The 63,144-nt window shown below is 37.3% G+C and overlaps 2 protein-coding genes across 2 annotated transcripts; one reads left to right on the plus strand and one right to left on the minus strand.

The window, feature by feature from the left end:
- Positions 1–13,681: 13,681 nt before the first annotated feature.
- LOC114473705 (nuclear RNA export factor 1-like) lies at positions 13,682–14,916 on the minus strand. The gene has a single exon (XM_028463474.1). It carries the CDS (start codon positions 14,747–14,749, stop codon positions 13,682–13,684), a length of 1,068 nt encoding a protein of 355 aa, XP_028319275.1. The 5' UTR covers positions 14,750–14,916.
- Positions 14,917–23,250: 8,334 nt separating this feature from the next.
- On the plus strand, positions 23,251–58,605 carry LOC114473316 (neural proliferation differentiation and control protein 1-like). The gene is made up of 9 exons (XM_028462866.1): positions 23,251–23,528; positions 39,691–39,828; positions 52,055–52,165; positions 54,237–54,431; positions 54,554–54,620; positions 56,063–56,153; positions 56,326–56,405; positions 56,480–56,579; positions 57,636–58,605. The coding sequence occupies exons 1-9, from the start codon at positions 23,432–23,434 to the stop codon at positions 57,705–57,707; spliced, it is 951 nt and encodes a 316-aa protein (XP_028318667.1). The 5' UTR covers positions 23,251–23,431; the 3' UTR covers positions 57,708–58,605.
- The last annotated feature ends 4,539 nt before the right edge of the window (positions 58,606–63,144 follow it).

Genomic DNA, 63,144 nt, shown 5'->3' on the forward strand with positions numbered 1-63,144 from the left:
ATTTATAACATTGTACAATACAATCACATTTATCACACTATATACTGTAAGTGCATGCCAATACTATACAGAAACTATTGTACAAATAATCAGACAAAATACATATATACCAGAACATAACAACAAAGACAAAACAAAAACAAACATCCACACTATGCTCATCTTTTTAAGATAGCAAATCCATCATGGGACTCCATCTTTTAATGAACAACTCTTTCTGAAGCCTCAGAGAATAAGTAATTTCTTCCATCCGATAAATTTCTCTCACTTTCTCAATCCAATTAGAATAAGTAGGTGGGTCAGACTGCAGCCACTTGATGGTGATACATTTGAGTGCAGCTGTCAGCAGAATTCTTAGCAGATATTTTCTGCTATTTCCTACAAACCCATCAGGAACTGTACCTAAAATAGCCACTTGTGGCTTTTTAGAAAATGGTTGACCAAATACTGTGTTGAGGGCAGTGAAGACATTATTCCAAAAAGGACTAATCTTTGGACAAGCCCAAAAAATATGAGTATGACTCCCAAGCTCAGTACTACAATTCCGCCAACAAGTATCAGGATTTACTGGATTCATTTTTGAAGTTATTTCTGGTGTCCTGAAGTATCTTGTTATTATTTTCCATTTAAACTCTCTCCACGAACTGGAGTTGGTCACCAGGTGCGCTTAGGAGCAGATTTCATCCCACCTCTCCTCAGTAATTTCAGTGCCAATCTCAGCCTCCCACTTTTTCCTTATATTAGACATATTGCTTGTATTCAAATTTAGAAATGCCTTGTAAAAATGATTGATAGTCTTTAGAGGTTGATTACCTTGTTGTATTTTTATAAGAATAGCCTCAACAGGTGATGGTTATAACACTTTTATCCATTCTTTATGTTTTGTCAAAAAGCTTCTTAATTGTAGATATCGAAAGAAATCTGAGGAGGGAAGCCGAAACTGACCCCTTAATTGTTCAAATGACTTCAAACAACCATTATGCACAAGATGATGGAGTTTGCTAAGACCAGAAGTTGACCAAGTTTTAAAGCCCCTATCGATGGTAGACGGGGCAAAGCCTTGGAGGGAAGAAACATCAGAAAGGGCTGAAATTTCTTTTGGCAAGCCAAACGACTGCTTTATTTTACGCCAGATCTTTAGTGTAATCATGGTCCATTCACCCATACGAATATCTTTGAATGGAATGTCAGAGAAAGGGAGAGCCTCTAACGGTCTGCTTCACAAACTTTTTTCAATATCGAGCCAACGGGTATCAGACAAGTCCTGCATCCACACAATCAGGGGTCTCATTTGAGCTGCCCAAAAATAGTGTTTAAGATTAGGGACAGCAAGTCCCCCTCGAGATTTTGATACTTTTAGAGTTCGCCATTTGATCCTAGGTCGTTTGCATTGCCATATAAATTTGGAAAACATCTTGTCTACCTCATCAAAATCAGAATTTGGAATATTTATCGGCAGCATTTGAAAGAGGTATAAGAGTCGTGGTAGCACATTCATACGAATACTTTCTATTCGACCTAAGAGAGATAGAGGCAGGGCTGTCCATCGTTCCAGGTCTTTTTTAATTTTCCCTATTATCACCTTGTAGTTTGTATTATACAGATCAATTAGTGATGGAGGAATTTGAATGCCCAAGTATTTAATACCGTCTTTAGGCCATTTAAAGCCACTCTGGTCTTTAACGGTTTGTGATATGTTTCCTACAATATCCATTGCCAGTGTTTTATCAATATTGACTTTATAGCCAGAAAGATAACCATAATTACTGATTAGGTCCTTAAGATGGGGAATTGTTGCTGTTGGATTGGAGATATATAATAGTATGTCATCAGCATAAATCGATAACTTATGTTGTTGACCATTTATTGAAAATCCCTGGATATCATTGTCATCTCTAATTAACTGTGCTAAAGGTTCAATACTTATATTGAACAGCAGGGGCGACAGTGAGCAACCCTGACGACAGCCACGTTCCAGTGTGAATCTGTTAGACATTGTTCCATTCACTTTTACTGCAGCCAATGGGTTAGAATATAAAATCTGTATCCATTTAATAAAATTTGGGCCAAATTGAAATCTTTCCAGTGTGTGTCTTAAGTACTGCCAGGACACACGGTCGAATGCCTTTTGGGCATCTAGAAACAATATCATAGCTTCTTCTTGTTTCGTTTTTGAATAGGACATCAAATTTAAAAGCCTACGAACATTGTCCCCATAGTGTCTTCCTGTCATGAATCCTGTTTGGTCTGGATGTATCACCTCTGTAATCATTTTACTGAGACGTTTGGCTAATATCGCTGTAAGAATACGTAAATCGGTGTTCAGTAATGATATTGGTCTGTAGGATTGACAAATTGTCGGATCTTTTCCCTCCTTATGTATTACAACAATTGAAGCATTGTTCCAGGAAGGTGCCATGGTTTCGGTTTGCAATGCATGTTGGTAAGCCTTTAACAATAGGGGAGTCACTTTTTCCTTATATAGTTTATAGAATTCATTAATGAAGCCATCTGGGCCTGGACTTTTATTACTTTTTAAATTTGATATCACCTGTTTAACTTCCTGTTCTTGGATTGGTTCATCTAATTGTGTTGCTAATGGTCCAGGGAGAGTTTTTATCTGGATACTCTTTAAAAAATCTGATATTAAATTGTCATCGTTACATGTGTCATTATTTTTATAAAGCGATTTATAAAAATTTGCAAAGCAGTCAGCAATTTGGCCTGGTTTAGTAATTATTTTTTGATCGCATTTTAATTTTTGGTCTATGCTTGAAGACTGCTGTTTCTTAAGCCTAATCGCCAATAGTCTACTTGCCCTATTGCCATTTTCATAGTACTTTTGTTTAGTAAATCTTAAATTACCCTCTATTTTTTCAGTGACCAGGCTGTCAAGGTCTCTGCGTAATGATTTAAGCTCACATCCGCAGCTCGTGTCCTTTTATGTTGTTGTTCTAACAGACGTATACGGTTCTCCAATTCACGCTGTCTAGCCTCTTTTTTCTTTTTCTTGGCACTCGCAAATGATATTATTCGACCTCTGATATAAGCCTTAGCACAATCCCACAAAATGAGGGGTGACATTCCAGGTGTAGTATTTATCTCCAAATATGTCTCCAGTTCAGTGTTTATAAAATTACAGAATTCCTTATCATTTAAAAGTGAGGCATTCAATCTCCAGCGTTTAATTTTTGGTAACTGTCCCAAGTTCCATGTTACTACTAAAGGTGCATGATCAGATAGGGTAATTGGAAAGATTTCAGTGTTTTCTATTTTATGTAATTCAGTTTTAGAGGTGAAAAAAAGGTCTATTCTGGAGTATGATGAGTGCCTGTGTGAATAAAACGTAAAATCTCTCGTCCGGGGGAACTTATTTCTCCAGACATCTATTAGACCGAGTTCTGTTGAGAGTTGTTTTAAAGCTTTACTCATTTGAGAGACAGGGCTTTTGGAGCTAGTCTGTCTATCAATGTGTGGCGACATGACACAATTAAAGTCCCCTCCTAACAGTAATATACCTGAGCTCTTTTGGAGCACAACATTAAAAATGTTATATATAAAGTTTGGCTCATCCTCATTAGGAGCATAAATGTTGAAAAGGGAAACCAGTACACCATCAATAACTCCATTAACTAAAATATACCTCCCTTCTGGATCTTTATGAATGTTCAATGGAGTGAAATTCACCTGCCTATGCACTAAAATAGCAACACCTCTTTTCCTGCCAGACCGATGAGAGGAATAAAATACCTGGTCTGCCCAGGACCTCTCTAACTTGTCATGCTCAACATCAGACAGGTGTGTTTCCTGCAAGTATGCAATATGACAATTATACTTTTTTAACTGACCAAGAATTTTCTTTCGTTTTACAGGACTATGGAGTCCTTTAATATTATAGCTTATTACTCTGAGAGCATCCATTTTTGAAAATTAAATAAAATCAGAGAGAGTTCCTTCAGTATGATTATTCCTATACCAGCACAATGTTGTTTGCATAGTGTAACATAACAAAAAAAACAAAAAACAAACTAGAAACATGAACAAAAAAAGTATTTGCATTTTTTCCCTTTTAAACGATCCCTGGGGAACAGTGGGATCTGAACAGGGACAACAACAAACAGTCTCACAAACCCCCTGAGCATATATCCAAACAGCTTCCATTATTGTGTACAATAAAAGCAGATACGTTATGATTCAGGGTAAACGGCTGAGCGAGTGGTCCTGGCACCTCTAAACACGTGCGCGCACGCAATAGGTTGAACTACCTATAAATAACAATGTGTATAGTCCAGGCTCCTGCACAGTTTGTTGAAAAATAGACACATCTGAACATATTTATCATACAGAGCTTTGCGTTACCTCGTGACAGTCAGTCACATGTCTTCATCTGCTGATTGAAGGATGTTTCCTTTAACATAGTCCATGGCTTCAGCAGCATCCACAAACTCCCTTTCCACAATGTTGTGAGTAACGCGGAATCTTGCCGGAAAAAGGATCCCGTAGCGAACTCCAGGTCTGCTGCGGAGCATCTTCCTGACATCGGTGAAGGCGGCCCGGGCTTTTACGATGCTGGAGGTGTAGTCCGGGAATATAGAGATGGGGTCAGCTTTGTAGACAAGTTTGCCTCCGCTGCTGCGTGCTCTCCTCAGGATGTCCGCGGCGTCTCTCTCACTGCTCAGTCTAGCGATGATGGCGCGTGGTTTTTCACCCGGCTTCCATTGAACCAGACTACGGTGGGAGCGCTCCACACACACCTCCCTGTCGAGCCGAAACACTTCTTTTAGGAGTGAGGAGACAGCCTCCGGTGTGCTGGATCCCTTGAGCTCAGCCACACCAATAATCCGGATATTACATCTTCTCATTCGCCCCTCTAAATCCTCACACTTGTCTTTAACCACCTTCATTTCTTTTTGGAGAGTAGACACAGTTCCTCGCATTGCCACCATCTCATCAGACCAGGTGGACATGCCATCCTCAACACTTTTGACATCAGCTTTCACCTGCTCCAGCTCCACCCGAATGGCGGCGGTGTTGTTGTTAATCTCGGTCTTTACGTTCTGTATTTCCCTTTTCAGTGATTCGAAATGGTCAGCCATGGCGTCTTTAATTTCTTGTTTGATAATGGTCAAAATATCCTGCCGTATGGAGACCAGGATGTCCGTTTTGATTGCCGTTGCGTCCATGCTATGCTTCGGAGGAGTAGCAGGCTTTGGCATCTCCTTCTCGGCGGTGCTGTTAGAACTTTTTCCCCCAGCTGCACTAAACCTTGTGTTCGACGAGGCCTCATATTTAAACTTTCGCAGATTAGCGGCCATAAAAGCACCTATGACCAACCCCTTGATGTGTTGTCGATGGTAATACGATTTAAGGAGGTTTTAGAAAATAAATTGGTAACTTAAGTGTCCTTTAAATATGAAATTTAAGCAGAAATGTGCAAGAGCTCTGAGCCGTGCGTCTTTACTCCATCGAGCTCGCTAGCGCCCCCCCCGTGTGTTAGTTTTCATTGGCTAATAATAGTTAAAGGATGTCAAAGTATAACGCATCTACAAAATGCATAAAAATATAGTTTTCACAGTGAATCAGTTCCTGTTTATTGTATTTTATCCTCTATGGTTTATTATGTTGGAGAAGAAACATGATTGTCAAATAGATTTTTTAAAAAGACAGTGGATTTGTTATCCTAAGTTAATCATTTAAATAGTTATACTGTGCCCTCCTCCGATTTTAGCGCTCTCATTTTGTTGTGATGCAGCAAAGTGAGTGACGTCACGTGAATCAACAAAACAGACCATAGACATATACACATTCTATTGGCTGATCCTAACCACAGCTTTATGGTACGTTCAATAGCACAAATGTCCCGTCTGGGTGCTGGATTTATGTTACTCTGTAATGAATCTATTTCAAATGTAACAAAGTACTGTTACTTGAAACAAAATGTACTTGAGTAAAAGTAAAATTACAGATTTTAAAAAGTCCTCAAAAAAGTAGAAGTACACAAAAAGCTACTCAATTACAGTAACGAGAGTAAATGTTGGACAAACTCTCTTACTGAATGGAGTATATAGAAATTAAACAATATTTGTGTATTTTAAAAGCTTAAACTCTGATGAGAAATGGCTGCTGCTGGTAAGAGACTTTACCGATGTTACAAATTATCGTTTCAAACTTATTTTTACTCAGGTTTTAATATATTGAACATTTTTTTAAAAAAACTGTTCAATATTTTATGGAGAATATACTGTTTTGAACAGTTTGAGAGTATTTCTGTGCCTATGGTGTGTACATATATTACATAAAATAAGGGTGTTTGACTTCAACACTGTTACTTGTAATCTGTTACTCCCCGAGCCTGCTAATACATAGCGACTGCAAGCAGGTATCGCTTGAACAGGTATCAACTAGTCAGCCTGGACAGAAAGACCGTCTTTACTTTGACATTGCTTTTACCAACTGCTTGAGTCATGAAGTAAAAGCAATGTCAAAACGTAAATGGAAAAGACACAGACAAAACAGAAAAAGCAATGACAAAATGGAAAAAGCAAAAACTAAATGGAAAAAGAATATACTACTTTTTCATTATTTATTCTCTTTATATTTAAACATTTTTATCATTGATTCTCTTTTTATTTACAAATTTGTATTATGGATTTGCTTTATATTTCCACATGCATTTCCTTTAAATTTTGGCACTCCTGTGATTCCATAGGATTTAACCACATGGATTCCATTATGAATAAAAGCAGCTACTTCACAAATCCAGCCACAAACAAACTGGATGTAAGCTTCCAGTCCCTTGACACTTTTCATGTGGTCCATTGTGCATGAGCTAGATGGGTAGACGAGGTAGTTCACAATTGTCTCTCCTATGTTGCAACAGGATTACTATTGCAACAACACATCATCAGTAGGGTAAAACTAACCTGTCCCACGACGGTCTATGTCAGGATAAGTCACTTCCGGGAAATAAGGGACATCTTCATTCCATTTGTCAACAGGAACGTTGTCGGGGTCATTCCCGCCGATCAGACCCAGCTTCTCCAGCATCTGGTAGAGTGTCAACATAAGCTGTGGCCTCCGACATATTGAGGTCAAACGAAGACGACCTTCGACAATTGTTTAGCACATGGGCTGCTTTCAATAAGTCAAAAAACTATTATTCAAGTAAACACACCCACGAAGGTGTATCCGTATAGGGCCTCCATCTTCTAAGATGGCGCTGGGTCAAAATGCCTTGACGTTAGTCGCAAGAGTCTATAGTGGCATCTGTGGATATCCAAAAATGCAGCTGTATGTAAGATTACAGTAAATAATTATGCTGTTATATGTCAATAAGCTTTCAGTGCTCAATTGTACCAAGTAACAGAGATTGAACTAGGTTCATTTGAACATTTTTATCAAGAAACAAGTTTTTGAAGCGTGTTTGTGCCAACACGATGCTGCCTTCACGTGCTGTGGGGAAGATGATTCTTTCACTTGTAAACTGGAATTTACGAGTGCATTAAGTGTTTTTGATGCTGGTGGGCACACAGTTCATAAACTAAAAACAAAGTAACTCCACATGAGTCGCCTACTTTTTATGAGGCAGAATATCTTAAAATGCATTTTCTATTACCATCATTGACTCTTATGAAGACTGGCACCCTGTCCAGGGTGTACCCCCGCCTAACGCCCAGTGTGAGCCAGAGATAGGCACCGGCAGACCCCCGTGACCCTGAAAAACAGGAACAAGTGGGTAAGAAAATGGATAGATAGATGGACTCTTATCAATGTAACAGTTTGAAAAGTAGAGTTTGTCATTTGATAAGCTTTAAGTGGCAAAGTGGAGTACTATAGTTAACTCAAAATGTTTTATATTTTTCTTTAACACAAAAGTGTAGGTATCAGTTTTATTTACAGATTTTCACAGTGAAATGATTTTGGCTGTTTTTGTATTATTGCTCTCTTTACTGTCAAGCTTGATTGAGACAAAATTTTGACGAAGCAGCAGAGGGATGATATAAACAACCTGGGTTCTTCCTGGGACCTGCCTCATCTGAATGTGCAAAATCGCCATTGGTTGTTCCAGCAGCTTCTGGAACAACCAATGAGGTGAGGTGAGATTAGTTGAAAATTGACTTTATTATGTTTCATATTTGTGTAATTTGTCTATATAATTTTTTTTAAATTTTAATGTCAAATTATATTTGACAAGTATTTGGACAAAGACTTAGCTAGATAAAGCAAATAAAGAAAGGACTAAAACAAACAAGTGTTTAACCTACTCAAAGAAAGGCCTGACACAGCTCAAGTTCTTTTTCCTTGTCAAGCAGAGGCTGCACCCACTGCTCAGGTGAGAAGGAAGCACTTTGTGCGTGCTCAATTAAAAATGTTAAAATTAGTTCAGTTTGAATGTATTTTAATGAACATCTTAAGCGACAACACAGTATTATTATTTTTTTGCATCTGTTATTTTCAAAAATCTCAACTGCCATAGGCATCTATAGGGCAGTGACGTGCCGTCAGGGTAGGCAAGGTAGGCAGTGCCTACCCAAGGGTGAATTGATATTTTGATTATTTGTTTTATTTATTTATTTATTTATTTATTTATTTATTTATTTATTTTTAATTATAATATAATTGTAAATTATATATTTTTCCATTTCCAATAGCCTACAGTACCTATAAGTTTGAAAGTGTCCGCATTTTGTGCGTTTCATAGCCCAAATTACTAAATAGCGCTACTTCCTGGAAAAGCTGCACAGTCTTTTTTTTTTTTTTCACTCCGCTGTAAGGCAGAGGGAGGCCACTGCCTCCGTTCCCATTACGTGTTTTTACGTGTTTTTACGTGTTTGCGCATGCGCAGTCAGGTCCCCAAGATGACAACCATTTACGTGCAAAGGCAGTGTAGAGCACTATGCTAAATGCTGTACGTAAGTTCACAGTACTTTAGTGAATTGATATCACATGACCGCTGCTGCTAAGTTCTCTAGCGAGTGGGCGGGATAACACTACAGCCATGATGACAGAGCTAAAGACAATAGAGAAACTTTGTTTTGAGGAAAAACGACAGTTTTTAAAAGATGGGAGACCAACACCTGAGCTTCCAGACCTTCAGCAAAAGTAAGGTCAGAACATGTTTCATTGTTTTCACAGTGAATGGAACAAAAGGAAGGATTGACTTTGTGGATGCTCATCACTGAGGCTGTTGTGAGTTGTTTTTGTCATTTTCTCCGTGTTTCTGTTTCCAACACAAACAACGACTGCGCTGCCGTGTCATGAGATATATGTTGTTGGGAGAGTATGGAGGCTATATTAAATAATTATTTATGTTTCTTTAATAGTGTTTATGATGTTGATTTTGTTAGATGGCTAAATACTTGTTCATGTGGATCTTGTTGGGTTTTTTCTTTCTTAATATGAATTATTTATTTGGTTAAGCGCATTGAGATGACTTTGTTGGAAATTGCTTTATACAAATAAAATTGATTTGAATTGAATTAACACTTGACAGCAGAAACATATGAAATTGTCATTGGTGGTCTCGATTTGCATTGTGCCTACCCAACCCTAGTGGTTACGGCACGTCACTGCTATAGGGACAGTATTGATGATTTATAAAACCTGAAGTTCACTAACAGGCTGTAAGACGTGATCAACTCAGGACTAAAACAAATGGTCCAAGTATCCGGTTTACATTGTGCACAGGAATTTATACTATGGATAAAAGGTCAACTTGAAGTTAGTGTCATTGCATGTTTTTGTATGTAATGTATTTAAAGATTGTATAAAGCTGTTTTGCACTGACGTCAGCTGCACAAACAGTGGTTATAAAAGTGTTATTTCTAAGATAATCATGGCTGCTGTGGCCTGTCGGTACCATAATGTAGACAGAAATGTTAAGTGTTTTGAAATGATTTTCCCATTTGTTAGGCAATTCTTCATCATGTTGTGTGGCCAGGAGGGAGCAGCGATTGTGATGAGGACTGCCCCCCAGGTACTAGACAGGAGTGTTGGCTTTCTTCTGCAATTAATAGAGACTTCAGTATTTGATATAAGCTGGTAAGATCCTTAAAATGTACAGCCTCTCCCTCTGTCCTTGGAGAACTCACCAAGTTTTGGCTTGGGTGGGAATTCTCCTCAGGCAAAATTAGAGTCAGTGTGGTGAGAGGGCCTTACTTTAAATCCCAAACCTGTTTTGGGACTGTCCATGTGCCTTGTCATTTTATGACTTTCAGTAATTTTTTCAGAAAAAATGGAGAGATGTATTGTGAGATACTCGACTGGTTTTAGTCTGGTACAATATATTACATACATATATAAATGGAACAGCTGCCAAGCCTGACGCTTTGAGAGTGACAGTCACGTAATTTGACGTATTCTCACGCCACACTTGACATTTCACACGCTTATTTCCCCAATTAATACTCTATTACTCTTACGTTGCTTCTGATTTTTTTTTTAATAATTGTGTGATGCCTGCCGTGGTTGGTTAGATTTAGGCACAAGGAGACATGGATTGGTCTGGGATTGGTTATCTCGGTCAGTCAATCGGAGTTACTTGAGCTACGGCAAGGCACGAGGACCAAAGTTTTTTCATAAAAAAATGGAGGATTGAATGGGGAAATATAAGCGTGAGAAATGTCAAGTGTGGCGTGTGGTGTGAAAATGCATCAAATTTGCTGACTGTCACTCTCAAAGCGTGAGGAATGGCAGCTCTGCTATAGAAATCTGCTAAGGAATCAATACAACATACTACTCTATCTGGTTTTACTTCCTCTACCCATTGTAGACCTATAATAATAGCCATCATTTCTGCCGTATAAACTGACAACTGATCAGATTTCCCAATTTTTATATTTATTTTATTTATTCAGTTCATTTCCGACATGGTTGCAATCACAGAAATTCACTTTGACCTTTTTTTTTGCATGCCGGAAAGGGCGAAGGAAAAAAGCATTTTGCTTATCTTGATCCGTCCCCTTATTTGAACACAGATAATTTTACATCAAACCTCATTTCTTCCCTGGTCAAACATTCTTATCTTCTTCATACCATAATTTCATCATTTCATTTATGTTTTTTTTTTTTTTTTTTTTTTCCATTTTTATGTGATGAGTTCTCATCTGCAGTCATTGTTCCTGTTGTTACTTCTCCTCACTGTCCTTTTTCTCCGTATCTCCTCGAGCTTTCTTTTCCAGTCGTTGTTTACGTTCCTCCAACTCTCCAAACGAAAAGTTCTTCTCAATGACCAGTTGATGAGTTCCATGTCGTCGCTGTGTTGTTGAAGAGTTGATTTGGGACTTGTATGCGTGTAGGAATATCCTCCGTGTTTTCTCCTTAAACCTTGTCAGATTTTCGGATTGTTGTGTCTCTGCGTCAAGGATATTCCAGAGGTTCATGGCTCTATACACTGTACTATGTTTCCCAACGTTCGATTTGACCCTGTCTAGTCGAAACACATTATTATGTCTGAAGTCGTAAGAATTTTGATTGTATGTGAAACGTTTTTGTATTTGATGTGGTAGTATTTTAAATGAAGCCCTAAATGTGTGTATTTGTGTGTTGTAGTGTATTATTTCTTGCAGTTTTAGGTATTTTGCCTTCTCAAATAATTCGTTTGTGTGTGCGTTGTGTGGTGCTTTATGTAAAATTCTTATAGCCTTTTTTTATAGTTTAAATAATGGTTCAAGATGCGTTTTGTAGTTATTTCCCCATATTTTGGAGCAGTAATTTAAATGTGATGCTATGAGTGAAGAATAGATTGTTTTTAGTGATTTGGTATGTAGGATTTGTTGAAGCTTCCATAGCTTCCATCATCACTCAGGACCTCAAGTGGGAGCTGAACATCAGCTCCCTTATCAAAAAAGCTCAGCAAAGGATGTACTTCCTGCGGCAGCTGAAGAAGTTCAGTCTGCCAACAAAGATGATGGTGAACTTCTACAGCTCCATCATCCAGTCCATCCTCTGCTCCTCCATTACCATCTGGTACGCTGCAGCTACGGCCAAGGACAAGGCCAGACTGCAGCGTATCATCCACTCTGCAGAGAAGGTCATCGGCTGCAATCTGCCCTCCCTCCAGGACCTGTACGCCTCCAGGATTTTGAGGCGTGCAGGAAAGATTGTGGCCGACCCCTCCCACCCCGGTCATAAACTGTTTCAATCTCTCCCTTCTGGAAGGAGGTTTCGGTCCATCAGGACCGGAACCTCCAGACACAAAAACAGCTTCTTTCCCTCTGCCACCATCCACATGAACACACCCTAACCCACTGAACCCCCCCCCCACCCGACTACCACCTCTATGATGACATTATCTGCTGCACTGTAAATGTATATATATATTTATATTTATCCTATTTATCCTTTATTCTCTATCTATCATTTATTTATCCCTCATCCTTTATATTTATCATTATTATTATTATTGTTGCTGGGTTGTTCTTTGTTTTTTTTTGTTTGTTTTTTTTTTTTGTTTTGTCCAAAAACTACCAAGACAAATTCCTTGTACTGTCCTTAAAACTGTGCATGGCCATTAAAACATTTATGATTCTGATTCTGATTCTGAGGATGTAACTGCTTTTGGCTACTTTGTTTTTAACTATTTGTATATGTTTTTTCCAGGTCAGCTTGTCGTCCATCCACACCCCTAGTACCCTATATTCTTTTACTTGTTCTATTATTTCCATGTTTAGTTTCAGTCTTATTTCTCCCATAATTTTTTTTCTTTCCGAAATTGATGAATTTTGTTTGCTGACGTTTAGGGCAAGTTTATTTACATCTAACCATGTCTGGATTTTTGATAATTCTTTTTTTGTTGACTCTATTAAGGTTTTAATGTCTTTACCTGAGCATAGGATGGTTGTGTCTTCTGTAAACAACGTTAGTTTGAGGCTATTTGAGACTTTGAAAATGTTGTATGTATAAAATGAACAGTTTTGGCCCTAAAATTGAACCCTGTGGCACACCATTTACTGATGATATACATATACCTATCCTATCCTCTTCATCTTTGGCTCCATCTGTTTAAATATCTATACAATTGTAATATTTCCTTTTTATATACTGACCTACCAAATATACCTTTCCCCTTTCTCTTTTTAGTTAAATTAAATTAAAATGTCAACGTATGTAAACATCCAAATGGTATATTACTAATAGGAGAAGGAGAGTTAATAAGAACGTTTTCAATCTTATATTCTTTTACTTTTTCTTATATTTCCCAACCAAATTCATTGCCTTTAAAATAATAATATTCCCAACAATCTTCTATTACACTTTTGGCAAGATTAACACTATCACTTCCATGGAACAAACTCCTATATGTTAGCATGCGTTTATCACTTCTAAGGTTCTCCCTAAAAAATAATAATAATAATAATAAATAACAATTATTATTAATAATAATAATAATAATAATAATAATAATAATAATAATAATAATAATTATTATTATTATTATTATTATTATTATCATCAATAATAATCATCATAATTATTAGTTTATTATTGATTAATCCTTTTTTTCAATAACTGTGGTTTTATTATATATAAAACGATTAACATGAGTCAACTTTGATTTTAATCAACACAAAATTGCAAAGACTTTTTTTTCTTCAACTTTTTACTTTAGAAAAGCCACGTCTGGGATCTTTCCCTCCGTCTTTAACTGAGTGAAGATCTGTGCTGCTCTGTTGGAGTCCCACTAGTTGTCCTGCAGACACATCAGGGAGAAGGCGGTGAGCATCTCCTGCTGGGGGGTAGTGAGGGTGGGCACTGGGCTGGAGGAAGGGGTCGGGGCAGGCGCCACAAAAGTGCTGCGGATCTGCTCTGTTGTAGCCATTCTATTGAAGAGTTGGTCATTGACGATGCACAAACCACAGTTCCTTGCTGGAACTGTGATGAAATCAGAGCCAAAGCAGCTGCCCTTGCAAGACGGGATAGTGATGGGGGTTTCTACATCAAAGCCAATGGGTGGGGGGAGGCCATTTCCATTCAACTTCAGAAGCCGGGGAAACCTCTGGCGCACAGCACTGATGAATGAAGACTGGTCCTTGAAAAGGGCACAAAAAGGGTTTCTGACCAGCCACAGCTCTTCCAGTTCCACCCACTTCAACTCGTCCAGCTCATGTTCGCTTTTCAGTTTGTTGTGTGAAAGGTTCAGGGTCTTCAGATGAGGCACTTTGGTTACAAGCTTGCTGAGTTCATCCAGTCTTTGGATGCGGTTGTAATTGAGGTTCAAGCATGTCAACTCAGGAACGTTTTCTTCTATGATCTTTATGATGGCCTCCATGCTTGTTTTTCTGTTTAAAATTACTTTGATTTTTTGGGACACCAAGTCTGGGTCTGTATAAATGTTATTTCGATCCAAAGCTTGGTGAGAGCCATCAAAACGTTTCGCCATACATTGCTTTAGATGCTCCAATTGTTCAGGCTTCAGAACAGAGCGCCTTTTTCTGCCACCACCTCCACCTTTGCCTCGCCGCCGACCTCTGTCGATACGGCCGTCTCCTCTCCAAAATACTCTTCCATAAGGATTGTATCTGTGCTGAGAACTGCTGTCCTGAAAGCTGTCGGTCATGGTCACATCTCCATCAATGTCGTACAGGCTGGACCGCGGTCCAGGTCCTCCAAATCTAGCGAGGTGGTTCCTCCACTGCCGGTCTCTGCGTGACGACAGTCCTTTGTGGAAGCATCGGCCTCTGCGGTTTGAAAAATGCTGGGGTGCAGTTCTGTCATCATGTTCGTTGTAGTGGTGTACACTGTCCGCCATGTTCCTTAGGTCGTGTTGTCTTTCAAAGACAACTCGGCTCTGTCGGTCAATCCGTGAAAGAGGGACTTCTTTTTTTATCCGTACACAAGGTAAAAAACCCAACAAAAAGACCAGTAAACTCTGCCTCAATGTATCTGAGAGAAAAACACACACAGATGGCTGAGACACGACTATATGCAACTGCTAGTTTAGTACAGAGCAACTCCTGCTTTTAAGATGAAAAAAGATGAAAGCCTGAAAAAAGATGAAAGCCTTTGTCTTACAATTTCAAATAAGTAAAAACTATCATCAACAAACGTGAACAGTTGCCGTGGCTGCAAGATGAAAGGAAAAAAGTACCAAACACAATAACTTTAGTGTAGCTTCTTTTAGTCAGGGGTGGAAAGAGTACAAAAAAAATCTTCTCAAGTAAAAGTATTGTTACTTTGATTACATTTTACTTAAAGTAGAGGTAAAATTACTGGTGTAAAAATCTACTCGAGTAAAAGTAAAAAGTAGCTCACTTAAAATGTACTCAGAGTAAACGTTACTCAATTTTGTTTTGGGGGGGGGCGACTCTACGCTCCCATTCAATAAAAAAATAAAAAGACGTGTATAAAGCTCAAACTAAGTTCTTTTTTTAATTAATATTAAAGAACACAATTTCAAAAGAACGTCCATGAGAACAAGACATGGTATGGCTAAACTGGATAAATTAAATTAAAAAAATGTCAACGATGTCAATTGGATGAGATAAGTGCTTGTGTCAATACATCCAATAAATCAACTCTGACAGCAAGAAATGCGTACAGTAAGTTATATATACAGTATATATAAGTCCATAAAACATTCTAGGTGGAATGAGCCGAAGGAGGAAAAAATGATACTGACGCGCATGCGCCTACAAATACAATTTTATATTAATAATAATAATTGTAATTAAAATCACATGATCATTGCACAAAACTGCTGATCAATTGGCTACAACACCTGTAGATGTTAAAAAAAGAATTGCGCACACAATGCGTAAAGACGCACAGTGGCTTATCTGGCACTGCTGGAGTACGAGGCGCATGGGAGACTAGAGTCGGTGCAAGGCAGTATTAAATTGGGGGCATTACACCCCCGACCCCCCACCCACCAAAGTCTGCGCACTTCTGAGTGGGTGGGTCCACAACCTCCTCAGCAGTAATGGCTATAATGTAAGCAAACTTGCAAAACATCTTAACGACTACATTAGCCTGACAGTCAAGGATACATGAGGTTTGTTTGTCACATCCATACAGTATATACTACAAAGCTGCCAAGCATCACGCTTTGAGTGTGACAGTCATTGTGTGACCCTTTCTCACACCACACGCCACACTTGACATTTCTCACGCTTATATTTCCTCTATTTTTATTATTCTAATTGACTGAAAGAGATAACCAATCCCAGTCGTCTTGTCATAGCGGCTGCCTCTACTGTCCCCCTGGCTTCTTACTGCACAGTCTACGCTTATTGCATGCTACTGACTTGAAAACAAACCAATTTGGCAACCAAACAACACATCTGCTGAATAATTAGTGTTTGCCTGTCACTGGTGACGTACGAGGATATGATAGGCTGTTTCCACATGCTGGTTCCACCCGTGTGTTAGCTGATTGGATGTTCGTGTGTTTCTGTCGGCTGAACACAGACATGAATACGTACTAAACTGAGACAGCTCCGATTCGATTGAATTACAATTCAAAACAAACAAACAAGCTGAAGTTCTGTCTTACCCAGAAGCTCACACCGTTACAAACACTAGACAACACACTCACCATGGATGAAGCACCGGACCAGAGCGGCGAGTTTGCTGTAGCGTTGATTGTCAGTGGCATCAGTAATTTTGCTCAGAATAACAATCTCCAAAAGTCACATTTGGAACTATTTTGGCTTTAAACAAAGGTAGAGAGGTAAAGAGGCGCTTCCATCAAGCTATAGGAGCCAAAGGAGGGAACACATCTAACCTCATAAAACACCTCCCGTGTCGTCACGTGTATTAGTTCTCATTGGCTAATAATAGTTAAAGGATGTCAAAGTATAACGCACCTACAAAATGCATAAAAATATAGTTTTCACAGTGAATCAGTTCCTGTTTATTGTATTTTATCCTCTATGGTTTATTATGTTGGAGAAGAAACATGATTGTCAAATAGATTTTTTAAAAAGACAGTGGATTTGTTATACTAAGTTAATCATTTATATAGTTATACTGTGCCCTCCGTCTGATTTTAGCGCTCTCATTTTGTTGTGATGCAGCAAAGTGAGTGACGTCACGTGAATCAACAAAACAGACCATAGACATATACACATTCTATTGGCTGATCCTAACAACAGCTTTATGGTACGTTCAATAGCAACAAAATTTACTTAAGTTAAATTAAAATTACAGATTTTAAAAAGTCCTCAAAAAAGCAGAAGTACACAAAAAGCTACTCAGTTATAGTAACGAGAGTAAATGTATTTCGTTACTTTCCACCCCTGCTTTTAGCGCTAGTGATTGGGTTGGACAAATTCTCTTACTGAATGGAGTATATAGAAAAATAAACAAACAATATTTGTGTATTTTAAAAACTTAAACTCTGATGAGAAATGGCTGCTGCAGGTAAGAGACTTTACCGATGTTACAAATTATCGTTTCAAATTTATTTTTACTCAGGTTTTAATATATCCATCCACACACACACACACACACAGACCTCCCTTGAATTATAGTATAGATTGAACATTTTTTTTTAAAAATGTTCAATATTTTATGGAGATTATACTGTTTTGAACAGTTTGAGAGTATTTCTGTGCCTATGGTGTGTACATATATTACATAAAATAAGGGTGTTTGACTTCAATTTTCACAGAATGAATGAGATACAGCAGGATAATAATGATAATATAAATACCGTATTTTTTGGACTATAAGGTGCACTGGTTTGTTATTATTATTATTATTATTATTATTATTATTATTATTAATACATGTTAAGCGAAACAAAATAGTCAGATAACTCAAACTTTTTTCAACTCATTAACAATAACTCTCAACATTGTTCAGGTTTAACACATAAAATACAGAACATTACTCTCACTTTTTCAGTTCAGTATGTTGAAGCACAGTACAGGTACATATCACTCCGCGAGACGCCTGACTACTTTAGCCCTTAAGCGCCAAAACTCCATCAAGCAGTGCAGCTTCATAGTTTACTGTAGTTTTACAAAAACATTTTTACTTATTAATTTCATACATAAGGCGCACCTGATTTTAAGTGCTCCTTATAGTCCGAAAAAAACAGTAAATAAAAGCATATTTGATAATCTTCTCATCAAAGATACTCAACATGTTCAACATGACACGTGGAACTGGAGGTTGTCCAGGAATTCTAGTATCTAGGGCAGGGGTCTGCAACCTTTATTCTCAAAGGAGCCATTTTGCCTAATCTCGTCTGGAATAAAATCCTTCCGAGCCGAAAAAAATATCCTCTCAATGAATACTTAATAAAATTCTATACAGTTGAAATAGTATCAAATTATTTTATGAGTTAATGGATTTGAAGGGCTACAAAAAAAAATTGAATTTGATACACGTGATCATGTGATGTCACATGCTAATTGCTAATTTCTTGCAACACATCAAGCATGCATATTAAGCCGCATGTTGGCAATTAAATAGATCTTTCCCCACACAAATAAAGTTTCTATTTTCTTCCAGAATAGTCTTTTTGTTGATTTAGATATCCTACCAGGATATCCACAGGTTAACCACAGGTGTAAGGAAAATTGATGGTCTGTTGAGGTTGCATGAGTTGAAGTAAGAAGGTGTCAGAGTTATTGCACAATGTGATTTATTTTTAGGTTAACCAATTGTTTGATCATCAATTTATTTGAAATGAATGCCATTAATCATCAATACCCTTTGTAAGAAATAAAAATTCATTATTTTAGTATTTTTTTTAAAGCTACAGGGAGCCATTGCAAAAGAGTCAAAGAGCCACATGAGGCTCCAGAGCCGCAGGTTACAGACCCCTGATCTAGGGGTTATCCTCGATCCAACACTATCGTTCAAAAGTCCCAGAAAAATAGTTGCTCCTGTGATTCAATATAATAATTGGAATTGCCATCATATTCGGAACAACCTGAATTTGAATGCAGCAAAAACATATTTTTATTCCATGATAATTTCTCATATTGATAACTGCCTAACTAGGTGGTCACTTGCATGCCCCACAACACTTACAACCATAGAAAACCTCTACAAACGAGCTCTAAAAATGTTTGATATATATATAGTGCTTGTGTGTGTGTGTCCCCGACCTTACACAGAGGGGATCCCCACTAATCCTCCAGCTTTTTGTGAGGCTGAGCTCTGGTGCTCTTTGGTTCACCTGGTGAACAGATGCATTTCCTATGGAGAGTGATCCACATTTCCTCCTCCGCATTCATGTGTGATTGTTTATTTTTCACCTGTCACAGTCTGATGAGGCAACACAACACGATCTGACTTTCTATCATTTGTAATGCACACCGTGTCACCAAATTACGCTCTTCTGCGTGTGTCCACCTCAACAATTAATATCTCCACCTCACATTGAGTGTAAATTGTTTTATTTGCTCGTTTCCCCTTCGGTCCACTGTGAAATTCGTATTAGTGAATATTACTTTAGGGCGTAAACCGGACCTTTTATAGGCACCAAATGGGCGGAGCAAGGTGTTTCTTCACGTGCGCCAACCTTCGAGTTGACTGTGATTTATAAACAGAAAGGCGTGGTATGACATGCGCCCTCGTTTATAATGTAAAAAAAAAAGATTTGTACACACTTCCTGGTTTTTAGCGTACGACAGCTGAAGTATAGGCACACTTTTATAAATGACGCCCCTGGTCCTGGTCCTGTAGAGGTCTCTAGTGAGGCTTTTCTGTGGGTCTGGTAAACTATATCTCTGCTTTCTCTGCTCAAAGCTCACAGCACATCTGTCTCTGTTTCTCGCTGCTCGCAATGTAACTGAAGGTCAGCAGGTGATTTTAAATAACCCACCCTCCTTGTTTCCATGGTTACGACGTCATGTTCACGCAAGACATGTAGAAAATGTATCAAGATACACATACTATTTTTTATTTTATTTTTTTACGTGTATGCATTGATATGGGCTCTCTAAACGTTTTATATGACTGATAAAATAAAACATTTACGTAGAATGACCATTTGTCCACTTTCACGTCAGATTTTGGCGCATGAAGTTATGATCCGCAGGTTTCCTACGGACATTGAACGTATCACTGTGAAAACGTTAATGAAGTGTCTATTGATACGGAAACGTATCGATAAACACCCTTTCACGGTCTGAGTTTACCTCGTACTGAGACTACCGGAAAATAATTTAATTAAATAATTAATTGTGGTTTCTTTTTGTTTTCAAAGTGATCGGACACGTGTTTTATTTGTTTATTGGATTGGGTTAGGGTTAGGGTTATAATCTCAGTACGGAGGTAAACTCAGTGCGTGACAAGTGTACTTTGAAAATAAAACATATCTGATTCTGAACGTCTTTGTCCAAGGTGTCAGGTGGGATTTTGTGACCACCATACAATATTATTGTTTTTTAATGATGAAATGGTTCCAAGGACAGTTTATGACTTTATTTTTGACATACATTTTTGTTAAATTGTCGTCACAGTGGGACACAATTGAAACAAAATGGAGAAAGAGAATTTAAATAATTCTGCTTTCCCTGCCTACCTGCCAACCCAGCATGGATAAAAACATAGTATTCTGAGCAAAATGTTGTAGTTAGACATAATGGGGTACTTGGATTCAAAAATGAGAGAAAGGGGGTACTTAAGCCAAAAATGTTTGAGAACCACTGGTATATACTATGTTTGTTCTTGCTTGTTGATGGGTTCTGTGGAAATAAATGTAGTTTGTTTGAAAGCAGTTCTGTAAATGCAATTTTCCCAACTTATTTGTTCAAAGATACACAAACCCTATTTTTGGTGTATGTCTATTTTGGAGTTGTAGCCCCCCCTGGAGAAAAATGCACCAGCCGCCACTGGTGGAGGCAATCATTCAGGCCAGGGTACTCCTCCTCAGAACGAAGGTTGGAATACTAAACCCATCAGAGATAACCCACCCATTGATTCTTCTCGTCTGATGAAGATCATGAAGGTAGGAGGGGATTGGAGGGTTATCAACAGACCTTTACTTTATTAGCAGAATGCAAAAACTGCTCTGTGTCAAGCTGTTTTTGTTTAATGAAGTCCCCAGGAGGTGGCTCCAGTGCTACATCCACTTATTCTGGTAGGTCTCTGACTGCTTTTGAACTCATCAGCTGCTCATCTATTTATTACGTCAAGATTTAAAGTGAACTTTGTGTGGGTCACCATTCCCAGGCTCAAACTCAGGCAACCGTCCATCCACCAGCACTCTGAACACATCCTCAGCTTTGCAGAAACATTTTAGGCCTTTGTACAGACAGACAGAAGAGTTCCTCAGCGGTAAGGGGCATTGCCATCTCCAACCATCTCCATCCTGTACCAACAAATTCTTTATTGGGTTGTGGAGTTTGAATTTGTGTGTGCTTTCATTCTGTGTTGCGTTGGGCATTGGTCATTCTGTGTTGTGTTGTGAGCTTTTTTACAGCCACCGTAATTTAGTGAATGAATAGGATTAATGAAGTTGATCTGTGTGCAGAATGTAGAGTTCACTGTTGGTGACGGAGAAGAAAACATTTGGACAAACTGCTGAAGAAAAACACTGACAAGCAGAGAATCTGTGACCATGTGGATGTTTATACTGTGGGTGGTGCGAGTTATCAGCTCCAGACGGGACCGGAGCACATGTTGGCTCTGGTCGGCAGTGTAGATCTTCTAGGGACCGGACCAGAGCACATGTAAATAATATAACCCAACAGTATATTAGTGGTGGGACTTCATTGAAAAAAAATCTAATTAATTACAGACTTTGTAATTCATTCATTCTAAATTAAATGGCCTAAAAATATTTGACATGAGAAGCAACGTTTTTCAATTTAAAGCAGGGGTGTCCAATTCCGGTCCTCGAGGGCCACTATCCAGCATGTTTTAGATATTTCCCTCTACCAACACACCTGATTCAAATGATCAACTCCTCATCCAGCTCTGCAGAAGCCTGATAACGATCCTAATCATTTGAATCAGGTGTGTTGGAAGAGGGAATTGGACACCCCTGATATAAAGGCTATTTTTCACCCATCTCCATTTGTTCGAAGAACCCCAACAACATAATATTTGAGGTTCATTTTCCCAAACTCGCCTCTTTTCCGGAGTTTTAACCCTCTGAAAAGTCACTTTAATGACGCTTCTAAAAACAGCCTGTTTTGGGGCCTTCATTCATATGCATGAGTGGGTTTGTCTGTAGACACAGACTTCATGCCTCTCTCATAGAGAGGGAGATCACTATAGTATTTGTCTTTTGCTATCTATACACTCTTGTTATTGTTTTCAGCCAAAAAAACGGCACATTACAGTAATACACATGGATATTTAAACATCTGTTGTGATTGTGATTCAGGCTGTGTGTTTATCACATCAGCAGTAAAGTCTTTCAGCTGTTTCAAACACTCAGCGGAGTGTAAAATGAGAAAAAGAAAGATAAAGCTGGTGATACTCAGGTTCCAGGAGATGGTGTTTCAGCATCAGCTCTCCTCAACAGACATCAGGGAAAGACGACTGGTCCATCTTCATACAGTCACTAGCAGGGAATATTTAAGTAGGTTGTATGAAGCAGGCATGGATAAAGACGACAGAAAACACCGGTGTCTCTACCACAGCTCGAGCCATTTGAGCTAGCATGTCCATAAACTACGTTATGGACATGCTACGTATTTATGAATTGTTTTAATATTCATACATAGCGCCCCTCATTGGCTAGTACTTCTGTTTGCTATGAATACGTAGATTCCTAAACTACGTTACGGACATGCTACGTATTTATGAATTGTTGTAATATTCATACGTAGCGCCCCTCATTGGCTAGTACTTCTGTTTGCTATTAATACGTAGATTCCTAAACTACGTTATGGACTAACCCTAACCCTAAACTATGTTACGGACTAACTAACCCTAACCCTAACCCTAACCTTCTGAAGTGGATTTGAATGTCTTGCATGGAATGGTCACATGACTTCCGGTAACGTCATAGGCCACTTAAGAATAGCACTGGAGTTGTCCATACGGCTACCACTTTGTATTAAATAACAGGTGCGTCTCAAAAGGCAAAGAATAAATAAACTATAATGCTGATAGAGTTGATGTGAATATAAACTTAATCTAATAAATAGAGAGTATAAGAAAACAGTACCACACATTGCTTAACAAAAATACATGGGTTAAACAACACAAAAAGCGACAAGGAACTACTGCTCCAAATAGCAAAGAAAAAACGTTAAAAATGTGTAGGGCAGATTTACAAGATGTCCGTGAACCTCTCATCTGAAACGCACCTCCCCCTACTGAGGCCGCTATCTTTAGCCCAGCGGAGGATTACAGCACGCACGGTGAGTGCAGCGGCTCTTCGTCTCTGCCTCCAGTTTCATCCTCTCCGTCTGGTGACGCTGCCTCGCTCTGTAGAAAGATAAAACATACGAAATGGGGGAATGACAACACTAGCCCTCCCAGTCTGTGGTTTTCTGTCCCCGTATACGATTAAAGGATGCTGTCTTGGTCCGGACACCGTAGCCGGGCCTCGGTGCTGCTGCTGTCCGCTGCGGTGCTGCTCTGCGCGGTCCCGGTGAGCTCCAGCCTCCCAGGTAAGAACAAGGATCCAGACCTGAAGAACATAGAGCCGTTTAACAGGTTCTCCTGTGTCTAAGCATGTTTACTAATGTCTCCATACTCTAGGTAGACAACTCTTCTTTTTTAAAAAAAGAAAAAAAAAAAAACCCACGACTTGAGAAAAGCTGTATTTTTAGGAGACCTGCTGAATATCTACTTTTTTGTTATTCTCTATAGTGAGTCACCATTTTCACAAGTGCACCTAACTTTTCACAAATTACATAAAACATGACATATATCTTACTTTTGAGATCAGTGAGTCTATTCCCTGGTATAGTTTTGGTTTTATTTTATTTATTTCAAATATCACTCATTTTGAAAGGGAGGGGAATCCAAATTTAGCAAGTCAGTAAGTCAGTTTGGCTTAAAATAAGCATTGACGTGCAGTTTTATTTACATGTTATTGACAGCAGTGCTTTATGAACCCTTTACAATAGATCGAATTAAGTGGCACTCGTGGTAATAGGAAAGTCAGTTTTTTTATATACACAACAGGTCTAAACAGCTAATAAGAAAAAAAAGATAGAACTTCGAAATGAGAAAATCTTGATCCCAGGGATGGATTTATATTTAGGGTTTAATTGTAAAAATGAATTAAGTTTAAAAAAATTCACCACCAGTATTTATGAGCTGCTGGATTTGCTTCTTCTTCTGTCAGACAGTGTCAGTTTTGTTTGTTTGTTTGTTTTGTATACCTCCATTACACATATGTTATTTTTGAGACATTAAAATGCTGAATTGTGGCTTCTTTTTTTCCCTTTTTTTTTTTTTTTTAAAACAGATTTGTATGGAAATTATAGGTGTGTTGCACAATTGTATTTTGCATTCTTGTACTGACAGTATAGTGTATGTTATTGAAAAATGTTAATAGAACTACAAATGTAGGGTTATTTTTGTTGTGGAAAATATGAGAATTTTGTCTCAATTCACATTTCCTTTAAAATCTATTCTCGTTTTGGCTTTTCTGAGGTGTTTGTGTAATCGTAATCTTCTCAGCTCCAGCACTGTCAGCCTGTGGGAGAATCACCAGCTGATAATCTCCTTCCTTGATCCGAGGCACAGTGCACTCACTGGCTCAAGCCCTCAACTTAAGTTAATGGATATTATATAAATGAGTGTGGATTTCTAGATATTATATAAACACATGCTTTTCTGAAGTCCCAGAACACCGGAGTCAAACTCGTTTTAGTTCACCTGCCACAGATTGGAAAAAGCAAGTAAATTCAACATTATTGTGCCTTAGTTTGTACTTTCATGCATAGATTATACATAAAGTATGTATGGACGCGACAGTATACAAACAATAAGTGACAGATGTCAATCCCTGCCGGATCTTCTCTTTAAATTTCCTTGATTTTTGTGATACATTTCAATTAAATTTGGGGAAACTTTGTGTAACAAATTGATGAACATTGCCAGAAAATGAAGAGTTCCTTCAACAATTTGCGATTAAAAATGACTGCTATCGTGTGATATAAGCATGAGAAAATGGTGAGCCCTGCAAATAATGTGGAGTTTAATTGAATTTGTGTATTTGGGGACTGAGATCTCTACAACTGAATTAGTTGGTAATTTACTCACTGATTCATGTTTACTCTGTTTTTATTTTCCCCCTGTGGGACATAATAGATGCCCGAAAGGGCCGGATTCGGCTCCCAGCCCTTGAGTTTGACACATTTGTCTTAGAGCAATGTAAATAATAAGGCGTGTTGCCTCAGTTGGCCTGTATTGGAGGATCAGAATCAGAGCGGATTGATAAAAGCAGTGAAGCAGGTTTTACTTGGTTTATATCATTCGTCGTTAACACTGAGTTTCATTTTAGTTATTCCTCATACGCTTTCCACAGTAGAAAGTGGATTTTATAGTAATACAATAAGAGTCGACTCTTAAAGTACGTGTTTGATGCCGGAAGCTACGGTAATTTCATTACCTGACTAAAGATTTTTGTTTAGTTTAGCTGAATGTCAGCCAGTGCCTGTGGGTAGATCCAATAAGACTACGGACTAGGACAGACACTGGCAAACAATTGCAGTGCACACATGTGTTTTTATCTTTATACCTTTGTGTCACAGATGGTTGATATTTGAATATTCTTCATTTTGTGTTATGAGGCTTGGACCAATTGAGTTCTAACTATGGATGATCCAATTGTGATTGGCCTATTTTTGTGAAAATGGATTATTCGTAAATTTAATGATAGCCGATCGAGCTTATCAGTCGGCTAAATAAACTTCATAACCGGTGTTTCTCATATAGGGGCTCAGATTTTTGGTGACATTGGAAAACGGACATAAAATAACTGAATTCACTCCGTGAAATGGTGATATTTTTCACCCTACACGGGTGGGCAAAGAGACAGAAATGTCAGTTCTTGCCCAAAATATGACGGAGAAAAAAAGAAATAGTAAAAAAGTAAAAAGGAAATAGCAAAATGACACATCGTAAACCTATGGCCAATAATTTTTCATTTCAAAATGTCCTAATATTTGCTTAAATATGATAGCCGGAGTTTCTGAGAAACATCTCGATGTCCCGCCCTAAACCGCCTCACTTCCTCCCACTGCCTCTGCAGTCTACCAGAAGCCACGCCTCTACTTTTCTGCACGTGCAGCGCGGAACATAACAAGGTTGCATCGGGTTGCATTGATATAGGTCTATGGGTCAGGTAAGGGCCAAAATCATATTTATCTGTTTGCTGTTGTGACGCGCGACCTTGTTTCCGTGCACATCATTGCAATCACTTTGATTGACAGTCTCAAAAACATGAAGTCGAAGCCTTTTGGCTGGGTGCACTCGGCGATCGTTTCCATTTGTATAGGGGTCTATAGGACGAAGGAGGGACTTATATACATTAATGTATATGAATGACCACCGGCAGTAGACCATAGTAAAAGACTAGTTAAGTATTTTTTTTTTTTTTTGCATTTCAAAAGAATCATACATAAACATAGATTTCTTCGGATATCAGCTTTGAGGGTTTACCCATTTCTGCGTCACACACATCCGAAGCCATATAAACGCTTACCGACATATTTTGGAACAATATCAGATATTTACGTGCAATTTTCCTGCCAAATGTGGCCTAATGTGTAGCAATTTTAGCAAACAGGCAGACGTCAAATATCACGCAAAATCTTGTGTAATTTTAGCGAACGCAAATACAGTTGAGAAATGGGAAATAAAAACCCATAGTTTTAACTTACTTAACCATATTCAAGCATGTTTGGCACGATTTTGGGAAGTTTAATAGCCTGTAGGGACATCTGATAAGGGAAAGCCGGTGAAACATAAACTGAAAAAGAAAAACTCTAAAAGGGAAATTAGGTAATTTTGAAACAGAAAATCAGAACTTACATCCCGTTGTTTCCATTCTAGCAACATACAATGTGTTAAAAAATAAATAAATAAATACATCTTGGAATTGAAGTCATAGTGATGCTGGCTGGCTTCAATTTCATTTTTATTTTAGGTGTGTGGCTGGAAGACACATTGTTTGCCAACATTTCAGAGACATACATCTTAGGTTTGTCTAAATTGAGATAAAGTTACAAATATAGAGGTACAACTGTGTCACAATAATGTGTGCATTCACTTCTTGTAAAATGTATAAGTAGGGGCTAAATGACTCCAAACATTGTTCTATATTTAGCATTTTTTTACTTGACAACCCCAAAAATGTTTATGTTTTTAATTTCTTATGCTTTATAAAACCCTCAAAGTTCACTCATTAAAAAACTTTAGATTTGTTTTGTTGAGAAAGAAGAAAACCAATATTGGTTAAGTTGAATATATTTGTTGTGAAAATATTCTTACAGAGAGGCCGGAAGTTTCTACAACATTTAATTACTTTAAAATTCTAATTTGTCTATTTGTTTCCTGCATGTCTTTGTAGTAGGGGCTGCTGTTTGTTTGTTTTGTTGTTGTTTGTTTTTTATAAGAAAAAAAAGGTTTTGCGCTTATTCTTTGGGGAGAAAAACTGTTATGTGTTCACTTTGAATGGGGCACAAATTGAAAACTGTCTATGACAAAAACTATGTGGTACCATAGTCATTCATTAAATAAGATAAATGCATTTTACATTTTTTCATCGTTAATTTTTACTTGTGATCGACATAGAGAGAAGTTATCCTATTTATATTTGGTTTTAGCTGTTTTTTCCAATAAATATTGGCAAATCCTTTTAAAATGCTTATTCTCCTTATTTTGGTCCTAAAAACCATGTACCAAAAGATACGAGGCAAGTCCTGAAAAGTTGTTGAGAATAAAAGTACATTTTTGAGTTGTACTATTTTTGATGTGTTGGTGTGTTTTCATAAATCCAACAAATATTTTCTCATCTTATTTATTTGTAATCTGACTTTTAAAACCAGGGGAGGACAGTGATTAAATTCAGGCAGACAGATAAAGCCTCTGTTCATTCCATTTCTTTTTAGAAGAGAAAAACCCAACACAGTTAAAAATGACAGACTTAGAAATTTAAAAGTCTTCCATTTTGACTCCTGTTATGTTTGAACCCAGCTTGGTTCTAACAGCCTGTCATGTTTCTGTTTGGGCCATTGTTTTCGTACGTCATGTGTAGAAAGCCTTTCTCTTCTTCTGATAGAAAGTGCTGGTTACATAATGCTGCTGCACAGGATCACGTTGACTGAATCTTCTTTTTAGGCCGGGCTACGGACTCAAAATGCCACTCACTTTGTTTTTCTTGTTGTTGTTGTTGTTGTTGTGTACACTAGTTAAAATCGCTACTCCTTTGTTATTCGTGAACGGATCGGGCTGAAATTTGGTAGGTATAATCTATGGATGTGTACGACACTAGGAGCCCGATTTACGATTAGAAAAAAAAAATAAGGTTGATTTCTCATTTATTTGCGAGTCAAATATTACGATGGTTTGTGGTACCTAATCATTGGCACATACCAATACATAAATGGGGCCCATTACCCCATATGTGTCACGGGGGCATCAGGGAGCTTATTTTTTATTCTGTGTATTTTTTGTTTGAGAATATTATTATTATTAGCAGGCAGCACTTTACAAGTATTGTATTTTTTTTAACTTTATTTTCATATTCTGTATAATGTTAAATACATTGTTGGTTTACTAAAGTTTCAAATAAACAACAACAAATTTATGTTTTGCATTTTGTTCCATACTGTACTGAAAATGAACCGAACCGTGACCTCAAAACCGAGGTACGTATCGAATCGTGATTTTTGTGTATTTTTACACCCCTACTGACGATTGATTGTAAAGTTGGGTAAATAAGTGGTTTGATTTGGAGAACATCACACGTCTTCATTCATTAATCTTTTCTGTTGGTCACATTTTTTTCAATTAACTGGTATGCGCAATGAGATTAAGTTACTAAATTGGATTTTGCAGAAATAATAAGATTTAAATACCAATTCATTGCCATGACACTTTCAAACCATTGTCTTCACATCTGGACGTAATTGTTATAGGGACCCATTATTGTATTTCTATTGCTGTCACTTTTAAATGTCAAGTTTGTCACTTGCAGAACCAACATGGAAGATTATTATTTAGCGTGTCCCTTCTGCAAAAGGCCTTCGTTTTTAGTCAGATTAAGCTTTAACTATTTATGTTTCCAGTGTCGCACTCGCACACATACTCAAACACAATCCCTGGAATTCATGTTTTTAAAATATCGTGTTTGCCCAGCGGCAAGAGCCGTCCTGTTGGTACTTCCTCAGTCATGTCACTTCAGGCTTCTTTAGCTCTGCTCAACTATTCATCTTCTTTCCACACTTTCAGTATACTGTTCAGGGTTTTGTGGAAGTCCAGCTTTTTCACCTTGGTGAGGTCTAAATGTCTGGTCAATGATTACACAGTAATAGGAAATGATTGAACAAACTGGTGGAACAAGAAAATAGATTTTTTTCCCCCTCAAAACAGAGGCAAAATTGTGCTCTACAATGATATAGGTTTATATAATTAATAATTACCCCTGGTTGAGAACCACTGCTTTGGTCCACTATAGACTGGTCTTGATGTCCTCGTTCAAATTAATAGGGCCCTATAAAATCAGTGTTAACGGAATCACAAAATCGACCGGAATCCACTGTTGAACGTGGAAATGGTCAGAATCGGGATGAAACGCCATCACCGTGAGGCAAAGAACATTTTTTTTTATCGGGAACTGTTTCCGGGGACCGCTTATTAGATGCACTGCCCTCCCTCTTCCCGTCCTGGCTGCTTCAAACACCGTCTAAACCACCCCAAACACCTTCTAAACTGTCAAAAAACTACGCAAAACATCACTGACTTCTAAATACAGAGCCACCAGTGCCTGCTTAACTTAGCTGTGCCTGTGAACCTCTGTTCGTTTCTCGTCAAGTACAGCGGCACTCCGTGAAAACATGAGTCAGCTTTAATCAGCTTCACCTGCTGAGAGCTACAGAAGATCCTTGGGAAAAGTTGCGTGTTGTTGTGGACAAGACCATCAATACTTAAAGATTTAAGATTAAATTGGGGCTTTCGCCTTTAATTGGCCATGTAATGTTATTACATACATGGAATTTGTCCTCTGCATTTAACCCATCCCTGAGGAGCAGTGGGCAGCCATTTTTTGCGGCGCCTGGGGAGCAGTTCGGGGTTAAGGATTATAGAGTCTGAAACATCGTAGGTTATGATAACTTCTGATACTGTAAAATATTCTGGCCCCTAGTGGTGAAATAACTGATGCATCCTTGGGTCCATTAATTCTTGTGTAATAATTACGGTCTGGAATGATGTCATCTGGATAAATAATTAGGTTAATTTCAAATAAGGTTATCAAAACTTAAACAATACACCTTCTCAGATTCAGTAAACCATTGATCCCTGAGGGGAAATATTGTGATATTAATGCTGTTCTCATACATCTTTATATGACATAAGTAATTAAAAAGGATCAGTCAGAATAATCCATGTCACTACAACTTATATCTTACTAAATTTTTGACATGCATTTTTATTTAATTATGGGTTTTTTTTATTTATTCGTATATTTGTTTCCTTACAGGAGTTAAAAACTAATATTTTTTGAAAATATGTATTAATATTTCTATTAAAAAAAAACAGAATTTTAAAAGATTAATGTGGAAAACACGAAATTTGGAAAAAAAAATAAAATGGATTTTTTTTTTAGGGCCCTCCATTAAGCATCTAAAATGTAAGCTGCTATTACAATTGACTGCTCTCATTGTTTTTTCTCCGACTTCAGCTTCTTCTCTGCATAGGGTTCAGTCAACCTCAACAGGAAATGACCTGTAAATAATTGACATTGTCTCAAACAGTCGATTAAATCAGTCTTACTCCACTTTCTCTCCATAACTCTGCCATTAGCTACAACTTTTAACACCACAATCCTGTAATGAACATTTTTTTGTGGGTCACTCAGGTTTGCACATGTTGGTGTTAGTGGGTTGGAAATGTTTTCCTCACCTGAATAGTAAAAAGTAGCAAAGAGAGACTAAAGTAAGGTTTTATGTATCACCTTTGCACTGAATCGGTATAAATCCATTTAACCCTGGCTCTGTTTGCTTCTGGGTGTGCTCCTCTACTTCACTCTAAGCTTTTGTTCCTGTGTGATGGGTTGGACTCATTATTGTTTGACATAAGGGATGTTATTGCAGTAGAAAAGACAGGCGACTGATTCTCTCAGTGATAACGTAGACGAGTCATTACCGTTACAATGGAGTACAAAGAAGCGCCTGGTTTCCCCTCATTCTTCTTTTATCTTAAAGAACAAATTCTTTATCTTGATGCTTTATTTTCATTCTTATTGTATGTTTGTACAGACCAGTGCATTTCCTGCCATCTCCATTTTATTGCAGCTTTGTGTTCGTGTAGTGACTTTTGAGTGTTTGCCTACGTGTGTCAAATAGATGCTCAGTCATGCCCCAATTTCCACACAAAACTGTGCCATCAGCTCTGGGGGGAAAAACCAACATCCACAGCATAGAACATGATCTGATAAAACCCCCAGTTTCCATAACGCTCGTGATTTGATTTTGGGTTTGACAAATTTTCCGAGAAGTAATGCTGTTGTGGTTACACAATTGTTTCCCCAATGTCGTCACATGCTTGACAAACTATTTACTCTATTGAATTAGGTTTGACTTTTCTTGTTTTTTAGCATACAATTATGTTTTGTCTTTTTACTTACTTACTTACTGTATGCAATGTATACATACATATCCATGTTGAGTTGTAGTTTTTTCAATACACCTCAGTTTTCATGAACACATGATATTGTTCTTAACAAAGAAGATACTTTATGTAAATATGGTATAGTCACTGTCAAAACATCAATAAGAACAAGTAAGAAAACCAGATAACCAAAGTGTCAATACAACCAAAACAGCTGTGTCAGACATTCTTGCTGTGCAAATGGAACTGTATCAAGTACACCCTGCTACTGTGTACATATAGTCTACTTAAGCAGGCATGTAAAAGGCAAGATGGAAGTTTGAGTCCTGAGGGTTTGAGAGAAGAAGCCAAAACAGAATCTTTTAGGACATTGTTTTTCCATTCTGTGTAGAGCACATTGCACCCTATTCATTGGAAAAAGACCTCAGACATGTCCTTATCATGAGTAGTATTCCACTACCTTGCTTTCAAATGATAATACATGTCTTTAAAACATGTATAAAAGTGGACGTTTTGGAGTAGTCAACTTGAAGATCACTAATGGCACACTCAGTTGTAGTCCAACACTACCTTTCCTTTTATACAACACAACAATTTTACGCTATAATATTTGGTTTATCACAACCATTGAATTGCCTTGCCCTCGGGCTGCATTGTTATAATGCTAATTTACAGTACCTTTGCATTTTTAACATCAGGCTTAACTTGTTTTGTTGCTTTAGGTTAAACGTCCCTCAACAGCTGGTGTAACAATGAATAAGTGATTCAAATGATAAGAATTCTAACCCAGTGGTTCCCAATTTTTTTTGTCTCGTGTACCCCCGTTGTATTTTTGTCAAATCACGTGTAGCCCCTCTTCATATCATAAGTACCCTCTCTATAATTTCATATACTTTTGAGTTCGTGGAACAGCGGGCTCTCTTGAACTAAATGAACATTGATTCCCAAAGGCGAAGCTAAACTACAACTTTTGTTATTATTTCAATAGTAAGTAAATACAGTCTCCTTTTGTCAAATGTAGCTAATTATTGTCTCCTATTGTCAGAAGTGTGATGAAATTGCCTCTACAGCATAAAAGAATCCTGTTTCAATAAATTACAAAGAATATGTAGTATTTTATTGAGCAATCGTACTTAGTTAAAAAAAAAAAATAGCCTAAGAAGGAACTAGAAACATTTCCCAATTATCTTTAAATAAATGGCTAATCTTGTTTGGGAACCACTGTTCTAACCCAAACATTAGCTCACATGTAGACATTTTTATTCCAAGTTGACTTTTTAGTTACATATGAAATAAAGAGCACACTGGTGAGTTATCTGATGTTTCCATGTTTGTTTTGGAGTGTTTGGTTTACTTCCTGACTCCTGTCACAAGGTCAGAAAATGAAGACAATGAGAATGTAAGGCTAGAACAGCACCACCACCCTCTCTGTGCCCATTTCCTTCTTCCTCTTCACTCAGAGGCACAGACTCAAATATTCTGGCATAACGTGTTTTTGCTGTCTGGTCTCTTTTTTTTTTTTTTTTTTTAAAGCAGTGCTTCGGACAGTCATTGCAAATACTCCTGCATATATGAACTGTGTGTAAGAGTATCTCAGTTTAATTTGTTTTCCGATAAAGCCACTGCAGTTGAGCCTGCCGCCTGGCAACAGCAGCAGCAGATGGTTACTGAAGTCATTTTCCAATCGATCCAAGGACTTCTCTCTGAGAGCCTGAGTTACACGATGTTTTTCACACTTTGTCAGCCATCAAAGACTTCAATTGTCCTGATGTACCACTGGAAATCTAACCTTCGGCGCCGTGCCTTCATTTTTTTGTGTCGTTCTGTTTTTATCTTTTCTCCATCTCCTTGATTACACTCACTAATTAATCACAGTGTGGGAGGCAATCTGATGCAACAACCACTCTTATGACAACTTGACATTCACTTCTATGACTCCTTTGTTTTTCTGCTAAACGCACTCACTGGACACTTAATTATACTGGGCACCGTCTTCTTCTCTCTGCTTGTTCTGACCTCACACATTTATAATGAAGTGCATACAGTAGCTTTGTGTCTGGGTGGGCGTGTGATGAGAATAATGATCTGTATTCATGTGGTTGCAAAAGGTTTCACGATGCTCACTTCCCACCTGATGAATAAAGGATGAAGAACGAGGCAGGGGTGTAAATCTGTGCATTGTAATAAATCTGCATGTTCACAAAGAAAACAAATAGGCAAGATAATTCATATATTTATTGGTTTTATAGCAAACACAAAATCCTTCATTGGCCACGTTTACATGGGAGCTTTAATTAATTAATTCAGAGTTGAAGTTAATTTTTCCATGTAAACCTCAATTCTGAATTACTATTTCCATGTAAACACAAAGCAAAACACTTTAATGCCGAGTAACTTAATTCGGAATAACTAATTCTGAATTAAAATGACATCACCTTGATGCAGAGACAAAACAACTGCAAACGACTCGATATAAAGAAAAAAACTCGGAACACATTCTTACAAGAATACGTGATCAACACATCGACGAGATGGAATTTATCAACTGGTCAATGAACACAATTGACTCAATCTTCACGAACAGAAGATCACAACAGCACGAGGAATGCAAACAACGGCTGAGAATGAAATCTGCAGGTAAGAAGGACGACACGAACAAGGATGGAGAGGAGAAAAATTATAATTGTGCTCAGAAGAACCAAAGACTGTTTGACCAGAGAGACAAGCTTTGATGTAAATTTTCTGTGTTTTAAACAGGGGACGGGACCTAGATAAGCAAACTGCTTCTCTCGTCTCCTTTTTAGAAATGTACAAAACAAAAAAAAGAAATAACAAAACTTCTGTGAATGCAACCATGTCGGAAATAAACTGAATAAATAAATAAATAAATCATGTAATCGTGGCCATTCTCTTTTTGCCGTTGACATTAATGAGTCATCAATGTATTATACAGGAAGTCTTTTCTGTATGATGGTGTTTGTAGGTCAGGCCAGACATTACATAATTCAGTAAAAGAAGTCGTTTTCCCTTAAAGTGTAATTTGTATTTTCACAATTGCCTCAGTTATGTCCACAATATCTTGATAATGCAGCTATGGCACAGAGACAAAGTACTTGAAATTCTGAAAGTTAATATAAGTCGTCTCCTCTTGGGAATTATTAGTGCCTATATGGATACTGTTACACAGCGGCAGCATCCTACACAAACTATGAGATATTACCCATGAATATCAGATGATCTGCTCCATGATTTACTAATGGACAGTGGATACAAAAATGGTTCATGATATAAGGAGTAGAGTTTAATTTAAATGGTAAATTATGCATCTTGTTACGTCTTTTAGGCTAATTTACACTGATATTCGTCAACAGCAACGCCTATTCACAAATGTAAAATAATCTACTGCATTTTTCATTTTTGTATGATAATTGAATACTATTATAATATGTTCATGGCCAGAAATCACTGGCGCCCGACAACTAGGGGGGTCGGGGGGCATGCCCCCCTTGGAAAATTTTGCAAAAATTATGCAATATGGTGGCTTTTGGTGTATTATATTAGTGTAATTGTGGCTTTTCTTTTGTCTATTTTGTAGCACTTTTCTGAGCATGTTTTAACAAATACATTTATAACCTATTTAATGTGTTTAGAATAAAATGGCTGAATTTGCTTTACACGGTCTTTAAAAAAAATACATATTCAATTCCATAGAAAAGAATTCAAAACCCCTTCAAAATGAACTGTATTCAGATTTGGTCTGTGAATTATTCTTACCATTAAAAAAAAAAAAAATGAAATAAATAAATTAAATGAAAATTTTTCTTACCTGTGACTTTTTTTCTTTGTTACAAAGACCCGTATTGATGGCTGGCTTGTATTGACATATTCACTGATCATTCATCTTCTCCCTGCCAATACCAGGCCTTGTCCACACGTAGCTGGGTATTTTTATAAACGTATATCCACCATCCTCCGTTTAAAAAATTAAAGTTAATGGCCATCGAAACAGCATTACAAATGTTGCTCAAAGTGTGGAAAACTTCAATCTTTGATGGATTTGAACTATTCTTTCGGTGCTAAAGGGGTACAGAATCATTTATGAACATGTTAAAAGAGTAGAAAGCGGCCAGAAAGAGAGTAGTAGGCGATTCTGCCCGCCGCCTACGCTTCTGGACATCACTGCTCTAAATACAGAAATCTCATAACTGTATTTTTTTATGTTGTTTTTTTTTAATTGATGTTTTATGCGCTCGTGTTTTTTTTACCAAAAAATGTGGAACAACGATTTTGGTTAATATTGATTCCAGTAAATAATTTAAAGACTTAATGCAAATACAAGCAGGATTAATACTGGACAGAATAATTCAGTCACTTTTGTAACAGTTTACTCTGTACATGGTCATGGGTTTGCAAGGGCGGGACGTGATATTTAATGGTCCTTTTGAGATATGGACTTTACATCTAAGAATGTAAAAACATATTACCTCTTTGGCGGAGGGATTTTCACTGATGTTTGTTTATTTACTTGTTTGCCTGTTAGCAGTGTTACATCAAAAGTACTTAATTAAAGATAGACCTTATGCAATGGAAGATTCCATTACATTTTGGAGGGCATCCAAATCAATACACTGATTCTGTATTGATTTCAAAACTAAAAAAATGAAAATCCCCTTGTTTGTAATTGACTGGTTTTCATGAAATGTGACTTGGCTGTGTCAGGTTGGTTCCTCAATTACTCCACCGTGTTCCATCTGGATCAGATCCAGATTGCACATTTCATCACAATGTTTTTTTTTTTTTAAAAAACGCTAGCCCATACATTTGTACCCTCTGTATCGTTATTATTGGGACAGAATTTTTTTCCAAGCCTTTAAAGTGTGAATGATCATAGTATCATTAACAGGATCACTGATCTAGATAACTGCCAATATCTGTCAAAGAGGAGATTTGTTGTTTGGTGGAGGTTTGTGCTCTGTGAATGCTCTTTGTAAACAAGCAAATGTTAAATAAAACCAATAGGATTAAGAATTGAGACGACAAAGTCATCTAGGTAATTTATTTAAAGACAATGTAACAGATGCATGGGTAATAAAGGATGGGAAAAGCCAGGAGAAAAACCTCTGCATGCTCCTAATTCAGTCATAGGGATGAAATGCAGCAAATCAGCGAAAGGGGAAGTTCAACATAAAGGTGATAAGGTTGTTGCTTCTCTTTGGGAACAGAAATTACGAACAAGATGAATAGCTGTGTAGCAAATATTTGCTTTCCTGCTCTTCAAAACAAAGTTCATGAAAGGAGAGAAGATATTGTTGTCATTCTAAGAATGATTAATGGGAGTGGAAGTCTGGGCACAACATTGAGAGTTCTCGCATCACAATTTATGTTTTGAGCAGCCCTTACACTTCATTTTTAGTAGTCACTATTTCATATCTACAGTTAGTTGTTTTAATTAATTGAAATATATGAAACAATTGCATTTGTACTATACACATAGCACGGTTAACCATTGCAATGCCCTATTTGATTTTTGTCTTGCGGTCCAGCTGATGACTTTTTAGAATACTCTGCCATAGCATCTCTATTGTCCAGAAACAGAAGGCAAAACAAAGTGCTCAGATTACACATGCGTCACACTCCTGTTGTTTGGCCAGTTGATGTAGGAACATGCATCAATCCACCAGCTTTGTAGTGTAAAGGTTGTCAGAATATGAATGTTATGGAATAATTGGGGCCCATTAAATCCTTTATTTTTCTGTTTTGATAGTCAACGGTTTTAATTTTTTTTTTTTTATAGATTTTAGTTTTTGTGGTGTTGTTGATTCCATTTTAATTATGTATTGTTATCAGTTACTTATTAAGTTAATTTCACTATAGATATAATTTAGTATACTTTTCAGTTCCTTGACTTGCCTTGCTTTGAGGTGTCCCTACAGGACCAGTATCACTGATATGTACTGCACCTTATCATGGCCACTCATTGACACTAAAATGCATTTTTATAATTTACCGATATTTATATTGAATATTTTATTTTATTTAATTTACAAATTGTGTTTTTTAGAGCTTTTAACTTATGGAACAAATTGCCTAGGGACCTGAAAGACATGTCAACTTAATTTAATTTAAAATCACATTTTCAACGATGTTAATGTATACATCAAGGGTTTTTTTTAATTTATTTGTTGGTGTAATGAAAATGTGTCATGATGTGCCTTTTTAATGTAATGTTTCTGTACATTTTTTAACTGTCTTTAATGTCTTTTAACTGTCTTTTTTCTGTTCTTATATGTACTATTCAATTAAACTTTATTTATATAGTTCTAAACACAACAAAAGTAATCTCAAAGCACTATGTACTAGAATCTTGATTTATTTTTTTATTTTTTCATGCATCCCAGGAAGATTGGCAACCACTACGGTGGAAGCTAATGGGGATCCAATTAACAAATAAACAGTCCAAAAACAAGACGAAGCAAAATATTTGTCAGAAAGCTTGACAAAGCTGTAGAGTTTGGAAAGGTTCACCTTAAAGTTCTGCAGAGACTTACAGTATGCTGCGTGCCACACAAACTAGTGCAAAAAAGTCAATGAGTTGCTACATCTGGCTTGGGAGAACATGCAAATGCCTCCTAAAAACATTTGTTACAACCAGATTGAGATCAAAAAAGGTGAAGTGGAAATTTGGGTTGTTTCCATTTTGCTCCTCGATGGGGGAATAAAAGCAATTTGTCATTTTAAATAGAGATGAATAGTCGACAAATAGTTTTTACATTGATATTTACGTCAAAATATTTTCTTGAATGAACTTAGATTATTAATATCTAAGCAATTGTCTTATTTTTTGGTGTGACTTCTGCATTTACTGTGATCGTCTTACTCTTTATTAGCGGTTACAAGACTCATTGCCGTCTCTTTTCTAAATCAACCCCCAGCGACATCTTCACCTTTTACTGTCTGGCAGATCTGAATCTTAGAGCTCATTAGTCGCTCCAATGACATCCCAGCACCCATCCTGCCCTGTAATAGCACACACACCTGCTGCAGCTCGCTGACCTACCTACAATGTTTATGTCTCAACTAAGCTGCCTGTGGCTGTGCATTATTCTGTTGTTGACTTCACAATAAATTAGGTCATTTAGTGTTAATCATTTTGATTTGTTTCTTATTGTAAAGAGAAACATGAAGGAAAATGTTTCCAAAATGTTGGAATTGACTTCCCCAATATTTTTTTTTTATTAGATACAATCAGTCTATATGGAATCACAGGAGTGCCAAAATTAAAAGGAAATGCATGTGGAAATATAAAGAGAATCAATAATACAAATTTGTAAATAAAAAGAGAATCAATAATAAAAATGTGGTAATATAAAGAGAATCAATAATTAAAAAATATACAAATAAACAACTAAATAAACAAAGTGACACCAGAAACCCACAAAATGATGCAAAAAACACATAATGATAGAAATGATCTTGATTAGAACATGAACTGAAAATACAAAGGTCAGTCTTGGTCCCACATCAGGAAGGAGTGATAGGAAATGATAAAAACTATAGAAATAAATCTATTCAGGAGGCACTAAATAATGTTTCATTGTTCTTATTTACAAAATTAGATTCTTTAAATGTGTGTTATCACTCATTCATTCCATCATTATGATCTATAGATCTATAGCAAAATGTTGTAGTTGGACAAAGGGGGTACTTGGATTCAAAAGTAAGAGAAAGGGGGTACTGAGAACCACTGATCTACCGTAAATGGTCAGTTGTTTGCGCAATGCATTGGGAGATGTGGACCTCCCCGACCGAGGGCTCACCTCCCAGTTTGGGAAACACTGGTTTTAGGCAATAGCATCATTTTTCTCTATAGGCAAAGATAGAAAATCTGCCATTTCCTAAATCTTTGGGTCATTGGATACACCCCCCCTCCTTTATTATTGCTCTGATGAAACCTCTTCACACATTATTCTCTGTCTTGCCCAGCTCACAGTCGATGCCCTCTAAACTGCGGTGAACTGAGACGTCACAACTGCCGACTCGGCTCTCACTCCTGCGGTCCCTGCTACTCCATCTATGAGGAAGTGGATGGAGACTGCGTCCTGACGAGGCGCTATTCACACGGTACGGCACACCACACATAAGCACACGACTGAAGTCTCACACAGTAATCAATGCATATAAAATGAAAATTTCAGTAAGATTTCATTGGACTTTATTTAGTCCAAATTTTTAACCAAAGATTTAAATCAAAGTAATAAATAAAGTTTGAAAGAACACACACGTTTCAGGACTTTCATTTACATCAGGGGTCACCAGGGTGAGGTGCCCCGAGGCCTTTTCTAACAGCAGCATTAGACGCCAATGGGCTCCATCTAACATCTGATTCTCTTAATCAGGCTTTAAACTGACTAAGAGAAATACAGATGACAGATGTGTGAATACTGCTCAACTTAATTACTTTGTTTTTTTGATTTTTTTTTTAATAATAATGAATTATCCATCATTAAATGTTTGATTTCACTGAAACATTGTGACAAATGTGCACAAGTATTGCAAATTGGCAGATGGGTTTTTGTTAAAGATGCAGCAGATTTGGTGTTTAGATTTTAATGTTATAAAAAAAGAAATTGGGGGTTTTATATAATCTTGCATAATTGTTGAATTGTAAAAACATGTTTCGGTTACTTAAAAGTAGTTAGTGGCTTGTAAAATAGGAACATGATGATTTCCTATGCAATGTTTCAGAAGTGGTTATTTAAGAATTAAACCATTTCATTAATTTAAATAAATAAAGTGTTGCTACTTTTTTAAGTTATTGCTCCGTTATCTTTCCCTCTAATTAAAGTAAAATGTTGGTGTTTCAGCGTTAGTTAGTTAGTCAGTAACTTTAAAAGTAGTAATGACCCCTGATTTACATGTTATGTTTTGAGTCTTAAACCATGTTTATTTAAACTAAAAGGATTAAAAACAATCGTGTGTGGGGCAGTTTGTCTTCCTCAAGCTCAGGTCTTTGGGCCTGCGAGTTTGAGGGTTTCTTTTATTTAATTGCACTCATTTTAACGATATTTAAGAACAGTCACTCACATGATTTTGATTCTAATAAAGACACTCGGTTTTTCTACTGCTTATATCTCAACTACAGGATCTTCTTCTCTTCTCCTTTTTGTTGACTTGGTGCTTCTTCTCAGATCTGTGACAATTCTGCTGCATTTTTAATCCTCTTCCACCCCTGCAGTGTCCCCACACACACACACACACACACACACACACACACACACACACACACACACACACACACACACACACACACACACACACACCGCCCCTCCACTGACAACCTTAATCAACCGATGACATGCATCTCTCTCTCTCTGCTGTCCTTCATTCCGTTAGCTGAATGTAATATCACTGGATGATGAGTCACTCACTGCAAGTCAATCTTATTTTTCATATTTGTTTCATACCTCACTGTGCTGATGATGCACACTTTCACACATTTTTAAGAATGCACTACAAAAATCAGAGTAAATGAAGACACTCTTATCAGCAATATTGTGTCCTCTGATGTTGTGGCAATGTGACTTCCTTACCCTGTGGCTTCCCTGCAAGATTAATAATTTAGAATGCTTTACAACAGAGGAGGATCAGTACATACTCACACCTTATATCTTTAGCAGAAGTATCAGAGTAAGAAATGAATCTCGGAGAGCATTTAAAAAAAAGAGCGTTGGGATGCTTTGCAGAGGAAGGTCATTTCTTGCACCAGAGAAGCAGATTTTTTGCATTGGACTCAGGCTAATGAAGGCACATCAACAGTTCATCTGCTCTTTTAAATGTGTACATCTGCTGTGTATGCGTGTGGTTGTGTGTGTGTGCACGTGTATGGAGTGTAGGAGTGCATCATGGGCCTGTAAGCTCCCCGAGTGAGATAATGACAGAATGCAGTAATCCACACTTAGGACTCATCTGTCCTCATTTTCATTTGCTTAGATAAACAGTCATATTTTTAATAAAGGCTAAAAAAATTGACAATTTTTCTCTCTGTACACGATTCAGTTGGTCGAGGGCTTTGTTTAACTGCTTTTGCTTTAGATTCCTTTCTGATGGAAAATTCTGTCCTACTTTAAAGTGAAATGTCATTATTTTGAAAGTTACAAGTTTCTTTTTTTTAGTTCAGTTGCATATGAATGTTTTTCTTTGCTGTGAGAAAACTATAAGCACATTACGTCTGACATCGCTGAATCCTGTACTCTCAAACTAATGGCTTATGTCCATGATTCCGGACTGTGTCGTCATCATTATTCCATGTAGGGCTATAGCTCTTTATTCTCATGCTTTACTCTTTATCAGCAGCAGGTTGCAACAAGCTCTTGCTGTGCTTTTTTATCATAAGAGAAACACATTTTTTTTTTTTTAAATTAATTAGCCAAGTTTAAGATTATTTACAACTTCAATACTTTTCAAGAATATTATTATCCCCTGGGGATATAGGTTTGAGCTCTGCCTGTCTGTGCGTTTGTTCATCTGAGTTAAAGGGGACAGCTTTTCTCAGAAACGATAACCAAATTCGGTGTGTGGCTTCAGTGTATCAATACCTTGATGGAGTTCGAAAATGAGAAGCACACGATTATTTTTTCCGGAGTTATTGCCCTTGTTTCCTTCTTTTTACTTTGTTCAAGGGATCTTCAAAGGGGACAGCTTTTCTTAGAAACCGTTTAAGATAGGATAACCAAATTTGCTGTGTGACTTCAGGGTATCAATACCTTGATGGAGTTCGAAAATGAGAAGTACACAATTATTTTTTCTGGAGTTATTGCCCTTGTTCTGTTTTTCTTAACTCTGTTCGAGGTATCTTCAAAAAGGACAGCTTTTCTTAGAAAACGTTTAAGATAGTTAGCAATTTTATATTCTGATTTCATAATATTTTTCTTAGATTTAAGACATTTATGAAAATGTTGTGAGTTATAATGTCAACCAATCTGGTGAGGGATGTTCTATTATTTTTGTATCATACATTGTGGCCTAATGATGCACATCCTCTGATCAAAGTTCATAATAAGTTAATATTTAAAGATGTATTTTTTGTGTAGTTTACGGTCATTTTGTGTATTTTAGTTTCTACTTTGGGGACCGCCAGTTGCTCGTCTGCACTAGACACTGGAAATTTACCGTAACCCTATGTAATTTTCCTAATTGTGTTTACTGTGAAGTTGGTCTTAAACTTAATTTAAAATAGCAATAAAAAGTCTTAAAGAGTCTTGAATTTAATTTGGCTAAAGCTGTAGGAACTTGCTCGAAAAACAAGTCTAGTTGCAAATCTTTGAAGCCCCGTTGTCTGTTCTAAACATAATCTGAAGCACTGACTTATGTTGTCACAATGAAAATATTAAATAATGTTTCAAGTTTTTCCCTTTGCATAAAAGTTTTATTGTTGGTTGCACTTCTTTGAGTTAGTATATTTATTCACAGTATGAGCTTTCATCCAAAAGAATTAAAGGCATCGTGTGTTATCAGGGTCAAAGATCTGTTCTCTGCCTTCAGAATCAACAGTGCATGCATTTGTGGGATGAAATTATTGGAACACTGCTCCTGTAATCAGATTACCGTTGCCTACTCTGATTAGTGCAGAAAATTGCTGGCAACTGCTGCTGGTTATAATGAAGTTTGATCAAAGCTACATTAGCACAGTGAAGCACCGAAGGAGCTGTGCAGTGCTGTCAGAGCGTCCTGATGGGGGTGGTCAGGGTTGTCAAGCATGGATGATAGTTTATCTAATATCCGCCCGTCCCCCACTCTGTCTATGGAGTCCAGGGAGCAGCTCAGAACAGAGCTAGCCCACCTCACCAGCCTCTTTTTGTCTCTGGCAGAGACTCCTCCCACCCAGCAAACCACTCCATATAAGATAACAGAGGCAACCACAGAGTCTTAAAAGTTCTTCAGGAGTGTCCCTTTTACGCCAAAGGATTTCGGTCTCTGGAGCAGGAAGAGACTGGTCTGACCTTTCTTATAGAGCGTCTGTGTTGACGCTCCAGTCCAGTTTATTTATTTATGTGGACACACAATTATTTGTAAGTTGAAACCCTTTTAACTTCCTTTCCCTGGATGTTCAGCAGGGGAGGTGGAGAGTGACGGTGCTTGCTAAAATCCACCACCAGCTCCTTGGTTTTCCCAATGTTGATCAGGAGGTGGTTTTACTGGCACCAATGATAGATGATGGCGTCCTCCACTCCAATGCCACCAGATAGGTAAACTGGAGTGGGTCCATTGAGGAACTCACTAGGGGGCACAGGTAGACAAGGCTCAACCCTCAAGGGTCTTCATCAGGTGAGAGATCAGCGCCACTGGCCTGTAGCTGTTGAGCTCCTTGGTGGTGGGGGGTCTTTGGCACCAGGACCAGGCGGGATGTTTTCCACAGCTGAGGGACTCTAACCAGCTTCAGGCTCAGGTTGAACACGTGCTGGACGATTCCACACAGCTGGTTCACGCAGGTTTTGAGGAGCCTGGATCCAATACCATCTGGACCTGCTGCCTTTCTCGCCTTTGTCCTCCTCAACGGAGCCCTCACCTGGTTTGTTGTTGGGGACAGAGCTGAGCAGGGGGGTTGTGAGGTAGCTGTTGAGTGCTGAAGATAGTGAGTGGGGGTCGTTCACAGCAGGGGCAGACAGAGAGCTGCAGTGGGGGGAACTGGGCTGGAGGTGAGGCAGCTGTCTGATCAAACCTATTAAAGAAAAGGTTTAGATAATTCGCCCACCTTATGTCGCCCCCATTTTGGGCTTTGAGTTGTCCGAGTCCTGAGATGGTCTTTAGGCCCCTCCAGATTCCACTGACCGTGTTCTGTAGCAGCTGTTCCTTCATTATCTTCCTATAGGACTTTTTCCCACCTCTGATCCTCTCTCTCAGCTAAAATTATCTTTGTGGAAAATAAATTAAATTCCTTGTTTAGTTTATACATGAGATGTTTACTGTATGCAAATATAAACGTCACAAGTAACTATTCAATTAAGCTATTTTGTACTTGTACTTGAGTATTTTATTTATGACTTTCTTGTACTTCATTACAATTTCAATCAAGTAACAGTACTTTTACTTGAGTATAATTTATCAGTACTCTTTACACCTCTGGACCTCACCTAACTCAAGTTGCTTAAAGAGCAGTGTCTAATTCGAGGACAAGGATTGTGGATTCTTAGTTGCTCCATGTAGTCTGACTCAATCTCCAAAGCCCTGGGATTCATGTGAAGTTGGAGTTTCTAAATATGTGCTGCTGAGTGTGTACTGGGAAATGTTCTATCACCTTTCGACCCAAACCACGAATCAGTTTTTAAGCCGAGCTGTTCTAAATAATGTTTTCTTTAGGCTTATGCTATTGTGCTGTTGTGCTCATTGGTCAGTCCCTATGTTCAGCATGTAAATGTTTGCAGTGAAACATATAGTTTGCACAGTGAGTGAACAGGTGAGCCTTACAGCTTTTGTATTTTGAGTATTTGACATGGAGGAGTGTACTGCTATAAGTAAACACACAGTATCCCTGGCAGCTGTATAATTACAAGAAGCACAAACCATTACATACCAAACACGTTTGGTATGTAATTTTTTATATGCAGCAGGTGAAGTATTTGCTAAAGGCACAGCTCTGCTCGCATTTGTACTGCCCTTGTACTGCCTCTGCTGATTACTGTTTGTGTACATGTATGTTCATTACACTGAAAAATTTAAAGGAAATTCCTGCTTTGTCACTTAAGTAACAAGATGCTAAAAAAACAAATCAAAATAAAAATCAAACTACAATTTCAACATTGCCTATCGTCTGACAGGTTTATTGTAATTTATAGAAAGGCACAATGTGTTTAACTGGACATGAATAATAAACATACCTGTCAAGTATCCCGTAGGCCGGGAAACTGGCCCGTATTTTACCCCTCTTTCCCGCCATCCTACTGTATTAGTATTTTCCTGTAAATATCCCGTATTTTAATGTAATAATAATTAAAAGATGCCTCACTAAACTGAACGCTGTCACTAGCCTCGTGAGAACTACCACCTGAAATGGCCTGAGTGACAGTTCTCACAAGATTAGTGCTGACAGTGGCAACAAACCCAGAAACAACTCAGAAGGTAGATGAATAAATGAAGACATTCCAGGGAAAAAACAATGAACTGGTGTAAATATGTTGTAAAATGTGACAGAGTTTACCTTCCTAAAGAGCAGCAGGATGTGACACAGTCACACATTCTGTTACATTAATAACTGAGATTTTATCGTCTACCACAGAGGAAGGAACCACGTAAGTTACCATGAAAAATCAGCCAATCACATGTGCCACAAATATACACTGCTTTAAAAAGCATTAAAGAATGTAAAGTCTGCAACAAATGTGTCTAATAAGTCATTAGTGAATACCAGAGAACCACATGAGTGAGCATGAGAAATTATAAGAAAATATATAATGAAAATAAAATATTAATGTCAAACTTAAAGACATGCAATGTGAAATTAACAGTAAATATACAATGTGTTAACTTGTTTATTAACTGTAAGTATATTAAATAAACACATGTGCTTCGTATACACATTTATGTTTTTATTTAGGCTGTTTTGTAATTTAGGAATTAGGGCTGGGCGATATATCGAGAGTCAAGATGTATCAAGTTTTCTATTTTGACGATATAGAAAACTAGTATTTCATATATATATTATAGCTTATTATGTATCAAAATACTAGTTTTAGGAGTTGCTGCTTTTACTTCTCAGAACAACATGTAAAGCTCAGTTAGATGATTAATGATTGCACATATTGATCACCTGTTGGTTAATAAATGTCCCTGTGTGGCATTTTGCATGAGCAAATTTAACTGTTAATTGTTTTTCTGGTCCGACTTTATTTGTTAAAATTATCTAGATTTATATCATATATCACCATTTTGAGAAAATATATTGAGATATGAGTTTTGGTCCATATCGTCCAGCCCTAGTAGGAATGTTCACAGCATTTCAATGTTAGTAAAGGTCGACCTACCAGATTCTAATCACATAATTGTATTTAGTAAGTGGTTGACAAGTGGGTATTTTAGATTTATTGTACAACTATGTACAAAATTTCCCTTATTTTCAAATCCAAAACTTGACAGGTATGATAATAAAACCATGATGCATGAGCTCTTTGTGCTTATCTGTTGAATGCCTTTTGCCTAAGAAAATAGTACTGTTTTAATGTTATATTCATGTTATTTGAATATAGCAGGAGAAAAGCTGCTCATCATAAATTACCTTAGTATTAGAGCTACTCTTATATTAATTCCAGGAACATTATTTTTGTTTTCTTTTTGAATACTATGTTAAATTCTGATTATAGTAGAAATACATTTGTGTTATGAGTTTCTCACACCACAGAAACATGTGTCATTGACCACTGAGCCAAATTTGAAAGATGAAAAAAAAATCACTATGTAAAATTAGGTCTCAAAATCATAGAAAAACAAGTACTTCTCTCTGCTTTGAGACGTTGGGGGGCGTGTCAGAGGCACTGGAACCGCTAGAGGTGAAACACACAATCGCTGTGCAAAAAAATTGCTCATTTCACGGAAAATGTGGCACCAGTGGACGCATTTTATTCCCCCCAAGTCCGAATAAGTTTGGTGTGCTTCAGCAGCAGGCTCACATTTATGCTAATGATGGTTCCGATACTTGGAGTTTCTAAATATGTGCTGCTGAGTGTGTACTGGGAAATGTTCTATCACCTTTCGACCCAAACCACGAATCAGTTTTTAAGCCGAGCTGTTCTAAATAATGTTTTCTTTAGGCTTATGCTATTGTGCTGTTGTGCTCATTGGTCAGTCGCTATGTTCAGCATGTAAATGTTTGCAGTGAAACATATAGTTTGCACAGTGAGTGAACAGGTGAGCCGTTCACTCACTTTGATGATAAAGTCATTATCATCGAAGGACTTTCCTTAAAAGTCCTTCAATGTTTTCCTTTGAAGTTGTCTGAATAAATTAAACCTTAACATATTATTAAAAAAGATGACAAATGAATCTTGCTGGAATTATCAGGCAATAGTCTAGGAAACATCAAAGCGATCAGCAGACGCCTATGGTGAAGACTGGCAGTTGTCAGTCAAAACATGTCAGGAGATCAAAGGAGATTTCCTGAGGAACAGTTTTCTGAATACATAAAACCTTAACATATTAATTACCCTTGTATTACTTTCTTAGTGGCACAGATGTTTCAATGAAATTGAGTTTATGTAGTGATGAATGAAACAAAAGGATCCTGACCAGATAAAAAGTTACACTCATCAATTGTGCATGAGCCATTCTGAGTTTTACAATTTGTAGGAGCATCCCAGTAAAAGCCAGCAGCCTGAGTGTTCTGTTTAAAAAAAAAATAAAGAAAAACTAAAATGTCCTTAAGATGTACTGGATTTGGATCATCACAGGCTTTCTGTGTCAAAAGGGACAAATGAAAATCTATTTTTCGGTTTAATGTGAGCCTAACGCTGAGATGTTTTATATTTTACTTAATATTCTTCATTAAGGATCACTCTATATAAAATAGATGAGGATGAAAAACCAAGCCAAGATGCTAATTGCAGGCTTTTCATGACTTAATTATCTTTTTGTTCCCATGGGAATTAAGCTATAGATATGACGGGTAAGAGGAGGGAATATTTGCTCAGATTTAGTGTACCAAGCTTTCAGCTGTGATTGTGGTTTATTTTATGGCTCTACAGATTATTACACACAATTCTAAAGTAATTTAGTTCCGTACTGTGGGAAAGCTGTCATTTTTAACTGTGCACTCCTCCCTCGACGCTCACTCAAACAAAACCTACGTCATAAACAGATAGATTCCCAGAAGACATTTTTTTCTTCTGGCAATAGAAAGAGCTGTGGCTTCTCAGTCCTCAGACTCTCCACTAGGTGGCAGCACAATGCCTTTGTTATCTGTCATCAACTATGTTCATCTCCATCCATCAATCAATCCATTTTCTTTACCCGCTTCTTCTTATATTCAGGGTTACAGGGAGCCTGAAATAGAAAGGTAAGAATGCTGAGTACTTCATTATCCAATAATAGTCTTTACATATGTGAGCGACATGAGAATTGTTACTAAACACATCCACTGTCATGGAAACTGGTTCCTGCCAATCGCAATAAGTGGAATAAAGCATGAATTTGTAAATCAAGATGGTTTCATTACATCATAAATATGCATGCACCAACAGCAAAAATGATATACATGCATAGACGGTCTTAATTATTCCCAAATTTCAATTTATCTTTGGCAAATGTTGCTGTTTTGTTTACTTGCCTGAAAGGTTGTTCTACCAGAATGTCACGATACTGTGTGAGAAGACATTAAAGATCCTGGTAATTTCCCCGTGTACAGTGTCTTTAATGAGACATGCATAATGTTAAAAATATTTAAAAAATATCAATGCCATTTTTAGTTTAGTTTTTTTCTATTAAATATAATGTAGTAAATTGAAAAACTGATTAAAAAGCTTTATGCACTAATTTGCACATTTATTCCACACTTTAAGGGTGCGATTCTACAGTGATGGTTTCAACCAGGAGTTTTTTTTGTCTTTAGAGATACGTGAGCACTCTCTAATAAAATGGAATGTCCTCATATAATTTTACTTCAAAGTCATAAATGCACCAACAATCAGTTTGAACTGACAACAAATTCAAACAGGACGATTGTAAGACACAGTAAAAGGAATAAATGGCTTAAAAGTTGATTTTATTTGAATGGTATAACAAATGAGCACAGTCTTTTTGCTAATCCTGTATTGTTTGTTCTTTGTTTATTGCCAAATATCCACAGTTGGCAATGAGGGTTGGAATTCTTTAGTTATCTTGTGATTAGGCCTGAGCAATATATAGAGAGCCAAGATATATCGATATTTCTGTTTTGGCGATACAGAAATTTAGATTATCGCCTATCACAATATATTTTTATTATATAGCTTATTTTGTATAAGAAATACTGCATGAAAAGCACAGTTAGATGGATTTCTGAGTGCGTCTTAACCCAGACCTACCCCTAAACAAGCCACACTACAGAACTCACTCACATATGCTGTGGCTCATATTGTGAAACTGTTTATTAATAAATGTGATATGTAGCATTTTGCATCAGCAAAGTTAACCCAGAATTGTCTTTCTGTTAAGACTTTATTGAGTTAAAATATCAAGATATATGATGTATATCGCCATTTTGAGACAAAATTAAATGAAATTTGGTCCATCTTGCTCAGCCGTGCTTATGATACGATTATGAATTGATTAGTGATGCGTCTAAATGCAAATTTTCACAGCATTTCTCATGTTGACCATGGATGAATTGCTTTTTTGTTTTGAAAAACAGCATTTAGATTTAGACACATCAGTTCACCTCTTTTACCTTTATTTTTATCTGTTCAGTTGGAACTGTAAGGCAAAGTGCCAGCAGTATTCTTGCTGGATATATATAGTTTACAATATATAATAATGTTTTTTTTTTTTTGTTTTTTTTTTAAAAAGCAAAAAAACCATTGTCCTTTTTTAAAAATATCTTATAGATTACTATGTCAGAATGACGATGCATGGTTTATTTCTCCCACTCCTATTAACGTCCTAATTGGAAACTGATGACACGTTGGATGTTTTTTAAAGAAGTGTGTACGGTGTCAACTTTGAGTTAAGTCAACATAATTTGTTTACTGCTGTTTTATTGCTTTTGTCTACTCACTGTGGTCTCCTGTTGTAACCCTTTATTGCTTCAGTAAGCTTTGTTCTTTCTTTTGAAAGATTTTGCCAATAGTTGTACAGACATAAATCCTCTCACTATTTTTTGTTGAAAGTTGCTCTTTTTTTCCTGCAGGTGTTCATGTGTTAAATATTGGTTGACATGTTGGTATGTAAAAAGACTTTATATGCAAAACTCTTATGTAGGCTTAGGCAATGGGAGGGAAGGAAGTGTGTGTTGTGTGTGTGTGTGTACACGTGTACTTTGGGGGGAAGGAAGGACATGTGAATGGTTTTTAAGTGGGAAAAGAAAACAGCACAGATGTGTGTGAGCTCTAATCTCTGTTGAGATGCTTAGTGTTTACTTGTTTGTTTGTGCCCCAGCTGCCCCCATGTGCTCCCGACTGGTTAGGGGTCATTATCAAACTGGTGACACAACTCTTACACCAGGAGAGACGAGTGAGTGTAATGCTGAAGAATGATGAGGAGACTTGAGTCTTGAATTCAAACCAAGTATGGAAGCATTTCCAAACTTTATAGGTGACGTGCCGCTGGTCACTGTAAGCACACAGGCACAGTGGGCTCTCCCAACCACCTGCAAAGTACAGATGGTGCTTCCCACATCCACAGACACCTGCTATGGAGCGCAGCACTAAATGGTCATTAGTGGTGGAGGGGGGCAGCCAAAGAGACAAAGCAGACAGTGAAAGTGCTGGCATGTCAGTTCCTACACATTAGCCAGGGCAGATGGGCAACCTTCTGGAGTGAAAGGAACACTGGAGGACAGGCATGTGCTGTTATTATGTCACCATTACACCATTCCTGTTTAGCTCACGTCTTCTAAAAAAAATTTTTTTTCTAAGTTACAGTTTTTTTAATAAGTCTTTTAATAGATTTTTGACACATGTAGCGCTCTTTGATTTACAGCATCACCCATATAATTTAATATTTGATATATTGCAGGAAATGATTACAGTGGGAAATAGCACTTTTGATGACCTCCATTAGCAGCGAGCTATTCAAAGAAGTTACTGTGGCCGGGCAGAGCGGAGGATTGGCTGATTGCTCTGACCCCCTGCTGAGTAACCCCCTCTTCTCTGGCCACACACACACACACACACACACACACACGGCCACAGTCGCCATGGAAACCATGGCCTCCTGCAGCAACGTGCTTCCCTGTCTGGCCTAAAGTGTTGTTAACAACAGTTTAGTATTGTCTCCTTTCTTTATCAGTCCTCCAAACAACATCTAGGAGCACGCTTCCTGAAGCCAGGTCCTAGCAGAGCATGTTCATTCATGATGTATGCCTGACTAAACCATATGTGCTCATTCACTCTCTCCTTACTCGCACAATCACCTTTCAACGCTATTTATACACTATGTCCTATTCCATTATAACCAATGCATTTGTTTACATTTTGCTCTCAGAAATGTTAGAATAATTAGAAAAAAATTCAGTTCTTCACTTGATTACAAAACAAAGTTCATATTTGTATGTTCATTTTAAGACCTGAACACAACAAGTCAAGTCTGTTGGAAACCATGCATGCCTGTCAGACTGGAACAGTTTTTGTTCAAGTGATGTAACTTTGATTCTTGTCTGTTTCTGTAGGGAAAGGAACATCCTACAACGACTTTGATGCAGAAATCGATTTGCTTCACTCCTACATCGAAAAGCAGGTGTCGCATGTGAAAGCCCCCAGGAAACAATCCCAACACCCCGGTACAAAAACTGTTTCTCATTAACGCACATGTCCATTAATGCTAATACTGTTGATTTTAGGTTCTTTGTGGGTTTTTTGTTGTTTTTTTACATGACACCATTATTATGTTCACTGTGATTCAGTCTGCACAGCATTCAGAAGATATTTGGAAGTGCATCAGCAATCGTTTTTTCTTAGTCAACTTTAACATCTTTCAAGGTCATCAGTTGTAGAAGCTGAGTGAAGAGGTGGATTTATTAGCGTGTTCCTGGTGAAGGCAGACAGTGGCTGCCCTCAGTCGGGTTTTGCTCCAGTCATGGTCCCCACGGTCATGAAATTCCTGGAAAAGTTATGGAATTTGAAAAACTGATTTCTTAGTCTTGAAAAGTCATGGAATAATTCAAAGGTTTTGGAAATATTTCCTATTTTATTTTAATGTTTAAAAAAAAAAAAAAAAAAAAAAAAAAAAATAAAATAAAATCCAACCTTCACCATAACAATGGGACGTTAAGTAAGTCCCTTAACCCTAACGCCTTGTGTAGTACATCGCTTTTAATAAATCTCTGCAAATTGAAATTGTAATCTTATAATTAAGCATGATAGATGTTGTTTAATGTTACATTCAATAGCTGATACTTTGTTATTTAAGAAATATTGCAGAATGGGTGTCAACAGCAATTGCACCATTGTACGATGCTGCATGATTGATCAGTGGTGGACACAACTTGCATTCCCTGTGCCACATTTTTGCCACTAACCGTGGTTACTGTTAGATCAGTTCACTGGAAAAGCGCGCTACTTTTTTGCGCACCAATCGTCTTGAATAGATCTTAGCGGTTCAAAACTAAGTGATGAAAATTTGGTAAAATCTTTTTGGAAAAGTTTTGAAAATCATTGTGAAAAAAGTGTGGGAACCCTGTTCAGTGTTTTTCCTATAATGATGATTATTGTTTTTTTTCTTCTAATCATGTATCAATCACTTTTTACTCTGTGGTACTAGGTTTTCTACAGCTCGTGTCTTTAGTATTAGACTGTTTCAGATTATCCTCCCCTAAGACAGTGTTTCTCAACCAGGAGTACGGGGTACGTGAACACATTGCAGGGGATACGTGGAAAAATTATGAATTAAATTCCAAGATAATAAAAAATATTTACAAGTCCGTCAATAAAATGCTACATGTGCGCAATGACTTGTTTTTAAAGTTTAAATGCCTGTTTAAAGGGGACATATTCAAAGAAGCTCCTTTTGTGGTAAATGTCATAAAAGTTATATATAACACAGACAGGTTAATTATTTGTTTTGTATTTATTTATTTTTATTACATTTTTTTTTTTTTATAATTTCAACTTTATTATTTGTCTTTAACAACAATATAATCATAATTACTATAATATTATTTCTTATATTTATCATTTCTCACATAATTTTATGTTTGAGTTAAATAAGAAGATAATGCCTGAATATAAATTGTTCAGTTTAACAAGATGAAATAAAATGACTTACGTTGAATATTTAGTTGTGTTATGTTCTACTTTTGGAGAATCATGAACATGTATGAGTGAGGGGGTTCTCATGGTATGACAAAAAGACTCAAGGGGTACACAAGATAAGAAAGGTTGGGAACCACTGGTCTAGGGGATAGTAGTTCTATGATGTCAGCCCGACCTATAAATAACATTTCAACAAAGCAAACACTGATATGTTTGTACTAGATTTGATCATTTGCAGTGACTTGCTTCTTTGGATGAACATTGAACTGTTTGCGTAGTTTTGCATTCACATTGCATGTTTACATTATGTATGCATTGATTACATAATGACTCAGTGGTATTTCTGATGACCAATCAGTGGGCTACGGTGTCTTTACGCCGCATTTTAGTGCCTGCCATTACCTGGTCAACCTTTTGTTGGAACCCCAGGACGGCATTCCTTAGGAGAGACAAAAAGGCTGGTTCGTGTTAGGTTGGAAAAGGTACTGTAGTTCGTTTGATTATGACCACTGATGAATTTAGTTAATATTACTGTATGTATACTCAGTCGAAAAAAAAAAAAATTGACATTATTGCCTTTGTCTGTATGTTCTGCTCCAGATTCCTCCATAAATGTACAGAGGGATCAGGGCAAACTATCCAATGAAGCTCGGCGTACAACCACCACCGAGGCTCCTCGACATCACAGCACTGCCCTGCCAAGCACACCCACACCTCAGCCTAAAGTCACTGGTGTTGATGGGAGGGCTGGTCCCATTTCAGTGCCTGCCTTCAAAAAAGACAAGCTCCTCATCAGTAAGTATTGCTGGATGTGCTCATTATTCATTCTAACACAAGTAACTCAACCTAATTTGATTTGACATCTTTTTTGTTTTTACTGAACTGCCCTTTTTGTTTGTCTTTGCATCAATGTGCAGTTTTGATCTCCATGTGTGTGGCAGTGGGCTGCGTGGCTGTCATTTTAGCAACGGTCTGTTACGTAAAGTAAGTAGAAGGAAAGCAATGGAAAGTATGAACTGTGTGTGAAAGTCTGGTAAAAATTTACCCTAACCCTATGTAATTCTCCCAATTGTGTTTACTGTGAAGTTAGTCTTAAATTTAATTTCAAATAGCAATAAAAAGTCTTAAAGAGTCTTGAATTTAATTTGGCTAAAGTTGTAGGAACTTGCTCAAAAAAGTTGCAAATTTTGAAGCCCTGTTGTCTGTTCTAAACATAATCTGAAGTACTGACTTATGTCCTGTCTAATGAAGATTTTTCTTAATGGTTTTTATTTTTTGTATTTTTGTTGTTGTTTTTGAGTGATTTTGATTTTTTTACTGTAATTTTTTTGTGTATTTTACTGTCATTTTGTATTTTTGTGTGTTTACTTTGGGTTGCAGTTGCACGTCTGCACTAGTCACTGGAAATAGTGTACCCTAACCCTATGTAGTTGAATTTAATTTGACGGAAGCTGTAGGAAGCCTGCTCTTGAACAACTATCCAAACACCAGTCTGAAGTGTCGTCTGTGAACAAATAAAGAAGCTGAAGAATAGTTTTTAACTTCTTTAAAAAGATACTAGTATTTGAAGAAAATAGTGAAACTTCCATAGTTTAATATCCACCTTATTCCTGAGCCTGCTACTTCCTAAATCGGGTTGCAACCTTGTGTATTGAATAGAAATTGGGGATTCTACTTGTTATTGGTGTAGACTCAAGAGTCTGCAGAAATTATTTAGTTTTTGTAATAGTGCTGGGCAATATATAGTGATTCAAGATATATCAAGTTTTTATTTTTATTTTGGTGATATAGAAAATGACAATATTGCCCATATATCGAGATATAGCTATATATGCATATATATTTGTATTTGTTTTTATTTATACAATCATACAGTACAAATCACATCATACAAGTATTTAATATTATTCATAGAGTACAATACAATTGAATTTTCCCATTGATTTTTATAGCTTATTTTGTATTAAAATACTCATTTTAGGAGTCGCTGCTTTTGTTACACAGTTAGATGATCACTGAGTGCGTCCTCACCCAGACCTTCCCCTAAACAAGCCACACTACAGAATTTACTCACACGTGCTGTCCTTTATAGTAGAAAAAGCCAAACGCGACACATATTGTGCAGCTGTTTGTTAATAAATGGGTCTGTGTGGCATTTTCATCAGCAAATTTAGCCCAGAATTGTCTTTGAGTTAAAAATATCGAGATTAATATTGTATATCACCATTTTGAGAAAAATTATTGAGATATGAGTTTTGGTCCATATCGCCCAGCCCTATTTTGTAACACATTTAGACCAAAACAATATTTAGTTCTTCTAAATGGACTAAAATTAACACCGTTTTTTAATTTATATGATGAGCAAATAATAAGTAAGAGTACTTTATTGTACTGCAGTAGGTAATTGCATCCAATGTCCTCCTCAGGTTACAGAAAGAGTCCCGTCTGGCTGAGAAGGTGGATTACCCTGCCTTTAAAGAGACGCCCATACCTTCTGTCACATCTAATGGTTCCTCAGTAAGTGCTTATTTCTTTTTAATCCATCTGGTTCATCTGCTTTAACTGTTGGTTTTCTGTTGCACTATTTAATCAGATAAATCACATTGAGTTGCATTGTGTATGAAATGTGCTATACAAATACATTTGCCTTCTATGTATCATCCTCTCATCTGTGTTGTTTTTCTGTTAGAATGGAGATAAGAATCTGGCCCAGAGTGCTCAAATGTACCACTATCAGCATCAGAAGCAGCAGATGCTCTCAATGGGAAAGTAAGTCCTCCGTCGATCCTCACATGTGATCTGTTCACCTCTCAGCGTTAACGTGGCCGTGCTCTCCTCTGCAGTCCCAAGGCTGAGCAGAAAGTCAGCGACACAGACGTTACGTCAGACGAAGAAGAAGTGGGAGGAGACTTCACTGTCTATGAGTGCCCTGGACTTGCACCGGTTTGTTAGACACACACACACACACACACACACACACACACACACACAATGGCCACGGTTACATGATGTTTTTTAATTTGGAATTAGTTATTCAAAATTAAAAAAATCAGAATTAAAGTGTTCTGTTTACATGGCAATAGTAATTCCGAATTGAGGTTTACATGGAAAACCGGTTTATTTGGCTTTATTCAATTTGGCTTTGGGTCTGGGGGTTGGGAAGGCTCTGATTGGACAACGGGGAGAACTTGACGTATTCATGTCTTTTGGGAAAAACACACAACAAACCTTTTATTGTCGGCTACAACATAGAAGACCACATATTAAGGACTGTTTTCACCTTTTTGATTGTAGTTTTGAAGCAGCAGCTCAACAATAACACACGGTTTTACTTTGCTTAGCTGAGCAGAAGAGAGATAGGAACTAATCACCAGCAAATAAAGCCCAGTAAAACTCCAGAAAACAATAACCAGGTATGAATATTTACTCACTGATGAAGATAGTAACTCTAAACAACAGGTACAATGACAAACTTGGTGATATTTACATTTACTTTAGTGTCACCCTTCCGTTGAAGCCTATTTCTTTTGCCGATGTCCGTGTGTGTGATAAAGTCTGCATGTTTATACTCTTTTCATTATATCCTTGTCTTTTAAGGCTGTTATTAAATAAATATCCTCGGGCGGCCAACCTGGACTGTCGTCACCAGCGCATCATCGCGGCAATTGGCACATGCGCAGAACGACTGGAATTAACTTAAAGCGGAATTAAGTGTCTATAAGATAATAATAATAATAATAATAATAATAATAATAATAATAATTTGATTCAGAATTAAAATCGGAATAAACCAGCCACCTAATTCTGATTTAAATTTAATTCTGAATTAAATTAGCATTAGGAATGAAGTGTTTACAAGGTTAGTTTAAAGAGGATTTAACTTTTATTCTGCTCTAAAGAGAAATTAAAGCTCCCATGTAAACGTGGCCATTTAGTGTGAATCCTATCTGTCATCACACTCGTGACTGATGGTTTGTTGTGGATCCTGCTTCTCTACAGACTGGAGAGATGGAGGTGAAGAACCCTTTGTTTGATGACTCGGCTATACCATATCAGGGGAATCACAAGTGAATGCTCAACACTGCACACACACACACACACACACACACACACACAAAGACATAACTCATTTCTCTTGAAGTGATCTGACTGCATGCTTAATATGAAGGATCCTTTGAGGACCAGGAGAGAAACGTGAATGTTCTCATTTCTGCCCATTCCTGACTCTATGTGTGTGTGTGAGTTTCTTATTAATTTATTTCCTGCTGTTTTGGAGCAGCTCTATTACTCTAAAGTGACGTTTTTTGTTGTGTGGAAGCCCTCGTGTGTCTTTCTGTGTAAGAAATCAAACTCTGTTTTATTACTCCTCCCCCTCTGTTTCTTTGTGTCTTTGTAGCTATTTCCAAAGAAACTGACACAATAGATTTATTAGCATAAGGTGAGAAAAGGGTGTGCTCACTTGTTTTTTTGTTACGGAAAACTCCCGGTTACAACAGATTTTTCACACTTACTAACTCAACATTAGTTCTCTGCGATACCTCTGTAAGAGCTCCCCAAAGCAAGCTTTCACATGTTTCTGCCAACGCCGCCTGTTCTTTCCTCAACATATAAGCTGAAGATTTTAGGATTATGGAATGTTGATGTTTTAACTATATCTCGAGCGCTCGATGATGTCTGTTGCATGGTTTGACTGTACTGTATGTAAATTATGACAATGCTTTAATGGAATCTTCTGCCTCCTACATGTGTGCGTGTACTGTACACCCATAACATCCTCTGAGCACTTTGGAAGACGTTTGTTTTGGACACAGCTTCAAGTGATGGATGTAGTGAAGGATCATTTTCAAATTTTTCTCTCTGAACTCCGAGTTATTCTCCTGCTGCATACAAAGAGTGACTGTGTTCACTTTTTTATAGATGTTTGTACATTCAAGCTGAGGATTGGAATTAAAACTTTTTATCACAAAAACACTTTGTAAAGCCTTTTCATGCTTTGCGGTACAAAGGAGTTTTTTTAAAACATTTTAAACAATTGTGCTAGAACTGTTCTCTGGTAAACAACAATTTGGAACAATTTTTCAATTTTAATGAAAAAGTTGTCTTTATGTCCTTTTCCCTTCGTATTAATGTCTCCTTCACCTGGGATTGAATCATTACTCAAGTAAAGTTAATTTAGAGTATTTTCTCTCTTATCATTAAACTTAACAATGTCGAGGAACTTGAAGCACAGTTTTGGAGTACCCAGACAAAAGGCATTGCACCATATATACTGTATGTGTATATATATGTATACTTGTGCATATACTGTATATATGTTTGTGTGAGCTGGGAGGGAGTGCTATTTCAAATCACTTCATTAATTAAACTAATGAAAACACTCCTAACAATTGGTCTATTTTTAAAGGATCATATTTGTGCCGTTTTGAAACCAGATATTGATCACTTTTACAGTGCACGTCTTCTTGGTGATGCGCATGATTGCAGGATTTAGATAGAATTATACATAATTGGAAATCTATCTGTATTACAACTAGATCTGGTACAGGGGCTGAGTCTGGAATGGTTTCAGACTACATAATTGTATTATACATTATAGGGCTGCTGTAAACAACTCTTTTAAATAAATCTGCCTTGCCTTTTAGTAATTGATTAATTTGTCAATTTTTTAAACCGATTAATCATTAGATACAGTTAAACTGAGGTATTATAGGATTTTTTGATTAGTTTGAATTTGAAATGTATATTGTGGCACGAAAAGGAATGATTGAACATTTATTCAGGGGCTCAAAGAGGGAAAATATGCAAAACATTATTTATTTAGTAATTAATAGCACTAGCTTTGTTTCCTTTACAGTTTTTCTAAAAATAAAACTTTATTTTCTACAGTTTCCACAAAGTATAATTGTGCTTTGAACATGAGACACGAGGCAGGAACCTTGTAACTCACGTGAAATCTCATCTTATGAGACTTCGCTGCAGGAAGATGGAAACTCAAACACTCCTTATAACATCCCGCATTCCTTTCTTGTTTGCTGTGTATTGCGGCAGTAATAATTTTCAAGTATATTGCTAAGAAATGTCTTGGTGTGGTATGTGTTGACAGAAGAGGAGACCATGTTATCTGTAATGGAAACAGCTAATGATGTAAAACACAGGAATTACATTTATAATACACAGTACTTCTTTAATTGGGTCTGATGGACCTAATGATGGGGTTTATTTCCTTAATAGAGTTACAATGCTATATATATATATATATATAATTTTTAATTTTTTTTAATGTATTAAATATAATATTTATCCACCCATTTTCAGACTCGCTTGCTCCTGTTTTCAGGGTCGAAAACATGCAAACTCCACACAGAAAGGACCCAAAAAAAAGGACCCACTCCAGGACTTGATGTGAGGTGGACGTGCTAACAACTAATCCACTGTGCGCCCTAAATATAATATCTTATTTTTAAAATGGTTCACTGAAGTAATAGATGAATTATATTAATTGGAAAAAATATAAGAAGGTACAAATGACTATTAAAGTAGTTATTTTCTTATTACATGCCATAATAGAGCTATCGTAGTGAGCCACATTTCTTCTGCGCGTTCTCTAAAACAATGTCCATGACCTAATATTCTATTCATGAAAGATGAAATTCAATGTGAATCTTTCATCAAATCTGTTTCCAGTTGTGTCACAATCCTTAAACATATTCTGCATTTATTGAGTCACTGCTCCACTGCAGTCGTACATTGAACTTTCACCTCTCCACAGCCAGTCCACGTCTCCTCTTTGGCTCAAGATTCGCTTGACCTTGTCTTTCTTGGATCTTCTTTACCGTGATGTTTTTTTTTTTCAGAGATGACACCTAATCTGTAGCTAAGGACAAAAACGTACCATATGTCGCCTTGTTCTACAGGTTCCCAAAGTGGGGCACGGGTACACACAGGGGTACGTGACTAAAAATTTGAAACAGTGTGACAACATTGGAAACTATGATATAAACAGACCAGCAGTCAGGAGCCTGCATGCATTGCCACAAATTACACATTGGTCTATACAAAACTTCTGGTGACAGTGAAACAATCTTATCAATAAAGCGGAAATATGACCAGAGTCATATTCCTTTGCGTTAGCCAAACGTGCTGTCAAGAGTTTGATGCCCTTTTGCCAGCACATACTTGTGTAAAAGTGGATTTTCAGCTTTGACAAACCTGAAAACAAAATATAGAAAAAGACTGCGTGGAGATGAATTAAAGACTTAGACTCTCAAATTGAGCCAAACGTTGCAGAGTGCTGTTCATCCTCTCAACCTCACCATTCTCATTAAAGTTGTAGCGAGTTGTATTTTACAGTTTCAGGGAGATGAATACGTTGTATCAAGTGATCATTCTGAGTAAGATGTTTTTTGTGTGCTTACAGATTATTATTCTTTTTTTTTAAATTATTATTATTACTACTATTATTATTATTATTATTATTATTATTATTATTATTCTGTATTCATTCTCAACAGGATATATAAAATGCAAATTTCACTACGTTTTCATGGGAGCTTTAGTTCCCCTTTAATTCAGAATAAAAGTTAAATCGTCTTTAAACTAACTTTGTAAAAACTTAATTCCTAATGCAAATTTAATTCCAAATTCAACTTAAAACCGAATTAGGTGGCTGGTTTATTCCGATTTTAATTCTGAATTAAATCATTCCTCGGTCTTGTAAACACTTAAATCCGCTTTAAATGAATTCCTGTCGTTCTGCACATGCGCGATGTGCTGGTGATGACATAATCCAAGACAGCCGCCTGGACTCGAGTCGAGACTATTTATTTAATAGGATTCTTAGAATATATGGATGTAATGAAAATAGTGGATGAATGTTAATATGTATATATATATATATATAAATATATATGTGTGTAAATTATTAAAAAGGTGTAAATATGCTAGTTACAAGGCTCAAAATCCTGTTTTTTAATGTGCTGGAGTAGGGGGTACATGGCTCCAGGTTTAATGTCTGAATGGGTAAGGGACTGTGAAGAGTTTGGGAACCACTGCTCTAGAATTTTGGAAAAGGAGAAAAAGAGGTGGAAGTGGAAGGTTGAGCAAAAGAAAAAGCAACATATTGGATTAAAGAAGAGTCCCTTCTGAAACCTGACACTGGAGCAGGATTTTTCTCACTGGAGACGAGCTGTGGAGCAGCACATTCACACCTCCACTGTATCAACAGGCTGTCTTTTGTCTCGCTCTTCTCCCTTTCTTTGTTTGGCTGAACTGTGCTGAAGATCTCTGAGAAGAGGCCACTTGAAGAGAACTAAAGACAAGATCTGACACATCTTATAAGGGGTGGTGGAGGAGTGCAGGCCTGTTGCCACATACACCCCCTCCCTCCCTCCCAATGCAACGCCTTCCTTTGGACACCCAGAGAGCCCTCTGCTCTGTTGTCCCTTTCTCTATCAGTCTGTCTGAATTTATCTCACTGGCCTTTTGTCTTTTGCATAACAATTAGTCTCCCAAGTCCACGGCCCATAACAATCAGAGGAGGCCTTTTAAGCCGTTGACCCCGCTACTGCGCTCCCTGTTTCCTTCTATGGTGGTTACAGTGCAAAGGGACCTCATGATATCAGAAGAATATGTTTAGCCTCGATTAACAGCTGTTACCAAATTAGGACTTGAACAAGTAAACAAATAGGGACACTGCAACAATACCGGAGGCTATGTAGCCAATGGTTACAGAACAAGTTCGGATGAACTACGGCCGGGCTTGCAGAACGTCTCCGCGCCGAATAGCACATCCCACGTTCTCAAGAATTCAGTCAAATGACTCGGTTCCACCGAGTAAAAAAAAGTCTCTGAGAGGCTCTTGACATCCGCTCATAGAATATCCATGTCAACTCACAGCCCGATTCAACGAGCATTAACGGAGGAGTAGTCATTCAAAAATGGGGCCCCCTGGCGCCCCCGTGGCACATTTGGAGTATTGAGCCCCATTCATATATTGGTATGTGTCAATGATTTGGTTCCACCAACTGTCGCAATATTTGACTCACAGATAAATGAGAAAACAACTTTAATGGAAATTGTGGAAAAAAGGAGTGGGCCCCTAATTGAATTGTGCAAGGCATAATTGTAATCTACGTTGAATTACCTTTGAAACAATATATCACACGATTTATATTTGACTCGCAAATAAATGAAAAATCGACTTTTGTTTTTTGTTTTTGTTTTTTGGGGCCCCAAATAGAAAAATGGGCTCCGAGCGTCGATGCATACACATCCATAGATTATACCTACCAAATTTTAGCCCGATCCATTCACAAATAAAATAGGAGTAGCGATTTTAACTAGTGTACACAACAACAACAACAACAACAACAAAATGAGTGGCGTTTTGAGTCTGGTAGCCTGGCCTAAAAATACTGCCATTTTGGGATTTGAGAAAAAGTTTCAGTATATGAAATTCCTCTAAATCATGGTCTAAATGGAAAAATTTCCGTAGATGTTCATTACTTGC

This window comes from Gouania willdenowi, chromosome 12 (assembly GCF_900634775.1).
Source record: "Gouania willdenowi chromosome 12, fGouWil2.1, whole genome shotgun sequence".
NCBI classification, from domain to species: Eukaryota; Metazoa; Chordata; class Actinopteri; order Blenniiformes; family Gobiesocidae; genus Gouania; species Gouania willdenowi.

Excerpts from the sequence above, each read along its gene's own strand:
- LOC114473705 (XM_028463474.1), bottom strand. The coding sequence starts at position 14,749 with ATGGCGGACAGTGTACACCACTACAACGAACATGATGACAGAACTGCA.
- LOC114473316 (XM_028462866.1), top strand. The coding sequence starts at position 23,432 with ATGCTGTCTTGGTCCGGACACCGTAGCCGGGCCTCGGTGCTGCTGCTG. Across the intron at positions 39,829-52,054 it reads GACGAGGCGCTATTCACACG|GGAAAGGAACATCCTACAAC; the intron begins GTACGGCACACC and ends CTGTTTCTGTAG. Across the intron at positions 52,166-54,236 it reads GAAACAATCCCAACACCCCG|ATTCCTCCATAAATGTACAG; the intron begins GTACAAAAACTG and ends GTTCTGCTCCAG.